Raw genomic sequence first — 72089 nt, 5'->3', positions numbered from 1 at the left:
ACGACCAGCAAGATCCAGTTGATCATGTGCTGATAAGGCAACTCCGGCCACCTTCCGGCGGTGGTGGCCAGCTGTCCGTATTTGAGGGTGGGTTAGGGGTGTTTTTGTTAACTTTTAATGTTTTATTATAGGGGTGTTTTGTAAAAAAAAAATCATAGGGAGTATTTTATTAATTTGTAAATCCTACATCGTAATACCTGCCCAATTCAACTTTTTTTAACTTTTTTCAAAAAAAATTTCTCAAAAACACAAAATTATGAACCAAACGGAGCCAAGGACTTTTTTGTTTTTTTTTTTAAGTTGAGTGGGTTCAATTGAACCCACACCTTTGTATGTGGGTACGTGCCTAATCTTAACTACATAGGGACGAAGTCATGATTTTTAATGAATAGGTTCAAAACATTTAAGTTGATGAATTTACACTAAACACTAAAATTTTGTGGGGGTGAAAATTATAAATATTATAAAATATAAAACCTTCTTTTAATTTTTTTTCAAAGTTTGAGTAGGTTCAAATTCAATATGAATTTAAGTGAGGTCAGAATTATAAATACTATAAAATATAAAGCTTTTCTTTTTATTTTATTTTTTAAATTTGAATGGGTTCAATTGAACTCATATATTATAGTATGGTTACATATCCCTACAAGCACGTAAAATTACAACTCTGATCACTTCGGCTATTTGTAAAGGCATATTTGGTGCTGTTAATTCCTTTCTCACAGCTACAATAACTTCACCAATATGAGCATGTTGGCGGTTACTAGCTCTTAGGATTCGAGTACCCATTAATTCTTAGGCCTCGATGTTGCTTGCTACATTTAAATGGGTTTGAGGTTGAATAATATCATTTTTTTTTTAAATCTTTTTTTCTAATGTAAAATAAAGCAAAGGACAAATTAAAAATTAAAAACCTGCCATTTTTTTTTTATATACTAAGACTTCTTTCATGCTGTTCTCGTAAAATCCCATAAAATCTGATAAGATGGAGTATTTAAATATATGTAGTAACAAAAATCTAAAAGGGGAAATTAAAAATATGAATTAAACAACAGCATCAGGGAGTCGAGGAAGGCCCAAACTCTTAATGGGCCTGAGTAAACAAAAACTCAGAATCCGGGCCAGCGAACCCATCTATTCTCAAGTCTTGCTCAAATTCGTGAGCTATAAATAGTACGTTATGAAATTAATTAAGAATTATTTTAAGATTTTAAAATTATGAGTAGGGGCAATTATGAATAATGATAAAAAAATATTTTTATTGATTTTAACATTTAAATTAACATGTTTAATGCATTTTCTATTTTAATAGTATTGTTTTATAATTTCTTCAAAACTTGATATCAATATTATTAATACTTATAAAAAAACTACTTTTTTAATAATTAATAATTCTTTAAAAAATTTATATTCTTTGTTATTATATTTAGTAACAAATAGGATTTAAAATATTGTTGTTATAACTTATTAATAAATGTATTATTAAGTCTTAAATTCCTTAACTTCTATTAACTGACATTTACTAATAATTTGATTTAACGTAAATAATTTGTAAGGATGAATAAATTATTGATTCCGCGATACCGAGATCCAAAGGGGATGACAGAGATTCAAGTTCATTTCAAGCATGAAAACACAGCTCATCCATGCAATATATTTGTCGAATTAGAGTTTGGGACCATAGAATATGCAAGAAGAAGCAAAAATTGATCCCGTGAGCACTTGAAAACAATAGTGGAACAAGAATAGAACTCTCGTGTGTGTTTCCCTTACCAAACATTTAAATAAATTAATACGACAATAACTTATATTTTGTCCCATTGGCCATTTCCATCTCTCTGCAAGTCAATTCCTTTCACGGGCAGATTATGTCTCATAAATAACTCCAAATTTTGGCTACAAATCAAGACAATTTACCTCTCTATTATGTGCTACCATCGCTTTCATTTTCTCTGGTTCAAATTGAATCATGGCTGCTAACTCTATGCTATCAATTCTTGTTCATCAAATGATTCAAATGCATGCTTTGTTTCGCTAAGCCTAATTTCTTGGGACTAAAATGACTAATTAATGACATTTAACAAGAGCGATTAAATCGATACTTTGTAGATAATTTGAGATTAATGAACAGTAAATTTAGATATCACGTATTTAATAGGTATAATACGACATATTCATGGTTGTTCATATTTTAAATTATCATAATATAATGTTGATGAGATAGGGTTTCCATGTTATATACATGAAAAAACAGATTTAAAAATAGAAAGAAAAAAAAACACTTAATCATTTTATTTCATGTAATATCATACTATAAATTTTTATTCAAATATATTAGTCATAGACTCTTGAAATTATAAAATTATTAGGGACTCGTTGATATTGATGTATTAGGCATGTTTTTTCCAGCGAAATTATGAATGAATTCAATTATTAGCCCATAAAATAATCTCATTTGGTAGACTTAATTTGAATCATAATCTAATTTTTTACGTAAATTAAGAGTGAATTATTTGTTTCTTCTCTTGTTGAGAAGAGGCTATCACCTATGACTTGTATGTGGTTTTGTTTGATTAAATTAACTATAAATAGTTAATTTTAATTAAAATGTTAGTTACGTATCAAAATTAATATACATAAAACCCTAACCCAAATCACGTGCCAAAATATCAATTTTATAATTCTTTGTTTTTATATACATCTTGGGAATAATACAAAACATATTCCTTAGTTTTAATTAATTAATTAGAAGAGGGTAACTCCTCCATTGTTAATTAAGCATTATTAAACCAAGAACCAAACAACATATAAGCATCATATGCAAATTTAATAATTATTATTCGCCGACCAAAATAAAAGGGTTGCTATTTGCAACGTGACAATTCATGAAATGAAAACAAATAATAATAAATATTATATCATATTAATTCAGACAAATATTATATTATAAAAATATTTTTTTCACACTGGACCTAATTCTAAACATATAAAATCTCAATTAATTTAGACAAATTTTACTTTAAAAGCATAAAATCCAAATGTGGAAGGATAATTAATAATGTAGCAGAGTCAAAGGTAATTAATTGACCGAATATTAACGAGAGTCATCAACGTGACATATTGCTTTATAATTAAGCTTAATTAATCAAAGATTAGCAACAAAAGCATGTTTAAAGTAAGCAAGCCAGCCTCATTCACATAACCTTTATACCTTTAATTCATTTTTCCCATTTACTAATTTTTCACGAGTTCTTACAGGTCAGAGCGATCACCGGGAAATCAAACAAAATCCTGGCGGTTCGATCGATCAAACAACCAACCACCAAATCCTATCGTGGTCGGTAAAGATTGGTGTGGGCCCTGGAGGTCAAGGGTCACGTTAAGAGCATCATTAATCGACATGATAAATAATGGTGTTCAGAACAATCAGTTTTAATGTGAAAAATGATTCCTTTGGCAGTTGGCTCAAAACAAAAATTGACGCCCTGTTAACATGAATTAAATTAAATGTTAATTAAAAGAAAATTCTTGCATTAAGTTTGAATTAAAGGTTATGAATTCACTTCAAATTTAAGGTTTTCTTCATTTACAAACGCATTTCCTGTTTGATATATGTTCGAAACAAACTCTTTGAGACAAACAAAATACATGGTAATGTAAAGACGTTTTATTGATTGTGTTGGTGATTCTTTAACGTTTTTATTTTTTAATAATTTTCAATATTTTTAAAATATAAAAAATGAATTCGCAAAATTCATATTCGTGGAGAGTAGATGGTTAATTGTTATACAACTCAGCTAAACCTACTTCATTGACTTGAAATAATGGTAGTTTATCAGTTAAATTATGGTTAATTTGCGAGATTTAACATTTGTAAACTAAAACATGGTCAAAAAGTAGAGGAAAAAGAAAGCTGATAAAAAGGAGAGACACTAACAGATAAACCAAAGACAGGTCAGTTAACTCGGAGTTCAACTCACTAAACTCGGTTCCAACTTCCAACCAAAAACAAAAGCCAGTCTCAACTTAAAACATTTACAACCACATAACAAACTAACTCAGTCAATTCCGCTCAACTCAACAATTAACATCCAATTTTCTTCCTAATACATACATACATAAATGCATACATAAAAATTATAAATATTAATCATAATTAAAAATATAAATATATATAGAGAGTATTATATATAATTTGACCTTAACATTCATACACTAATTCTATCTAACTCACCAACATCCAATGGCCCTAAACCACCTAACATTTCACCAACATCATCATCATCATCTTCTACATCAACTCATTTCTTTCTCAGCATAACTGTTAACCAAAGCAAGGGCATTGCTGGTCAGCTTCTTCACATACGCCGCCCTATCAACAACATCCGCCTTCACTGGCCCGTCCGCCACGTCATCGAAACCGTCCGTACACGTCTCCTGGTCCGTCAACGCCGCGCTCATCCACGTCTGCACATTACTCATCAGAAACCGGAGGGTCTCCTTCGAGCTCCCCGCCGCGCCGAGGTGTCGCATCTGTTTCAGCGACCCCTGGATCTCCTCCACTGCGTCGCCGAAGTTCGAATGGCAATCATGGAGCGCCGAACACACCCGGGGGTCGGAGCTGTAGTCGGCCTCGCGGCTGACGTTGGCCACGTAGGACGCCATGGCTTTGGCCTTCTTCAAGCTGACGCCGATGGCGACACGAGCCAGCTGCGCCGGGTCCTCTCGGACGGAGCTGGAGTAGCCTTCCAACGACGCGTAGCAGAGGTCCGGGTAGAGAGTTGAGTTGCAGCTGGAGCGGATGAAATCTGAGTCGTTGGTTAGGGGTTGGGAGCCAGGGCTGGGGATGAAATCGAAGGATGGCATTGGATTGAGATTAAGGGCTGAGATTAAACTGAGGGAAAACAAGAATAAGAGAAACGGGAGAAGGAAGAGAGGACGTGAAGTGTTTTTGTTCATGGCTTTGTGTTTTGTTTGGTGGAGTGTGAGTGTGAAACAGAGAGTGGTGGGTTTCTGCTGAAGCATTCACGTTTTAAGTAGTGTCAAGTGTAGAAGTGGAATGACGAATTTAGCCTTTAGTACTCCAGTATAATGACGGTATTGCCATCGTCGTTTTGAAAACTACTCATTAGTCATTAGTTTGGATAGACGATGCACATATATAAACATATAAAAGATATGAAAAGATTTTAATGGATAAAAAAATATAAAAGGGGCGGAATCTTACACAAGTAAGCAATTAGAAAAATAAAATTTATTTTTATTTAATTTTCATAGGTAGGAGTTTATATATATATAATATTTAATATTTTCATAGTTGTTTTGATGTAAACTTGTGTGATAATGCTCAAAGGATAATTTATAAAATCAAAATTACAAAAAATAAATTGTGGTGCAAAGAGTGGTTATTTTGGTGAATAAAATAAAATATTTGTATAAAATATCAGCAATTATAAACTTTTGTGATATATAAAAAGACATATTTGTCATTTAGAGCAAAAGAAATTATGGATGTTTCATTAGAAATAGAAATAAATGGGTATATGTATATTTTATTCCTCTATTTGTATAAATTTCTACGAGTGATAAATCTATTTTTGACTTTTTATCTCTATTAATCTTGTCAAAATACTATTAATATACATAAAAAATTTAGATTTAAAGCATCAAATATATTGGATGTAAAATATTTCTAAAATTTTACAAAATACTACGATTTATATCAGTCATTTTTAGTCAAAACGCCTTGATATAAATTTTATTAAAACCATGCTCATACATTATTAGATTTATTTCATTAACTAAAATGATATCTTATAATTCATGATATTAATGAAAAAGTGCAAAACCAAATTTATTTTATCCCACACGGAGCATTATCAGAAAGTGTAAAAACAAATAGAATATTTTGCTTTCAATTTTACTAATACACACACAGTTGAACTATTTATAATGGGTATATAAATCAGCAAACGACATTTCTCCACCCAAGGTTTGCCTCAATGACACTTTTCCACCCAAAAAGTTTTAAAATACCATTTTCTCACCCAAAGTTTATATTCCAACCAATCACTGGCCGATTCCGACATCTTTGTGACCTCACATCACCACCATTCTCTTTCCCAATTATTATTTACCAATACCCCTAAAACCTTACTCTTGTCGACCTTGCCAATCGTTGGCAATAAAGCGATTTGTAAAACGTGTAACTACCCTCTCCAAGTCAGATTTCGAGCAATCTCGACCACCAAAATCCAACATGCCATCACTAAAAGACTCACCGATATTCCCTTTTCAAAAGCCCCAATAGTCTTGAACCGAATTTGCTCATCATTGGTCGTCAAATCAGAAGGTGTATTCATGGTAGTAAACATAATATAAACTTTGGGTGGGAAAATAATATTTTGAAACTTTTTGGGTGGGAAATTATTAAGGCAAACCTTGGGTGGAAAAAAGTAGTTTACTCTATATAAATATATAAAAGATGGAAGATTGTGTTTGCAGTGAGAAAACAAAGTCACGACCTCCGCAGCCTTTTCGTATTGCGGCTGCTGAAGCTGATGCATTGCTCACTCCCTCGGCAATTGGCCTTTGGACTTAATTAACACCTATAATTATCATCAAGTTGTGATAATAAATGGTGGTAAGTTTATTTACGGGTTAACACAATCTTTTTGATTTCAAAAGTTTTTGTATTGTTTTCTTATAACTTTAGGAATAATTAAATAAACTATTTTATAGTACAAAATTATAGAGTACTTAATTATATTATTATAACCTTAAAAGGTGAATGAATGATAATTTATATGAATATTAAAACTATAGTGCATGATACAATATGGGTCCACTACAAATGGAAACCTTATTGAATGTTTGGTAAGTGTGGGAAACATAGTGATAATGGAGCACTAGGTAGCCCATTTTATTTCTTTCGTTGGGCGGTTCTGGGTGATTATGCTTCTGTGGGGAGTTGAGACCTTTGTTTACTTGCCCATTTGCGATGACCATTTTCATTTTTGAAGCGTGCTCTGTGCTTAGTGATGCCGTAAGCTTTAGAAATTCATAAGGGTCCCATTCACATTCATCGTTTTCACTTCTATTTGAGTTGGGTAAAATTGCATAATTCCAAAAGAGAAATTAAACAATTGCATGTGAATTCCCACTTTCATTGTTTCTGGAAAAGTGAGAATTCAATTTGGGAATTTTCTAGAAATGTGGCATTCTCTTTTTCCTAACTCCCCCTCCTATTATTCGTTTGTGTGTATTTACACACAAATTACAGGAATAATCGTTGGCTTGACTAGGGTGTATATATTTTCACATATAAATTGATAGAATAATTGTAGAACAATTATATCTGCATTTATATTTGTCGAATACAGGTCATATTTTGTAGAAATCAAATTGAGATATATATTAGGAATTAACATATAAGAAGGATGTCACCATGAAAATTTGTCATGAAAAAATCTTTAGAGTAGAAATACGTGGAGTGTGAATAATGACATAGCTACACTATAACATATGAATTCAATTGAACATACTCAAACTTTAAAAAAAAAAAAAAAATTTATAGTTTATAGTATTTACAATTTTGACCCCGCTTAAATTCATATTGAATCTACTCAAACTTAAAAAAAAAAAACCAAAAAAAAAAGAGACTTTATATTTTACAATATGTATTTAGAATTTTGACTCAACAAAATTTTATTGTAAATTTATTAACTTAAATGTTTTGAATCACTCATAAAGCATTATTACTGTTAAAATTATAAAAAACATGATAATGTTTCACATATTTCTAATCTTTTTTTCCCTTTCATCCTTTTCTTTCTTTCCTTAATGTTTTCTTTCTCAGATCCAACCTGAAGCCATAGTAGTTCCTGTTGTTATCGACTGCCAAAATCGCTCCTGTCACCACCCACAGACTCATCAGCCCTTCCCCTACAAAACCCCCATCACTCTGGAGATTGATTGCTCGCCGAATGTCGGTTGTCAAGTTCACGCTAGAAGAAAGAGTTGGATTAATTCGAGGAAATCCACAGCCTCCAATACTCATTGATTGCAACTGTTTTGATACCTTTCTTATTAACATGAAAGACTTAAATACAACTAGAAATAACAATTGACCGGACTTCAAGGACTCAACCAGTAAAAATAGCATAAATATGACACTGATATTCAGCTAACAACCCAACCTGTAGACCTATTCTTAAGCCAAAATATTTGCCATGAATCAACGGATTAAGAACACGTCTTAACTTGATGCCCATGTACAATTATTTGGACCCACATAATCAGACTAACTCAACTAGACTTTGGACTCTACTAGATTAATTAATAAGCAACCAACAACTGGGCCCATGTGCACATGACATCGGTCACAACTTCGTCGCCTGTAGCATGTGTTGTTTTGTTTTGTCCGTTGATTGGGTTCAAATTGAATGGGAAATTGATTGTTGTTGGTTGTATAATGGATTGATGTTTGTTTTGGGTTGTAAACTGAGAAGAAATTTTTTTAAAATAAAAATAAAAATGAGAAGAACTAATGTAAGAAAAAGAGAAGAAAATTTAATGAAAGGGAGAAGAACTAAGAAAGAGGAGAAGAGATGGAAGAAGACGAAGAAGAAAAAAGGGAAAGGAAAATAAAAGCAAAAACAATCAGGGTTTTTTTTCATATTTTATATTAACAGTATTTTTAATAAAAAAAATGGAAGGACAAATTGGTAAGTTAAATATCAGTAATTTTATATTTAAATAGTGGGTATATTAGTAATTGACTCTGTTGATATGAAAAAAAAAAATAAAAAAATTAAGTCAAATAGTAAGGGTATTTTCATCTTCATAATGATATAACTGTATTTAACAAAATTATTAACGAAACATAACATTTAGGTAATAGTTGTATTTTGAAACTTTTTGATGTAGGAATGTCATTAGGCCACCCTTGGGTGGGAAAAAGTCATTTACTCTAAAAATATTTATAATTCATGTCATAATATAATAAGATTATGGTCTATGTAATTTACTTATATCCACTATGAGTGAGAAATCCACTTGTATCGGGGTTGATTTATATATATATATATATATATATAAATTATATATATATAATATATAATATATATATAGAATATATATCTATAAATATATTTACACTCATAAATCATTTTCATTAACTTTTCCTTACAAACGCGACGTGTCAGCTCGTAATTAATTAGTTTGCAAAAGGTCTCGCCTGACCAAATGCAAATTGACCAATTGTGAGCTGTCACGTCAGCGTTTGTGAGAGACAGTTGTAAGAAGTGTTGGTCAACCTATCTTTATATTATGTATATATAAGACTATAAATTCCAACAGACGTATGTTATAGACAAATCCCCTGAAATTTTAAAATTCAATTTTGTCTTTAACTTCATTATAATTGTACCCCTCTTTAAAAGCCTAATTTCCCTAAGGGCGTGTTTAGTTGGAGGTAATCCCCAATTACTGTGGTAATGTCATATTTTATTACTTGATTACCACGTTTGGTTGTCAAGTAATATGAGATTCTGGTAATCTTCCAAAACCAATAGTAGTTACTGTTGGTAATATAAGAGGTATATATGATGATTATCTTCATTTTTTTAGGTATTTTAAGATTACTTGGTAATTTTTTTTGTTACAATTTTACCTATTTTATTAATAAAAATTTTAGACAATAATGCCCTTATTTTGAAATTAATTTACATTAATCTGGCATTATAATTTTACCCCTATTCAATTAAGTTTTTGGACAATAATGACCTTATATTTAAAACAAATTACAGGCCACCTAGACCACCACCGCCGGCAACTAGCCAACTGCTGCCGAAAGTCACCAAAAATGGCCACTGTGAGTTGATATGGCAATTTCAGACCATATTGATGGCCGGAAACGGCCAGATAGTCGTAGAGCTAGCTGAAAATGGCTAGATCTATTATGACCGTTTCTAGCCAAATCTACGACTTTCTAGTCGTTAATGACGGTCAGATCTTTGGACTTCGTTAACGACCAAACGGCCAGATCCATGGTGGGTCGAGCCAGAAATGGTCATATCGATGCACGACCGGTCGCTTGGGGTGGGTGGGGGTGTTTTTGTTAAGTATTAAACTTTTTTGATTGCTGTGCTGTTTTAGCAATATCTCAAACGTAGGGGGTTAAAAGAAATTATTCAAAAAATAATATTATATTAATATTTTAAAAGGAGGGCAGTTTAATAAATTATATAACAAACCCACCAATTTATATCTCCCAACCAAACATATTAACATAACATACCCCACCAATTTATTTCAACCAACCAAACACATTTTCCTAAACATTCTCAATAATCTTCAAGGTAATTCTTTCCATTAATATAACATTCCCTGAACCAAACACACCCTAAGTATTAACTTTCCTAAGTTTTGCTCTTATAAGTATTAATTATTTCAAATCTTTGATAATATTTATATGTGTTTTTTATATTATATGAGTTTATCATTATTTTATTTGATTATTTGGATATGATTTCTTCTACGGCTTAATTTTTCTAAAAGTTTTTGGAAGAGCTTAGGGCATAGTGAAGATTATATTCCAATTTTTAAAATAATTTATAACTATCAAAACATAGGCAATTTTTCCCATGATTTTCTAAACAAAATCAAATTGATTAAAATCCCAAAATAACCCGAAATTTCTACTATTTTATTGCTTTATTTTTTATTTACGTCCACTATCTTATACTTTTTTTTTATCCCAGAATAGTTTCGCACGTAAGTCTATATAGACCCACTTAATTATAAGAAAACTGAAAAATTATTTTGAACGTGCAATTTTCAACCGTAAAAGGATATTTTTTTTATCGACGGCTGTAGAATCATCCAGAACCAGAAAATAGAAAGACATTTATAGTAACTATTAAAGGTCGCCACATCTTTTGAGTGATTCCAAATGTTTTAGAATAGAAACATGTTTAGCTCATTTTAGATTAAGTTCGTACTATGTTTTGAGTTCTCATCTCTTAAATGTTTTATTCGATGCCTTAATCATTAAGATCATTTCTTCTTTAATTAAATTTGCACGAGTTTAAAGAATTAATACAATTGCAAGTTGCTTGCTTATGCTTAAGTCTTGAGTATAGCTCTATTATTAATGAATATAAAACCTGCTCCTTGCTGTTCATCTTGATGTTTAAATCGAGTTTTCTGCTATTTTATTTGGTAAAAACTCATCTCTGATCGGGTTCTTCCATTTTGTTTTTTTATAATTTAGATTTTTTCTGAACTTGTTTTTTTTAATCCAAGTTCAAAATTGGAGTCTTCACCAACCCTACAATCTTTACGACCTATATTATTCTAGTGTTCGATAAAACATGTCGAATATTTACGACCTAATTAAATGGAGTAATTGACTCCATTGCTGCTTTTGTTTTTAGTTTTCGTATTATACTTTCCAATAATTTAACTACTAAACCCCAGGTTGTATATGTAAATATTAGACAAAAACCTGCCAACCATTTACGGGCTAAATGGCGTAATTAACTCAATTCAAAGACAAACCCTAAAAAGCTTTCCACAGACAGGATAAAGAAATATGAGACGACCATATTTCATTCTTCTTTAAAAAGTTTATCATCGTAATAAGTCTGAATAAAGAGAGAATCAACCTCGGGGGGCCATATTTTCTTTTCCACTGGCTGAGCTTTAAATTTAGTCGCCAAAAGGGGAAACAGTTTTATCTTCAAACATCTTAAAGCTTGTAGTTATCAAAATAAAATAAAAAATAAAAAAAATATTTTGATGAATGAAGATCATGTTAGGGCTAGAAAAAAAAAGCTGACCCTTTGGCCCTCTTATAAGCATGATTATTGTCGCAGTCCCACCACATTTTTATACATCAAAGCAAAAGATTCTGGCGAATTGGACTCCGTGAATGAGGGAAAAAGTTTCTACTTGAATTTAGTTACTTTAGTAAGTTTGATTTTCCTGTAGGTCTATTTGACTTTTGTTCACTCCTCCAAATGTACATAAAATTGCGGGGGTTCATATTTATTGATTTTCTTTTGTGTTATTGTTAGTAGGTTTTATGAGATGGGGTTAGGTTTGAATTTTGTTCAATTTCGGATTGACTTATGATTGATCTCATTTGAAGCCAAGGCATCCAATGCATTTGAATGAATTCCTTATAACTATAAAGAAATGTCAACGATAGGCATAAATACGATTGTCAGTAGCTTTTTTAATAACATACGTCCATTTTGAATAAAATAAAATATATATTATATTTATTTTCAACACATGTTGCGAGTAGATTGACGACTATTGTTATTATTCGCTAAACACTCCTTTTATTTTTATAAAATAGGTTTTAATTTGTTTTTGTATGAGTTTTAGACAAATTTTTAAAGTCCGTTTAGTTTATTATTCTGATACTTTTTAGAATAATATTTTGAAAAAAGATAAATTGGATGGGTATTACGATATAGGATTTGGAAATTTTTAACATTTAAATTAACGTTATACATGTAAAGTTAGACATCAATTGATTTGACAAATCATGTTACTTACCTTTCGGCTTTGTATTCCAACCAATTTGATAGATACTCTTGCCAATTACACTACTAGACTATAATTGAGATATTTTTTATAAAAAGATACACCAGTTAGAATCCTAACTTTATGAACATCATATTACTAAAACATTTATCATCTTTAAAGTCCAAAAACACATCTCAAATAATCGCATATGGATATTTCTTGGAGTTCGAAAACATTTGTTATCCAAACCATATCAAATATGGGGTTTGGCCCATTATGGAGACATATTTCTAGTTTTCTAGCCCATGATAGGATTAGAGTCAGGTGTGTTTGTTAAAAGGCCCATAAGGATGTAAGAGTGAAGAGTCCAAAATTGAAAGCAATGTGGTGTTGAAGCCCATCAAATTATGAGGTACAAATTTGCCTCATATTTGGTTTTAAAACCCGGTTCGGCCTGGCCGATTGAATCGGTTTGACCTGGAACCAATGGCTACATTGTATCAGTTCATGTTAAAAACTAAAAATTGACCTGCTTCTACCCGTGGTTGAACCGGTTTTTTCCAAAGAATCACCGGTCCAACTGATATAACCCAGGTTTGTTATAGTAAAATAATTAAAAATTAAAAATAGTAAAATTAAAAGTAACCCTTTTCAGCTTTTCTCTTCTCCCTTTTCCATTTGTATTCGACAAAACCAACACTAGAAAAATAAAAAAAACCCATTAAAATTTAAAATTTGCCTTTTTTTTTTTAATTTTTTGTTTTTTTTTTATGTCAACGTGAGACATCACGGTCCAACCCACCGGTCGGACCTTTCGACCCGTAAAACCCCTGACCCGATGGCTTGGCCGGGTTACCCCTCGGGTCAGGTTTTAAAACCTTGAGTCATAATAGAAGATAAATTATTGATTCGATTATATTATATTTGGTAAATTAAAGAAATTCTGATGCTCAAAAACAATAATAAAGTAGCAAAAACATTTAAAATATTATCCATTTATGGGTTAAACATAATAATCTCGTAGATTATGCATGCCATGATTATATTATGTCGATAATGTGTTTCCATGTTGAGTAACATATATCACATGCATAAGTAATCTAATACACATATTTAATGCAATATAATTGAATAACATGAGATAATTATATATAGGTTTTGCTAATTCTATATAATATATTTAAGTAGTATATATGTGTGTTTATGAATAAACCCATGTTGTTCATGTAGTAATTAAGGACTTATAATTAAACTTATGGTTGCATGTTTGGAAGGTGATTTTGATACACATTCATTAATTTGATCATCTTGGACTCACATGCATCATCGGTCAACTTCAGATACAACACAAATGCTTTTTAATTTATTCCTTTATTTATTAATTCTTTCACATGCATTAACCTCAATCATTCAATATTACCATTAATTTTAATCAAGCAAAATTTCGATTGATATTTTTGTAAGTCTTTTTTTCCCCCTTATAATCAAGAAAATTTTGGATCTCAATTTGCGAAATGAAGTTCAAAATTATAGTCCTTGTCAAACTCTTGAGAAGCAAAAACTAATAGCTTTTAACTATCTATGAGTGGGCCGAGTGGTTTAATATGAACTTTTTGATATATTACTCAAGAGGTCATGAGTTTGAATCCCTCTTTATGTGCTAATATAGAATTAACATATAAAGGATGTCACCATGAAAATTTGTCATGAAAAATCTTTAGAGTAGAAATACGTGGAGTGTGAATAATGACATAGCTACACTATAACATATGAATTCAATTGAACATACTCAAACTTTAAAAAAAAAAAAAAAAATTTATTTTTATAGTATTTACAATTTTGACCCCGCTTAAATTCATATTGAATCTACTCAAACTTAAAAAAAAAAACCAAAAAAAAAGAGACTTTATATTTTACAATATGTATTTAGAATTTTGACTCAACAAATTTATTGTAAATTTATTAACTTAATATGTTTTGAATCACTCATAAAGCATTATTACTGTTAAAATTATAAAAACATGATAATGTTTCACATATTTCTAATCTTTTTTTTCCCTTTCATCCTTTTCTTTCTTTCCTTAATGTTTCTTTCTCAGATCCAACCTGAAGCCATAGTATTCCTGTTGTTATCGACTGCCAAAATCGCTCCTGTCACCACCCACAGACTCATCAGCCCTTCCCCTACAAACCCCCATCACTCTGGAGATTGATTGCTCGCCGAATGTCGGTTGTCAATTCACGCTAGAAAAAGAGTTGGATTAATTCGAGGAAATCCACAGCCTCCAATACTCATTGATTGCAACTGTTTTGATACCTTTCTTATTACACTGAAGACTTAATACACACTAGAAATAACAATTGACCGGACTTCAAGGACTCAACCAGTAAAAATAGCATATATGACACTGATATTCAGCTAACAACCCAACCTGTACCTATTCTTAAGCCAAAATATTTGCCATGAATCAACGGATTAAGAACACGTCTTAACTTGATGCCCATTGTACAATTTATTTGGACCCACATAATCAGACTAACTCAACTAGACTTTGGACTCTACTAGATTAATTAATAAGCAACCAACAACTGGGCCCATGTGCACATGACATCGGTCACAACTTCGTCGCCTGTAGCAGTGTTGTTTTGTTTTGTCCGTTGATTGGGTTCAAATTGAATGGGAAATTGATTGTTGTTGGTTGTATAATGGATTGATGTTTGTTTTGGGTTGTAAACTGAGAAGAAATTTTTTAAAATAAAAATAAAAATGAGAAGAACTAATGTAAGAAAAGAGAAGAAAATTTAATGAAAGGGAGAAGAACTAAGAAAGAGGAGAAGAGATGGAAGAAGACGAAGAAAAAAGGGAAAGGAAATAAAGCAAAACAGTGGTTTTTTTTTCATATTTTATATTACAGTATTTTTAATAAAAAAATGGAAGGACAAATTGGTAAGTTAAATATCAGTAATTTTATATTTAAATAGTGGGTATATTAGTAATTGACTCTGTTGATATGAAAAAAAAAAATAAAAAAATTAAGTCAAATAGTAAGGGTATTTTCATCTTCATAATGATATAACTGTATTTAACAAAATTATTAACGAAACATAACATTTAGGTAATAAGTTGTATTTTGAAACTTTTTGAGTAGGAATGTGTCATTAGGCCAAACCTTGGTGGGAAAAAGTCATTTACTCTAAAAATATTTATAATTCATGTCATAATATAATAGAATTATGGTCTATGTAATTTACTTATATCCACTATGAGTGAGAAATCCACTTGTAGCGGGGTTGATTTATATATATATATATATATTATATATATATATATATATATATATATAATATATATTATAATATATATTTCACTCATAAATCATTTTCATTAACTTTTCCTTACAAACGCGACGTGTCAGCTCGTATTAATTAGTTTGCAAAAGGTCTCGCCTGACCAAATGCAAATTGACCAATTGTGAGCTGTCACTGTCAGCGTTTGTGAGAGACGTTGTGTAAGAAGTGTTGGTCAACCTATCTTTATATTATGTATATTAAGACTATAAATTCCAACAGACGTTGTTATAGACAAATCCCCTGAAATTTTAAAATTCAATTTTGTCTTTAACTTCATTATAATTGTACCCCTCTTTAAAAGCCTAATTTCCCTAAGGGCGTGTTTAGTTGGAGGTAATCCCCAATTACTGTGTAATGTCATATTTTATTACTTGATTACCACGTTTGGTTGTCAAGTAATATGAGATTCTGGTAACTTCCAAATCCAATAGTAGTTACTGTTGGTAATATAAGAGGTATATATGATGATTATCTTTTTTTAGGTATTAAGATTATTTGGTATTTTTTTTTGTTACAATTTTACCTATTTTATTAATAAAAATTTTAGACATAATCCCTTATTTTGAAATTAATTTACATTAATCTGGCATTATATTTTACCCCTATTCAATTAAGTTTTTGGACAATAATGACCTTATTTTAAAACAATTACAGGCCACCTAGACCACCCACCGCCGGCAACTAGCCAACTGCTGCCGAAAGTCACCAAAAATGGCCACTGTGATTGATATGCAATTTCGACCATATGATGTGGCCGGAAACGGCAGATAGTCTAGAGTAGCTGAAAATGGCTAGATCTATTATGACGTTTCTAGCCAAATCTACGACTTTCTAGTCGTTAATGACGGTCAGATCTTTGACTTCGTTAACGACCAAACGGCCGATCCTGGTGGGTCAGCCAGAAATGGTCATATCGAGCACGACCGCCGCTTGGGGTGGTGGGGGTGTTTTTGTTAAGTATTAACTTTTTTGTTGCTGTGCTTTTTAGCAATATCTCAAACTAGGGGTTTAAAAAATTATTCAAAAAATAAATTTATAATATTTTAAAAGAGGGCATTTAATAAATTATATAAACAACCCACCATTTATATCTCCCAACCAAACATATTAACATAACATACCCCACAATTTATTTCAATCCAACCAAACACATTTTCCTAAACATTCTCAGTAATCTTCAAGGTAATTCTTTCCATAATATAACATTCCCTGAACCAAACACACCCTAAGTATTAACTTTCCTAAGTTTTGCTCTTATAAGTATTAATTATTTCAAATCTTTGATAATATTTATATGTGTTTTTATATTATATGAGTTTATCATTATTTTATTTGATTATTTGGATAGGATTTCTTCTCGGCTAATTTTTCTAAAAGTTTTTGGAAGAGCTTAGGTGCACGTATAGTGAAGATTCTATTCCAATTTTTAAAATATTATAACTATCAAAACATAGGCAATTTTTCCCATGATTTTCTAAACAAAATCAATTGATTAAAATCCCAAAATAACCCGAAATTTCTACTATTTATTGCTTTATTTTTTTATTTACGTCCACTATCTTATACTTTTTTTTTTTATCCCAGAATAGTTTCGCACGTAAGTCTATATAGACCCCTTAATTATAAGAAAATGAAATTATTTTGAACGTGCAATTTTCAACCGTAAAAGGATATTTTTTTTATCGACGGCTGTAGAATCATCCGACCAGAAAATAGAAGACATTTATAACTATTAAGTCCCATCTTTTGAGTGATTCCAAATGTTTTAGAATAGAAACATGTTTAGCTCATTTTAGATTAAGTTCGTACTATGTTTGAGTTCTCATCTCTTAAATGTTTTATTCGATGCCTTAATCATTAAGATCATTTCTTCTTTAATTAAATTTGCACGAGTTTAAAGAATTAATACAATTGCAAGTGTCTTGCTTATCTTAAGCCTTGAGTATACTCTATTATTAATGAATATAACCTGCTCCTTGCTGTTCATCTTGATGTTTAAATCGAGTTTTCTGCTATTTTATTTGGTAAAAACTCATCTCTGATCGGGTTCTTCCATTTGTTTTTTTTTATAATTTAGATTTTTTCTGAACTGTTTTTTTTAATCCAAGTTCAAAATTGAGTCTTCACCAACCCTACAATCTTTACGACCTATATTATTCTAGTGTTCGATAAAACATGTCGAATATTTACGACCTAATTAATGGAGTAATTGACTCCATTGCTGCTTTTGTTTTTTAGTTTTCGTATTATACTTTCCAATAATTTAACTACTAAACCCCAGGTTGTATAGTAAATATTAGACAAAAACCTGCCAACCATTTACGGGCTAAATGGCGTAATTAACTCAATTCAAAGACAAACCCTAAAAAGCTTTCCACAACAGGATAAGAAATATGAGACGACCATTTCATTCTTCTTTAAAAGTTTATCATCGTAATAAGTCTGAATAAAGAGAGAATCAACCTCGGGGGGCCATATTTTCTTTTCCACTGGCTGAGCTTTAAATTTGTCGCCGATTTATATAAGAGTCATTTTTAATCAAAATGCCTTGATATAAATTTTATTAAGACCATGCTCATACATTATTAGATTTATTTAATTAACTAAAATGATATCTTATAATTCATGATATTACTGAAAAAGTGCAAAACCAAAGTTATTTTATCCCACACGGAGCATTATCAGAAAGTGTAAAAACAAATAGAATATTTTGCTTTCAATTTACTAATATACACAGAGTTGAACTATTTATAATGGGTATATAAATAAGCAAACAACATCTCTCCACCCAAGGTTTGCCTCAATGACACTTTTCCACCCAAAAAGTTTCAAAATACCATTTTTTCACCCAAAGTTTATATTCCAACCAATTGCAAATTCTGACATCTTTATGACCCTACACCACCATCATTTTCTTCCTCAATTATTATTCACCAAAACCTTTAAAACTTTACTCTCGTTGACCCCACCAATCATTGGTAATAAAACGATTTGTGAAACATGCAAATGCCCTCCCCAAGTCAGATTTCGAGCAATCCCAACCACCAAAATCTAACCTGTCACCACTAAAAGATTTACCGACATTCCTTCCTCAAAAGCCCTAATATTCTTAGACCGAGTTTACTCTTTATTGGTCATCAAATCGGAAAGTGTATTCATGGTAGTAAACATAATATAAACTTTTGATGGAAAAATAGTATTTTAAAACTTTTTTTTGGGAAATTCATTAAGGCAAACCTTGGGTGGAAAAAAGTCGCTTACTCTATATAAATATATAAAAGATGGAAGATTGTGTGGGCAGTGAGAAAACAAAGTCACGGGCGCGGCCTCCGCAGCCTTTCGTATCGCAATTGCGGCTGCTGAAGCTGATGCATTGCACACTCCCTCGGCAATTGGCCTTTGGACATAATTAACACCTATAATTATCATCAAGTTTTAATTTCAAAAGTTTTTGTATTGTTTTCTTATAACTTTAGGAATAATTAAATAAACTATTTTACAGTACAAAATTATAGAGTACTTATTTATATTATTATAACCTTAAAAGGTGAATGAATGATAATATATATGAATATTAAAACTATAGTGCATGAAACATTATGGGTCCACTACAAATGGAAACCTTATTGAATGTTTGGTAAGTGTGGGAAACATAGTGATAATGGAGCACTAGGTAGCCCATTTTATTTCTTTCGTAGGGCGGTTCTGGGTGGTTATGCTTATGTGGGGAGTTGAGACCTCTGTTTACTTGCCCATTTGCGAAGACCATTTTCATTTTTGAAGCGTGCTCTGTGCTAAGTGATGCCGTAAGCTTTAGAAATTCATAAGGGTCCCATTCACATTCATCATTTTCACTTCTGTTTGAGTTGGGTAAAATTGCATAATTCCGAAAGAGAAATTAAACAATTGCATGTGAATTCCCACTTTCATTGTTTCTGGAAAAGTGAGAACTCAATTTGGGAATTTTCTAGAAATGTGGCATTCTCTTTTTCCTAACTCCCCCTCCTATTATTCGTTTGTGTGTATTTACACACAAATTACTGGAATAATCGTTGCCTTGACTAGGGTGTATATATTTTCACATATAAATTGATAGAATAATTGTAGAACAATATATCTGCATTTATATTTGTCGAATACAGGTCATATTTTGTAGAAATAAAATTGAGAGGATATATATATATCCTAAAAGTAGAATGATAATGGTGCTGATGTGGTTTGAATTGTTCATTCTGGTATCCGCACAAATGTCGTACATTGTCCTCATCTTGTTCAAAAAACACTACACCCCAATGAGTGTCACTAGCATCCGTCTGAAGAATACGTTTTCCCGAAGAAGGAATCTTCCACGGCTGTGTATGGAAGGATGCGCGCTTGAGACTCTTGACTACATTTGTCTGCTTTTCAGACCATTCTGGATGATTCTTCTTAAGCATCTGGGAAAATAGAGCAGTGAAACGAGAAATGTTGGGAATGAAACCATGCATGTAATTGACAATTCCCAAGAATTGTTAGATTTCTTTCTTGGTTGTGAGAACATTTGGGAATTTTTGCAATTAATTAGCAATATGAGGCTGAAGATCATAATTGTCATCAGCAATCACCATACCAAGAAAATCAATCTTTGTTTGTCCTAACTGCATTTTCTTCTCAGAGGGCATATATATATATATAACCTCTCTATAGTGATGCTCTATATAGAAATAAACTCTATATAGTCATAAAAAACTCTAGTCCCAATTTGGGATAGTTATAAATAAGAATAAACTTCCACATTGTAATAAGTTATAATTTTTCTAATTCCCGTCTTAAGAAAAGTTGCCTCCACACAGTAATAATTATCTGTATATTACCAAAAAAATATATGTTATGTTACATTATAGGTTTAAGATGAAATAAAATATTTATCTAAAGTTGTTTGGGACAATGATTTATATTTTTAGAGTTGTTACCACATCTTTTACTTTGCTAGTATGTAATAACTTGCTAGCATGAACACCTTCTTGTTGAAGCCAAAATATTTTTAGCTTCTCAAGCATGTTTAGAGCTTCATAACATGAAACTTTTTGTATTTTCGTACTATCATCCTTAGAATTATTTCTTTTATCTCCTTGTCTAATTGTAGCAATGATTTCTTCTTTGGTTAAAGCATACACGATTTGTTGCTCATTTAGATGATCAAGGAAGACATTAATATCCATTCGATTAATGTGGTGAAATTGTCGAATCTGAGTACTCAATTTTGTAATGACTCTTTTATTTTTTTCGTCCACTTCATTTATAACTTGCAATTCATCAAAATCGAGGGTCCTAATTTTGCAATGCTTAAAACCATTGGCAATTGTTTGTGGCTTCACATCAATTGACCATGCATGCATTTATAGTTTCACCAATGATACTTATCTTTTGGTTCCAAGACACAGTCCAATTTCAAAAGTAGGCAATTGAAGCGTTGCATTGAAATCCTAATACTACTAAAATATGAATTGAAATCCTAATACTGTACTACTAAAACATGAATTAAAAAATAAGAAATCAAAACTATAATTTTTGTAATTATACCTCCATTAAGTTATAACCTCCTTATAGTAATAAAATTAGTTAGTAATATATATATATTAGGAATTAACATATAAGAAGGATGTCACCATAAAAATTTGTCATGAAAAAATCTTTAGAGTAGAAATACGTGGAGTGTGAATAAGGACGTAGCTACACTATAACATATGAATTCAATTGAACCTACTCAAACTTAAAAAAAAAAAAAAAAAAAAAAAAGTTTTATATTTTATAGTATTTACAATTTTGACTCCACTTAAAGTCATATCGAACCTACTCAAACTTAAAAAAAAAAAAAAAAAAAAAAAAAGTATTTGTTTGGTTTGCTTTTGGGAATACTATTATTAGTATTCTCAAAAAAGTTAAACAGTAAAATGTCATTATTCTCAAAATATTATTTTATATTTTTCAATTTCTTTTAAACCTCTTAAATTTGTTATTTTAACTAAACACCCCCAAATTTTTTTTTTAGAAATTGCAAAAACACTCCGGCCACCCTTCGGCAGTGGTGGCCGGCTGTCCATATTTAATGGGTGGATTGGGAGTATTTTTGTTAACTTTTAATATTTTATTATAGGGGTGTTTAGTAAATAAACAAACATAAGGGATATTTTGTTAATTTCCAAATTCTACATCGTAATACCCACCCAATTTAACTTTTTTAAAAATATTATTCTAAAAACTATCAGAATAATGAACCAAACAGACCCTTTATATTTTATAATATTTACAATTTTGACTCGACAAAATTTTATTATAAATTTATTAACTAAAATGTTTTGAACCCACTCACTAAAAATCATGGTTACTGTTAAAATTATAAAAAATATGATAATGTTTCCGGAGATTGATTGCTCGCCGAATGTTGGTCACGACTTCGCCACTTGTAGCATGTGTTGTTTTGTTTTGTCCATTGATTAGGTTTAAATTGAACGGGAATTTGATTGTTGTTGGTAGTCAGGGCCGACCTAAGCGATAGGCAGGTGAGGTACCTACCTAAGGCCCCAAAAAAAAAAGCCTCAAAAAGGGGCTCAAAATTATTTTAAGATTTTTTTAAATAGATTTACAAAAATGCCATTAGACCTAAAAAAATTTATAATTTTTTATCCAAACAGGTCCAAAGGGCCCCACAAAAGCCAAAAAGGCCCAAATTCATTATAATTTTTTCACATAAATTTACAAAAAAACCATGTTTCATATTTTCCATTCACACCCTTAAACTAACTAAACTAGTATTTAAATGTCTAAAATTTCAAAACACCCATTCAATCCCTAAAATGATGAAAACATTGCATCTCCACCTTTCTACACCGCCATAGTGTTGCTGTCAGCGTTAAAGTGATGATTCTGATCAATTTTCTCACTAAAATCGACCGGATTCATCACTTAATCATTTCCAAACGTTTTCCCAGCCTTGACAACCCCCAATTTGGCCGATTTTTACTGATTTTCGCAACCCATTTTCATTCTTCACCGCGTGCGACAGCCATTTTCAGCACGTATCCGCTGTCGTTGACCTTCCCCGACACCACCATCTTTGTCCCCTCAGCCCCCTTCCCAAAACCCCTCACTTACTTGACCTTAGTAGCCTGTCGTCCCCCTCTCGCCCTGACAAGAAAGATTAGGTAATTTAGTTATATTATCAATTGAAAAATATTTGGTTTTTAAACTTGAATACAAAAAAATAATTAGTGATTTTGCATCTCAAGAGGCAAGAAAAATATATTTGAAATAATTTTTTAATATATGTTATATTATTAAAAGAGCCCAAAAGTAACTATTGTCTAGGGTCACAAATATTCTTGAGATGGTCCTGTTGGTTGTATAATGGATTGATGTTTGTTTTGGGTTGTAAATTGAGAAGAAAATTTTGTAAAATAAAAATAAAAATGAGAAGAACTAATGTAAGAAAAAGAGAAGAAAATTTAATGAAAGGGAGAAGAACTAAGAAAGAGGAGAAGAGATGGAAGAAGACGAAGAAGAAAAAAAGGAAAGGAAAATAAAAGCAAAAACAATCAGGGTTTTTTTTCATATTTTATATTAACATTAATTTTAATAAAAAAATGGAAGGACAAATTGGTAAGTTAAATATCAATAATTTTATATTTAAAGAGTGGGTATATTAGTAATTGACTCTGTTGATATGAAAAAAAATAATAAAAAAATTAAGTCCAATAGTAAAGGGTATTTTCGTCTTCATAATGTATATAACTGTATTTAACAAAAATTATTAACGAAACATAACGTTTAGGTAATAAAGTTGTATTTTGAAACTTTTTGAGTAAGAATGTGTCATTAGGCCAAACCTTGGGTGCGATAGGTCATGCCTGACCAATTGTGAGCTGTCATGTCAGTATTTGTGAGAGACAGTTGTGAAAAGTGTTGGTCAACCTATCTTTATATTATATATATATAGGACTATAAAGTCCGATAGACGTACGTTATAGACAAATGGGGTATGTGCCCCCTGAAATTTTAAAATTCAATTTTGTCTCCGATATTTTAACTTCATTATAATTGTACCCCTCTTTAAAAGCCTAATTTCCCTAAGGGCGTGTTTGGTTGGAGGTAATCCCCAATTACTATAGTAATGTCATCTTTTATTACTTGATTGCCACGTTTGGTTGTCAAGTAATATGAGATTCTGGTAATCTTTTAAAATCAATAGTAGTTACTGTTGGTAATATAAGAGGTATATATAATGATTACCTTTATTTTTTTAGGTATTTTAAGATTATTTGGTAATTTTTTTGTTACAATTTTACCCATTTTATTAATAAAATTTTTAGACAATAATACCCTTATTTTGAAATTAATTTACATTAATCTGGCATTATAATTTTACCCCTATTCAATTAAGTTTTTGGACAATAATGACCTTATATTTAAAACAAGTTACAGGTCACCTAGACCACCAACACTGGCAACTAGCCAACTACCGCCGAAAGTCGCTAAAAATGGCCACTGTGAATTGATATGGCAATTTCCGACCATATTGATGGCCGGAAACAGCCAAATAGCTATAGAGTTAGCTGAAAATGGCTAGATCTATTCTGAACGTTTCCTGTCAAATCTAAGGCTTTCTAGTCGTTAATGACGGTCAGATCTTTGAACTTCGTTAACGACCAAATGGCCAGATCCATGATGGGTCTAGCCAGAAATGGTCATATCGACGCACGACCGGCCGCTTGGGGTGGATGGGGGTATTTTTGTTCAGTATTAAACTTTTTTGGTTGCTGTGCTATTTTAGCAATATCTCAAACATAAGGGGTTAAAAAAAATTATTCAAAAAATAATAATATATTAATATTTTAAAAGGAGGGCATTAGTAAATTATATAACAAACCACCAATTTATATCTCCCAACCAAACATATTAATATAACATACTCCACCAATTTATTTCAATCAAGCAAACACATTTCCCTAAATATTTTCAGTAATCTTCAAGGTAATTATTTCCATTAATATAATATTCCTAGTAATACAACATTTCATGAACCAAACACACCCTAAGTATTAACTTTCCTAAGTTTTGCTCTTATAAGTATTAATTATTTCAAATCTTTGATAATATTTATATGTGTTTTTCATATTATATGAGTTTATCATTATTTTATTTGATTATTTGGATATGATTTCTTCTACAGCTTAATTTTTCTAAACGTTTTTGGAAGAGCTTAGGGCAACATAACAGTGCAGTGCAGTGCATAGTGAAGATCATATTCCAATTTTTAAAATAATTTATAACTATCAAAACATAGGCAATTTTTCCCATGATTTTCTAAACAAAATCAAATTGATTAAAATCCCAAAATAACCCGAAATTTCTACTATTTGATTGCTTTATTTTTTTATTTACGTCCATTATCTTATACTTTTTTTTTTTTTATCCCAAAATAGTTTCGCACGTAAGTCTATATAGACACACTTAATTATAAGAAAATTGAAAAATTATTTTGAACGTGCAATTTTCAACCGTAAAAGGATATTTTTTTTATCGACGGCTGTAGAATCATCCAGAACCAGAAATTAGAAAGACATTTATAGTAACTATTAAAGGTCGCCACATCTTTTGAGTGATTCCAAATGTGTTAGAATAGAAACATGTTTAGCTCATTTTAGATTAAGTTCGTACTATGTTTTGAGTTCTCATCTCTTAAATGTTTTATTCGATGCCTTAATCATTAAGATCATTTCTTCTTTAATTAAATTTGCACGAGTTTAAAGAATTAATACAATTGCAAGTTGCTTGCTTATGCTTAAGTCTTGAGTATAGCTCTATTATTAATGAATATAAAACCTGCTCCTTGCTGTTCATCTTGATGTTTAAATCGAGTTTTCTGCTATTTTATTTGGTAAAAAATCATCTCTGATCGGGTTCTTCCATTTTGTTTTTTTATAATTTAGATTTTTTCTGAACTTGTTTTTTTGAATCCAAGTTCAAAATTGGAGTCTTCACCAACCCTACAATCTTTACGACCTATATTATTCTAGTGTTCGATAAAACATGTCGAATATTTACGACCTAATTAAATGGAGTAATTGACTCCATTGCTGCTTTTGTTTTTAGTTTTCGTATTGTACTTTCAACAGATTGAATGATTATGATAAAGAGTAGCGTTATTCCAATAATTTAACTACTAAACCCTAGGTTGTATACGTAAATATTAGACAAAAACCTGCCAACCATTTACGGGCTAAATGGCGTAATTAACTCAATTCAAAGACAAACCCTAAAAAGCTTTCCACAGACAGGATAAGGAAACATGAGACGACCATATTTCATTCTTCTTTAAAAAGCTTATCATCGTAATAAGTCTGAATAAAGAGAGAATCAACCTCAGGGGCCATATTTTCTTTTCCATTGGCTGAGCTTTAAATTTAGTCGCCAAAAGGGGAAACAGTTTTATCTTCAAACACCTTAAAGCTTGTAGTTATCAAAATAAAATAAAAAATAAATAAAATATTTTGATGAATGAAGATCATGTTAGGGCTAGAAAAAAAAAAAGCTGATCCTTTGGCCCTCTTATAAGCATGATTATTGTCGCAGTCCCACCACATTTTTATACATCAAAGCAAAAGATTCTGGCGAATTCGACTCCGTGAATGAGGGAAAAAGTTTCTACTTGAATTTAGTTACTTTAGTAAGTTTGATTTTCCTGTAGGTCTATTAGACTTTTGTTCACTCCTCTAAACGTACATAAAATTGCGGGGGTTCGTATTTATTGATTTTCTTTTGTGTTATTGTTAGTAGGTTTTGTGAGATGGGGTTAGGTTTGAATTTTGTTCAATTTCGGATTGACTTATGATTGATCTCATTTGAAGCCAAGGCATCCAATGCATTTGAATGAATTCCTTAAAACTATAAAGAAATGTCAACGATAGGCATAAATACGATTGTCAGTAGCTTTTTTTACAATATACGTCCATTTTGAATAAAATAAAATATACATTGTATTTATTTTCAACACATGTTGCGAGCAGATTGACGACTATTGTTATTATTCGCTAAACACTCTTTTTGTTTTTATAAGAGTTTGAGACAAATTTTTAACATTTAAAATAACGTTATACATGTAAAGTTAGACATCAATTGATTTGACAAATTATGTTACTTACCTTTCGGCTTTGTATTCCAACCAGTTTGATAGATACTCTTGCAAATTATACTACTGGACTATAATTGAGATATTTTTTATAAAAAGATACACCATTTAGAATCCTAACTTTATGAACATAATATTACTAAGACATTTATCATCTTTAAAGTCCGAAAACACATCTCAAATAATCGCATATGGATATTTCTTGGAGTTCGAAAACATTTGGTATCCAAACCATGTCAAATATGGGGTTTGGCCCATTATGGGAGACAAATTTCTAGTTTTCCAGCCCATGATAGGATTTGGGTCAGGTGTGGTTGTTAAAAGGCCCGTAAAGATGCTAAGAGCGAAGAGTCCAAAATTGAAAGAAATGTGGTGTTGAAGCCCATCAAATTTGCCTCATAATAGAAGATAAACTATTGATTCGATTATATTATATTTGGTAAATTAAAGAAATTCTGACGCTCAAAAACAATAATAAAGTAGCAAAAACATTTAAAATATTATCCATTTATGGGTTAAACATAGTAATCTCGTAGATTATGCATGCCATGATTATATTATGTCGATAATGTGTTTCCATGTTGAGTAACATATATCACATGCATAAGTAATCTAATACAATATAATTGAATAACATGAGATAATTATATATAGGTTTTGCTAATTCTATATAATATATTTAAGTAGTATATATGTGTGTTTATGAATAAACCCATGTTGTTCATGTAGTAATTAAGGACTTATAATTAAACTTATGGTTGCATGTTTGGAAGATGATTTTCATACACATTCATTAATTTGATCATCTTGGACTCACATGCATCATCGGTCAACTTCAGATACAACACAAATGCTTTTTTATTTATTAATTCTTTCACATGCGTTAACCTCAATCATTCAATATTACCATTAATTTTAATCAAGCAAAATTTCGTATGATATTTTTGTAAGTCTTTTTTTTCCCCTTATAATCAAGAAAATTTTGGATCTCAATTTGCGAAATGAAGTTCAAAATTATAGTCCTTGTCAAACTCTTGAGAAGCGAAAAACAATAGCTTTTAACTATCTATGAGTGGGCCAAGTGGTTTAATACGAACTTTTGGATGTATTACTCAAGAGATCATGAGTTCGAATCTCTTTTTATGTGCTAATAGGGATAACCATTGAAACTCTTATCTAACCGATAGTTTTAAGGTTTCGAGAGATTAATTGAGGTACACGTAAGTTGGTTCGGACACCCCTATCATTTAAAAAAAAAAAAACTATGGTTTTAGATGTGTATATAACCAACATTTAGAATTAACTCTAAACAAATTTTTCTAGTCTACGCAAGATTCGTAACTACTACTCTTATAATAATTATTATCAGACACTTATTTAGTGAAAATTTAGATTAAGCTTTACTCCAACCTTTTCTTGTTCGTCTTGACAATTCATACCTTTTTTTTTTGGTAATATAAAAAAGCCTCAACTTCATTTTTGTGAAATTAAGCTGGAAACTAAAACCTATTCGAACCTTACAATCTCTTGGAATAAAAAAACAATAGGTTTTACCTATGTAAGTATCTATTGAGGGATTCAAATAATAAGATAATATTATTATACATACTTTGAGGAACATTACGTCATTACATGTACAATATACGGATTTTAGTGTACTATCTACGTATATACTCAACGTTTAAATTGGGTTGCAAGTCAAGTAATAAAAAAAAATCAAAGTACAAACTAATATTCATTTCTGCTTATTTGGCTCCGTTGCCCAAGGAGAAAATCACGATTAAATTCAAGAACTGAAAGCCACCCTTCCTTCACTCAAGCAAGCTTAAAGCGAAAGCCGAGCGTTTCATGTACGCCAAGTTGAAGATTATGAATAAGCCAACTGCGGCACGTTTGGGCACCCGCACCATTGTTTTTGTGATGGTAAGCTTGAGAAACTCGTGAAGTAGCCGAAATCACAGAAAGTTATTCTTATTATGTTCAGTCTGTGATTCCAGTGGGCCATTTTTAACTCACGGGCTATTTTTTTTTTCCAAAATTATTTTTACATTATGTGAAATTAGCTATGTAGATGTGGACGTTTTGAAGTTGTTAGCGCATGGATATTAAATTGGGCATCGTATTGTATATCGAAAATCTAATTTTTTGAATTATGTATCGTATATCGTAGGATATATCTTTTTCAAAAAAATTAATAAAATGATAATTTTTTTTCTTTCTAAAAATTAATACCATTCCAAGGATTAATTAAAGAATTTTGTGGTATTATTAGCTTTAAATTATAGTATTACATAATCAAAATTAATCAAAAAATTAAAAATTTATATTATTTCATCTCAACTATTTATATATTTTTCAAGATCAAGGTTAATATCTATATCTCCGCTTGTATTATTATTATTATGTAAAATGGGCAACACATATTCTTCTTCACTTTCTCCATACAAAATGGGTAAATTTAGACAGGTTTTAGTAAATCGAGTTGGGTGACTTGAATTTGACTTGAAATATTTTTGGACATTTGACCCAAATTAATAAACTCGTATCGATATTTTTAAGGATATGAATGGATACGTATCGTATCGTAGAATACATATCAACGTATCGAAAGGATTATGATACACTCTTTGATACGTATCGTTGACGACTCATCTCGAATCGTATTGTAGGATACGTATAGCATATCGTAGGGTACTAATAACTATATTTTAGCGTACAAACTAAATGTGAATGACTAATATGTGACTTCCGCAAAATGCAAATATATATATATATCAAGGATGAAGTATCCAACGAATTTGATAGGTAGGGACAATGTACATAATGTAGGCATAAGCTACACATAACCTATCTAAATTCCCCTGTCATATATAATGTTATGGAAGAATGTGCTTTAAAATTTCAAAAACACTTTAATCTCTATCTAATTATATTTGATTGAAATAAATTAACTTGTTTTCTTAAATAAGAATCAAATTATATTTTCCAAACAACACTTAAAATATTTTTTACCTTAGAAAACGTTTTTTTATTAATTTTTACTTAACACTACAAATTAAATCTAAATAAATTTTTAACCATTTAAAACACTCACAAAATTCCCCCCCAAAAAATAATAATAATAAAAAATTCCATTTCCTAATTTAATTCCTCTACACCTTCCATCACATGCAGGAAGAATCTAACACAAATTTAGTCAGACAATCTGACGCTTCATAATCATTTATCATTACAGATCATCATTTATTCTATCCATCCAGATCAGCTAATTACGGGCCCCACTCACTTTACTCTCCACGTGTCCGTCACCGATGGGTCGGTGTAGCACACATGCTCTTAATTATTTTCCCTCTCTGTACGGCCATTCCCCATACGGACATCATTAAAACAAACCGGGTTTAACGGGCCCGACCCAGCAACTGGTCAATACCCGATGAACCCGGTCAAGTGTTTTCCCGCATTGGAATCCAAACCTACTCCAGTCGTGTCCCTCCACGTGGATGAACTCTATTGGATGAATCTCTGGAATCCAATGAGACTTTTTCGTTATAAAAACGAACAACGTTAGTTTTGCTTTCTTCATCTCTCGCCTCGCTCAGCTCAACTCCCCAGCAACTAAAATGGCGCGAAACATACATTCTTTACCGGGAAATGTTCCGGCACTTCGCGTCGTTTTTGTTGCATTCATATTCCTCCCTCTCCGTTTAGTCACCGCCGGCGGCCAACAACAACAACACAACTACTTCGCCGCCCTCCACAACAGCATTCTCTTCTTCGAGGGCCAACGTTCCGGCCGCCTCCCTCCCGATCAACGAGTCCAATGGCGCCGTGACTCCGGACTGCACGACGGAGCCACCGCAGGCGTACGCACAAGCTCATTTTAAACTCAAACTTCCCTTTTTTTTTTTTTTTTTTTATAATGTCGTATTTGAATTTGTTCTCTCGTCGTTTTAGGTGGATTTAACCGGCGGTTACTACGACGCTGGGGACAACGTGAAGTTTGGTTTCCCAATGGCGTTCACGACAACGATGTTATCATGGAGCATTATCGATTTCGGGAGGAACATGGGGCCGGAGTTGAAGAACGCCGTTAAAGCCGTTAAATGGGCGACTGATTATTTACTGAAAGCGACGGCGGTTCCTGGCGTCGTTTATGTTCAGGTAGGCGATCCGTACAGTGATCATAACTGTTGGGAGAGGCCAGAGGACATGGATACTCTGCGTACGGCGTACAAGATCGACGCGCACCATCCAGGCTCTGACGTGGCAGGCGAAACGGCCGCGGCATTGGCCGCTGCGTCCATTGTGTTCAGATCACGTGACCCGCAGTACTCAAGGCTGCTGCTCAATCGCGCAGTTAAGGTGCGTCGCTATTGTAACACCACTGTAACGGTTCCGTAGGTGAAGAAAAGAAAAACAGAAAACTTAAAAAAAGTGAAAAAAATATCGAGAGAAAATGACCGTTGTTAGTGAAACGGTGTCGGTTTGTTGTAGGTGTTCGAGTTCGCTGACAAGTACCGGGGAGCTTACAGCAACAGTCTGTACCATGCAGTGTGCCCTTTTTACTGCGACGTGAACGGTTACCAGGTGAGTGAGAGAACGCAACTGAATTTTGACCGTTGGATTGTGTTAAAAACTTTGACTTTTTTTTTATAATCACGGGGATTGTTATTAATTTGTAACAAAATTTCAGGACGAGTTGCTTTGGGGAGCAGCTTGGCTGCACAAGGCCTCACGAAGGCGCGAATACAGAGAGTATATATTCAAAAACGAAGTCGTTTTACGTGCTGGAGATACCATCAACGAGTTTGGTTGGGATAACAAGCATGCTGGGATTAACGTCCTCATTTCCAAGGTAATTAATTTTAATTAAAGCCCAAATCATGATTTTGTTAATATGAAAATTGTATGTGATTAATAATAATAATAATCAATCATATGATATGTGATTTATAAATTATAAAACGTTTGTCTTTCTCTAGCGGTTTTATTCTTCTTGTCTTCGTGTTTTTTGTGGTATGTGGGGACTGTTTTTAGCAAATAATGGTCACTTAAACAAATTTAATAAATACATTTTCTAATATGGGAGGTGTCTGTAGATCACGTGCAGAGGAATAACTCAGAATTGATCTCATAGTTTTAGTGGGCTCCCACCTTTAGCCGGACCCACCCATCTTCCCTTTTAGAATTTAGAGATCAACCGTAACAGTTCCCTCACATTTTACAAAAAATGTTTTATCGGAAAATTCGGAGTAATTAGGTGTAATTGAAGATGGAAATACAGGCAGGACCCTTATAGATCTTGAGAATAAAGATATTGATACGTAATAAGTGTAAGTTAAACAGGAAAAAGCAGGGGTTATTAACCCAATGATTGCACATGATTTTGAGCATAAAATTTGGCTTTATTGTTGGCACCAATTTTCTAAATTTCTACAAGTCAAAAAGGTTATTACTTGAGAGAAATATTAGGGTTTCTTTACCCCAAAAAAAAAAAAAAGCAAATAAAAGATAAAAAGTAAATTGTATTGTCTTGTCTCTTCGATCAAAAAACCAAAAGGAAATGAACTTGATCTTGATCATTCTATTTTAGATCTGGGTCATGTGGGGTCCTGATCCAATTCTGCATGCATGTGCTTAAAGGCTGCAGCAAACAACTACGGTTCTTCCCATACTCACTACCCATTATTTTCCTCACAATAATAATGGCTTTTCTCAAAAGTGATTATGACATTCTTGTTAAGTGCTTTTCACTATCTCATTTATAGATTCAGATGATGATATCATTTATCCCAACCCCAACAAAACATTATCTCTGTGCTGTGTATGAATGAATGAATGAATTTAATTCTCACAATCTACGAATATACATTGTAGCTTATACGTAAGACAAATTAATTGTACTGACTGTTAATTATTAAATAATTTCTTATAATTAATGACAGGAAGTGCTTATGGGAAAAGCTGACTATTTTGAGTCTTTCAAGCAAAATGCTGATGGGTTTATCTGTTCTGTATTGCCTGGAGTTTCTCACCCACAAGTCCAATACTCTCCCGGTATATTATTATTTTCTTTTTCTTGGTTTTGTTGATCGAGTTTTTTCATAAATGTGTTTTTTTTTTCTCATTACTATTAAATTTCAGACCTAATATGAGCTGTTATATTTCACGTAATAAAATATTATGCTTTTTGAAAAAAACCCATTTGGGAGAACATTTAAAACAAGAAATCTGCTTGAAGAATAAGTTGTCTTTTGTAACGAAGGTTTTTTTGGGTACGGTTGTAACAGACTGTACTTACCCTGTACCATGAATAATGTGAATTAATTTTAGTGCTTTTGCGGCTACTAGATTATCTTAATCCAGCTTCATTTAATTTAATTTATTATATTATTTCCAATAATTAATTTCTTTTTCAATATATGTATATATTTCATCTTGATATAAAAAGGTGGCTTGATCTTCAAGGCTGGAGGAAGTAACATGCAACATGTAACGTCACTGTCTTTCCTACTTTTGGTTTATTCTAATTATCTTAGTCACGCCAACAAGATCGTGCCATGTGGCGAGACATCTGCCTCCCCTGCTCTCCTCAAACACTTGGCGAAACATCAGGTAAACTAAATCCTTTCTTCTTCTTCTTTTATTATTATTAAATTAGTTAAAATAATTGAAGTGGTCCCAATTCCCAAATCCACATGCCCATTCAATCATGGGGACCACCTCTAATCAGACAAATTAACGGCTAGATCTTTGTACAATCTATCAAGTGGTCCTCGTGTTAACGGCATGATCATCAAGGCACCAATCCATTCATCTATCTCATCACGTGATTGATCAAAATAAAATTTACCAATAATTGTATTTTCTCTTGGCCCTACCAGGTGGACTACATACTTGGAGACAATCCTTTGAGAATGTCGTACATGGTTGGTTATGGTGCACGTTACCCACAGCGGATCCACCACCGGGGCAGCTCGTTACCGTCAGTTCAGACCCATCCGGCCCACATAGGTTGCAAGGCGGGGTCGCGCTATTTCCTAAGCCCGAATCCAAACCCTAATCTGTTGGTGGGGGCTGTCGTTGGTGGGCCAAATGTGACCGATGCTTTTCCAGATTCCAGGCCCTATTTTCAAGAGTCAGAGCCCACGACTTACATCAATGCACCACTCGTGGGCCTACTCGCATTCTTTTCGGCCCATCCTTGATGTAAAAAGGAGATGAATGTGTTGAATGTTAGTGGTGCGCAAAGTGGTCACCCTGCCTACTTATTATTGTGAAAGATTCTAATTGTTCCCAATGAAAGAAGAAAAGTATGCTTTTTGTATACATTATTGTTAGCCTTTTACTTTATTATTTTTTAAGTTTTTGGAGTTTCCAGTTTCATCCACGAGGAGAATTGGCTTATAATTGAAACCTTTCAAAATGCCAAAGCTAATATCATTCTTGGATAATGATTTGTGCAATATCAATGAAAGTAGATCTTGCCTTGAAAAATATGGAAGATATATACTTCTCAACAGATAATAAACCTAATTCCTGAACATTTCTGGCTTTACCAAGAATAAGTTTGTTTTTGAAACTAGGCTAAGTTTTCTATCATATTGAATGAAATTAAACTGATAATTAGGAAATAAATGAGACAGCCACTGTCTCATCTTTGACTTTAAAATCTCCATTGTTTTCACTTTTCCCCCCTACCATAGATTGCAGTAAAAATTAAAAAGACATATTTTCAATTGTATGACAATATTTCATAATCTAATTTTTTTTTAATTTTAAATATTATTTAAAAATTTAGTAATAAAAATACCAAAATGAAGTTTGTTAATTTTATTTTTAAATTCATTTATTAAAACAAAATACTAAACATCATCTTAACATATTATTTTCGATACCCATGTGAAGGTAATCAATGAAAGGTGTGAATTTATTATGAACAATTATTTTATGGGTATACAGATAATTTTATTAATTTCTTTTTGCATACCCACGTACAAAAAAGAAAAGTAATCATGCTAGATCCGACATCTAATAATAGGGCAAGCTTATTAATTTTTTAATTTTTTTCGTGCAATTGTTAAATTAGAAAGAGATAAAGTCTCTAGTTTCAAATATATATCGGAATATTTAATGTTGTGTTTGTTATATTATTTTGAGTATTATTTTAAAAAAAGTCGACTTAGGTTGTTATTATAAGATAAGATTTAAAAATTAATAAAAACATCTCATAAGTTTGTTAGTTTAGTTAAACACTCTTTACAATAAAACATTAAAATTAACAAAAACACCTCCACTCACCCATTAGATGCCGGCCACCACCGTCAAAGGGTGATCGGAAGTTATCGTAATGACATACGATCGACTGGAAAAAGTTATATCAATGCATGACTGGTCAGATCTAACTCGTCGTGCGTCATTATGGTAACTTCCGACCACCTTTCGACGGTGATGGCTCGGTGCCAACATTTAATGGGTGGGTGGGAGAGTTTTTGTCAATTTATAAACTTTTACTATTAGGGTGTTTAGTTAAATTAATAAATGGAGGGGGGTTAAAAAATTTAAATATTTTGAGTTGAATATAATAAAATTGGATTTTAGATAGGATAGGAATAGGATGGAAAAAAATTGCATTATTTTCCTTTAACTATTCATAAATTGCATTATTTTCTTTAGTGCTTTGAGTGACAGAATGGATTGATGTATACATTTATTAAATTATTAAAAGTTGGACCTGTGAAGGTCAACCCTGGCCTTAATTATGAGAGATCCACTCAGGTCTGTTTTCATCTTTTGTTTTTTTCTTCTTTTCTTTTCTAATTATTTTATTTTAATAATTAATTTTAAAATTAGAACATATATTAATATATGAATAGGTTATAGATAGAATATAGAATTAATTACAATAAAATCCCTTTTATAGTTATAACGATCAAATTAAGCTAATTTTGTTACTATAATAAGATTATAACTTAATGAAACAATTTTCTAATAGAATTTACAGATAGGCAGATAAGTTTTCAAATATATATTTGAATATTTAAATGTTTTCATCCAACTTTTCCTAAATTGCATTATTTTCTTAAGTGTTTTGCGGGATAGAATGGATTGATATATACATTTATTAAATCATTACAAGGTGGAGCTTTGTCAGGTCAGCCCTTAATTATGAGAGATCCACTAGGGTCTGTTTTCATCTTCTCTTTTCTAATTATTTTATTTTAATAATTAATTTTAATTTTACATCAGATATTAAATATGAATAGGTTTATAGATAGAATACAGAATTAATTATGTTTCAACTAAAATTAAAGGATCATAAAGTAAATTTCATCTGCTTCATCGACTATTATAACTCAAATTTAAGCACATCTTATTTCAGATTTTCCCATAGTAATTTTAAAATTCCCATATACTTCCCCATACAATTAGAATCATTAATGAGTCATTTGCAAACACTATATGAATATTGGACTTTTAAATCCATATGAAGAAAAAAATTATTTCATTCTCGTTAAAAACAAAACATCTTGTATCACAAATTTTCATTGAGAAAATTTGCGAGTCCTCAAAACTTTAACAACCAATTAATCAGTTTTTATTTTATTTTATTTACTTTTATAACAGGAGTATCTAGACTAGTTTGAGCGTACTTCCACTTTAAAAAAAAAAAAAAAATTAACCAAACCAAAAACCATCACATTTTGTAAAATGGATAATGAGGTGGATTTGAGTATTTATAAAGAGTGGATCTTTTGGCACTCCCTTATATTAAATTATATAAAATTAACTTTAATTTCCCACTCTACACAAGTACTTTTGACACCCATTATTATTTCATAAAACCTAATTAGAATTAATAATAAAGATAGGATTCAACTATGAGATTTTTATTTTTTTTTTTTCAAGGTATTGATAGTTATTTTAATCTATATATTTTTTGTGTTGTTTAACTTTGTTATGTTTTTGGAATTGTTTGTAAGGATTTTTTTTAGCTTTAATTTTTTTTTTTTCTGAATTTTCAATTTGATTATCTAAAATTTTGTTTTAGGAATAACAATGGTGAGAGGTATATAATATAAGTGAAGTGGATATAATGTTTAACTCTTTTAAAATGAAATAAATGGAATGAAAGGGCATTGATGGTGTGCCATAAGAAAAAAATTTAACTGTAAAACTTTGAAATGGAGAATCTGAACAAATAATGTTTCTTTAGTGCATTAGTGGGGTGTTAATAGCTTCATTCATTTGAGCATGGACGTGGGAATTCTAGTCCAACCCAACCATATTTAGTAACTATATTGTATATAAATATAGGAATTTGCTATTAAAGCCGGAAAGTGAAAGGTGAAAGGTGATATATCCTTCCATTATATATATATTGTCAGCAACTATACTGTATATAAACATAGGAATTTGCTAGTAGTATAGCTGGATTTCACGACTATATATCATGCAAACAAATAAACATCAAGGACGATCGGCCAAATATTTCGCTAAAATCTAAGTTGTTCCTACCAGATATCACATGCATTTATGGGACCATATAGACAATAATTCTAATATTACATCATCAACCATAATTAGGCCAAGCATTTCATTTCGTGCGCTCTGAGTCGGATATTAGTAAACATGCATTCTTCATCTTGATCACGTGAAGAGATGGAGTTGCCGCTCTACTTAATTAAGATAAGAAAAATAAAGTCACCTCCACAACTTCTCTTCAACCCGATTGAAAAGTTCCCATCAAATGAGTGTAAATTTAGAATTAATTTTTTTTTTATACAATTTCATCCATACAAATTAACGTATTTTAATTTCATTAGATGATTTTGAATTAGAGATAAATTAAACAAAATAGATAGAGATGAGCCTTTTCCTCGCTGCACCAGGGACTTACCCGAACGGTATGAGGACTAAAAAATTCCGAATCCCAGGGACGGGGCGGGGACAGGGATAAAGGTCTCCCTACCCTGCCTGCTAATTAGCCTCCTTTTATGCTTTTCTTCTCTCTTTTCTCCACCTTTCTCCTCCTCTTTCCTTCTCTTTCTCTTTCTTTCCTCCTCCCTGTTCAATCCCTCCAGGTGCTAGCATTTGGCGCTCCAGTCTAGCCAAGCGATGGCTAGATTGTGGCTGCTCAATATATCTGGCTACAGAAACAGATAGGGCGGCCACGATTTGGCCACCACTTGGTCAGATTCTTGCGAAATATCAACAAAATAACCATTTTTTTTAAGTTTTGAATTCAATAAAATTTGATTTTTTTTATAAGTTCAGGTTTATGAATAAAAATTGATTTGTTATGAGTTCGGGTCTATGAGTTTTAAAAAGATTGGGTCTGGTGGGGATGGCTTTGATGGAGTTAGATTTACAGTTTCTGAAAGTTTCTCCCGACAAGAGTGGCGATGGGGACGGAGACGACTCTAAAATTAGAGTAGATGATATATTAAAGATGTAGGGTTACTACATCAATTTGTATAAAATAGTTTGCATAACTAGTTTGTACATATAATATTCCTTATAAAAAAAATTAGGATTTACGATGAAATCAATATTTTTCGGTTGGATTAATAATATATTCAACATATAATTTTTTTTTTTTTTTTTACAAAAATTAAATAAATGATGAAAAAATATTTCATCAAAGAAGTCTAGGGATGGGCGTGGGGCGGGGTGGACCCCATTCCCCGTCCCACACCTTATGCGGGGATTTTGAGGGGAAAATTCGCTGCTCACTCCCCGTATGATTTTGCACTTTATTATGTTAATATTTTAAATATTTTTTTTTTGAAAAATGGTTACAAAACTTTAGTACGTTAATTACTATCTATCAAAATTAAAAATATGCGCAAGATTAATAACACTCTTTTGTCATAATCAAAGATGGTAAGCATAAATAAATTATTTTATTTAATTACTTGTTAATTTGAAGGTTTAAATAATAAGAAATTATTAATATAATTAGAGATACATCATACATCAAGCATTTGTAATTTTGTAAACCATTGAATAAAAAATAAAATATTAATATTTTAATTAAATATTATAGAGAATTTAGAAAAAAACATTTGATATTTTCATAAAATTAATTAAACTATATTCAATCTTAACATATGATGAGTTAATTAATTGATTCATAAATCACTATCACTGCCACAACTAATAAAATTAGTCCGTTTGTGAAAGGGACAAATCCCATTACCCTAACATTAATTAAGTTTAATATCATAATTAATTAATTAAAAAGATAACTAAATTTGTGTAATTTGTAATTAAGTTGTGACACAATTGTGTGTATATTCTTGTATTGGTTTTGTAATAATTTAATCAAATTTATTTTTGGGGGCTACTTGAATAATAAGTTGGGACATCAATTTATTAGAGAATTTTGTGAAATCAACAATATAATAATTGATCGATCTTATTATTTAACTCTCTCCTTCAATTATTTTTTCTATAAATTTAATAAAATACTGGTAAGGGGGTCTATAATACTTTCTAAAAATATTAGAAAGTATTATAAAAATAAATATCTATTTTCTATAAAATTTATAAAATTAAACAATCTTTAAGTGTCCATGTCCAATTATCCATGACTCCATGTCACCATGTGGCAGACAAGGTATTTAGAATATTTTAGTACAAATTAAATTAAATATTTGAATTTATTAAAAAAAATTTAGTGATTAATCTCATGTAATATTGTCAAAGAAAAACATGCATGCAAGAATTAATTGTCACTATAATAAAAGATAAAAGATTTTACATTTTTTTATACAAAGAAATTATTTATTATTATTATTATTTTTTTATGTTTCTTGGCCGTGATAAACCATTACTGGTACTATATATCTATTGAAGTCTGCATTTTAATTAAAAGCAACAAAAGAAGAATTTTCATTGTGTCCATGAAGGGATACGCTCAAAGTTCCAAAGAGGTCTATATGCTTCTCTAGATATGTTCTGTTTAAAGTTCAATTAAATACTAGTAAGTTGTCTGGGACATCTTTTAATGAAGAATAAAATTGGTGAGCATAATTAATTATACGTATTATTAGGCTTTGCCCAGAAGAGATCAATTAATTTCCTAATGAATCCATCACAACGACTTTGATGATAACAGCTAGATTTGGATTGACAAACCTCTTTTCTGAGGAAATTTTTTTATAAAATTTATCCAAACTCAGAAAGATTTACAATAAATTTCATAAACGGGTTTAAGAAAAGTACAAATCCAATGAATTTGTGGTCTTTTGACGATATCACACTCAATATTAATTGAAGGTAGACTCTTATACAATATTGCTTCAAACAAACAATAAAACAATCCCATATGTTCACACGATCCACTATAAGCATTTAATTGATTTCTCATCATTTAAATGCGGCTTTAAATCAAGATATTTATACATTATATTTCTCTCTGTGTCCCACAGCGCACAACAAGAAGCCAGTATTTGCTTTTCAATGCATCATTCTATAAATGTCACAATGGTCCCAAAATATGCATCTGGAATCATAAACGTACACTGTATAATTTCAATTTTCATCATTGCATATATAAAAATTTTAGCTCTACCATTTGCAAATTTTAGCTAGGGTTTTGGTCTCTTTTTCTTGTTATGAAACACGTAGTAGAGGAATCTAACTATTGCTAGCAAACATTTATTTAGATATGCCACAAATAACTATGGTCATTATTATGCATGCCCGATATTAACTAACCCCTTCTTTCAGTTAACATTTCAAATGCCCCATAGAGAAAACCACTTTAATTTCTTTCTCACAACTATTACCATTTTTTGCCAATGAATATTTCTTCTTCTCGCAATACAAACTCAAGCACACCAAACCCTTTTCTCTTTTAATTCTATCTCCTTTCACAAAGGTAAGCACAATACACATGGAGCACACACTCAACAGAGGACTCTCTCTCCAATAGCTAGATACTCGGCTTGACTCGATTATACCCCTATTCACAACCTAAATCAATTGTAATTTTTGTATTTTGATGAAAATTTAAACTAGCATGTAAAAGACAAGTGTATGACAATTGAAGTGGTAACTGAAATATTTTTTTTTTTGTTAAGTAATAACTGAAATATCAACACCATATAAGATGATACATTACTTTAGATGATAAATTTGAGATTTCATTTGAGAAGTGTAATACTATATATTTTTTTTTTTTTCGGATTTTCCAGCACATCAACTATTTGCAATGAAAGTTCTTTATGTTTTGCATTGAAGGACATTATGAAAATCTAAAGCATTTTTTTTTTTTTTTTTAAATATTTGTTGTGTATATGAACAATAAGTCATGTTGAAATTTCTTCAATCCTGAGTACTCAAATTATTATTCTAAGACCTTATTCCAAAAATTTTCATTTCAAGTGATATGTCAAGTACTATGACATTAACATGATAATGTATACATCTATTGCTTAATAGCAACATTTTGAATGAACTCTTGGGGAGAGAGTTGGAGATTTAACTCACTTTTAAGTGTGGTTATCCATTTTAAGTGCAGCGGAATAATTACTAAGAAGATTAAAACATTTCCAATTTGAACACATCAAACACAAGTGCGGAAAATAAAGAACACAGCCATATATATGGTTCGGCTAAATCCACTTTTAGCCTACATTCATGGGACCTTGTCCAGATCGAAGCAATCTACTAAGTTAAAAACACATTACAAAATATAGTTCAAAGTTGATTTAAGATACAGTAAAAAGAACTCCCTGTTCAACTACACTCAGCACCACACTCTGAATCCTTAATGTGTAGCAACTCCTTGAATCTTCTTCACGCAGGGAACATACCCGTGAGCAGCTTGTGAACCACCAAGCTTCAAGCACCGACGCCACACACTAACGTTAGCAAAGGAACCATGTTCCAAGAGCCATCAAGACTATGTTTGATATGGTGAGGTTTAGGCACAAAAATGGAAATGAACCTTGAACTTTAAGAGAAGAAATACTCTAAGAAATTTCAGAGTACAATGAAACAAAATATCAAAAGGTTAGATTCATACACGCAAGAAAGTGTGTTATATAATGTAGAGTTTCTTGCTCAACACTATAGTGCCATGTTAGCCAACAAAGGGCTGACGCATGTTTGTCCAAATAAGAAAAGTATTCATTCTTTTGGTTTGGACTACAAAACAAATCAGGAAACGAAACTTTATTCCCTAGGATCACTTGAGGATATTATGACACATGTAAAAATGTCCTGAAAAGTGAGAGACAAAGATAAACAATATCTTTTTCACTTTATCAGACATGCAACTCGTGCTGGGTTACAAATATCTGAAGCGAGAGTGTAAGTACAGACTGTTGTGCATACATAGTCTAAACGAAACAAGTCAAAACACAAGTCTAGCAACTAGTGTGTATGCAAAACTTATGTGCACACACATATAACAAAGGAAACAAGCCAAATCATTTGATTGGTAACAAGTGTGCACACATAATGTTGTGCACACACACAACTCATAACTTTGACAAATATGAGTTTTCTACATGAACTTATACATTGATGAGTGATATTTTCAAATGAACGCATCATAAATATTTAACCATGATGTTGTAATCTCGCCCCACTAGATTCAATTTTCCCTTGCTATGTCATCGATTATGGTTCAAACATGACATAAACATAATTTGACCAAGTTTCGACATTGCTTTTCATGTTTCAATAAAATTACAAAAGAAAGAACTTAAGTGATGTTTGTTGCAACACTGTTAAACAAGTATAGGAATCTCTTAGAAGGTGTTTGGTTGTGATTGGGAAATATCTTTATGGTCCACAGCGAAGGAGATTATTGATAGAGTTTGAGGTGGCTTGACTTCTCACCCATGGGAGGTTTTGAGTAAAAACAGAGCAAAATTAGAGAGAAATCAGAGAAAGAAGTCAAAGAAGATTCTGGAAAATGCTAGTATTTAATTAAGATAAACAGGTGTACAATGATGAACTCTTTATATAGAGTTCTAAGAAACATTATTGTAATAGAATTGATAACTAACTGTTTAAGACTAACGGTGAGTATAACAGCAGCGAAAACGGCCATAACAACTTCCTAACTAACTTCCATTCTTAAGCTAAGCTTAGAACAATTTAAGTTTTCTAACTTTACTAACAACCCAATAAAACCTTTTTGAATGAGAGAATTACCTTCTCTTATAAACTAGTAGAGTTGAGTGTGTCTAGTCGATGTGAGACTAAACAATTATGAAACAATGTTTATATAAATTGATGACTAGTTAATCTAAAGCAGTCTATATATATTTATTGTGATACAAAAGATCTTGGCAAATAATTTTCTAGATAAAAGTTCTGGTCATGAGAGATTCTGATCTCAATTTGCTAGCACGAAGATTACACAATTATGTGGTTCATGTTGTTAGTAAACATGTTAGACTTTAATACTTACTGTCAGTTGACTAAAGTTAACTGTTACCCTCTATTATGTCACTGTTAGCTACTGTTCATGTTCTCTAAAACTGAACACGTGTAATCGCGCTAAAGCTAATAAGACATTTACCCAAGATTTACAAATTTCTCTCTAGCTTATCTCTAATCCTCTTCTATTCAATACCAAGGGAGGATTGGAGATAAGCTAGAGAGAAAGAACAAAAAAGAGAAATCTGGAAATCTTGGGTAAATGTCTTGTCAGCTTTGTCCGCAATCCGTCCAAAAGCAACGCACGGACACCATGTAGTCAAAAAACCTGTTAAGGATTGATCAATTGATAAGAGATTATTAATGAATAATGTAGGAAAATGCTGCAACATTTTAAATTTAAACGTACTCCAATGCTTTTATATTTCGCTTATATTGTAATTAGATGTTAACTTACAGCTTGAAATATCAGAGAAGTAGTCGAAGCAGCCAGTGGACTAAGCACATTGACTTTCAGTCATCCTTCTTTATGGGCTAGACTCTGGTAAAAATCGTGTGGTAGCCAAGCTGAACAATTCTAGTGATTTTCAGGTTATTTGAGAGACTGTAGAATATATTTTTTTAACTTTAATTATAAACTCTTACAACGGGATGCACAAAGAGCAGGTTAACCACAATACTTGGAGAGATAAATACCTAAAATTAATCATATTGCTAACTCAACAAGGATTTTACACGTATAGGTAACTACTAATTACAAAATACATTGCAAACAAAGTAGACAATTCCAATTACACATGAAAAATAGAAGGAAAAATCACTGAATTATCTGTAGGATCGAATTAATCAATAAAAGGGTAGTGTTATAACAAAGCCAAAAGGGTTTCAATTATTAATGTTATAGAGATACTATTACATATATAACAACAACGAAATTAAATGTGAAAAACATAGTGATGTAATTAAATTATATGGATGAAATCAGGTAGAGTGTCTTGTGTGTGAGCGGTGTATGTCTTGTATTCAATACCAAAACCCTAGCCGAAATCTGTTAGAATCAGCACTTTCTCTTTTTCAATTAATGGTTGGGTTGAATATTTCGTCAATATTTGATGGAATATGGAGGTTAGCTTTTAAAATTTTCAATAATTCGATAATTAGAATAAGCGCTTTCTCCTTTTCAATTATCTGTAATTTGAACCCCATCGACAAATGGAATGTTTCAGCAAGTAAACATGCAATTCTTATAGTGCCTTTGTGGTCCAAACAGAGATGTTTCTGAAGTGGATTTCAAACACCCTTTCCACGATTAAGAGCATGAATAAAACTGGGTTAAGACTTAACTTCATAGAACTATTTTATAGAAAAAGAGTTAATAATAATAATTGCCATGATGTTTAATTAAATAACAAAAATATTCATGAGTTTCAATATTTTCTTACAAATGACTACAATATAATATAATTTATCTTAGAAGTTGGAGCTAAAAACAAGCAGAAAATACAGCTGAGACATGTACATTTTCCACTCAGAATGTGAACTATGGAGGGCCCTTCACTTTAATTAATTTTAGTGCTACTGAGTATTGCGGCATTGCCACCTGGAGGAACCTGTTTGTTTTTTGGCTGAACGACATGCACTATCTATAGTTTGCTGTAAAGATAATTTGGTACCTGAAAAGTTTGAAAATGACAAACATCCATTTTTCGTCAAATTCTGTTAAAGATTTCCGTTTGCTAAAGGATAATAATGTGGAAAAGACTGAAATACCCTTAAATTTTTTTATCTTCACTTCGTTGTCTCTTTTTGGTCTCTGTTTTCTTCCATCTCTTTATTTTCCTCTCTCTTTTTCTCTCTTGGATTTTGCCAGAATTCAAATGGTAAAGGGATAAATTTTATTGATTATATTTACTTTAATTAAAATTAAATTTCCTAAAACCTCTTTCACAAGATCTCTTTCTGGTAAAATCATTTGCACAACCATTTCACAGTCCAGTCCAATCTCCCACATCCTCCGCCGTTGCAAACTTTTCAAAACCACCAAAAACACATCTTCATAACCTTGAAGAATTTCTTTGGAAGTGAATATCACCATAGAGGAAGATAAAGAGATGAAAACAGAGAGAGATGAATATAAAAAGGAATATCAAACTTTAAAGGGCATTTCAGTCTTTTAAATCACTGTTATCTTTAACAAACGGAAATCCTTAACAGAATCTAACGGAAAATAGTTATTTGTTATTTTCAAATTTTTTGGGTATCAAATTGTCTTTAAGGCAAACTATAGGTAGGTGCATGTCATTTGCCCTTTGTTTTTTAACATACACACAATTATTGCTATTGTCGTCTATAAATAGTTCTCTCCCCTTGTAATATAAGCTCACAAAGGTGAACAAATCAACCATATAAGGCTAGCCCGCTTCACTTATCTCCATTCACACGAAGGTAAGCATTTCACTTTCCACCTAAACACCGCTCACACACAGGACAATCTCTAACTGATTCATCCATATAATTTAATTACATCACTATGTTTTTCACATTTAATTTCGTTGTTGTTAGATATGTAATAGTATCTCTATAACATTCATAATTGAAACTCTTTTGGTTTCGTTATAACACTACCCTTTTATTGATTAATTCGATCCTACAGATAACTCAGTGATTTTTTCTTCTATTTTTCATGTGTAATTGGAATTGTCTAGTTTGTTTGTAATGTATTTTGTAATTAGTAGTTACCTATACGTGTAAAATCCTTGTTGAGTTAGCAATATGATTAATTTTAGGTATTTATCTCTCTAAGTATTGTGGTTAACCTGCTCTTTGTGCATCCCGTTGTAAGAGTTTATAATTAAAGTTAAAAAAAATATTCTACAGTTTCTCTCAAATAACCTGAAAATCACTAGAATTTTTCAGCTTTTCTACCACACAATTTTTACCAGAGTCTCGCCCACAAAGAAGGATGACTGAAAGTCAAGGTGCTTGGTCCACTGGCTGCCACGAGTGCTTCTCTGATATTTCAAGCTGTAAGTTAACATCTAATTACAATATAAGCGAAATATAAAAGCATTAGAGTACGTTTAAATTTAAAATGTTGCAGCATTTTCCTTCATTATTCACTAATAATCTCTATCAATTGATCAATCCTTAACAGGTTGTTTGACTACATGGTGTCCATGCGTTGCTTTTGGACGGATTGCGGAGATAGTAGATAAAGGATCATCCTGTAAGTAGAACAAAAGAGTGCTTTAATGAGGGAACCAGAAATTTATGTTTTGGGTCAAAATGTAATGTTTAATGAAGAGGTCAACTATATATATACTATTTTCTTATCGAAAGCTTTTAAATTGGATTTATACATGTTTATATATTAATAGTTATCATAGCCTTATATATATATGTATAATATATCTATATCTATAGATATATATATATATACTTTAAAAGAGATAAAATGTAAAGTTCATGAAATATAAAAGGACCAAAGTAAAAGAATAACTTTTAGATGATAAAATTGCTATTTTCTTATCGAAAGCTTTTAAATTGGATTTATATATGTTATATATGAAGAGGTATAGATCTTAAATATCTATCGATGTAAAGTCTTGACCGAAAATTTTAAATTTTTCGAGTAAAATGGTTAATTATTTAGAATAATTTATGTCCATATAAATGTTGACGTAAATGTACACCTAAGCATTGTAAAATAGATGCTGATGTGTGATATTTGGCATTTTCAGCTTGTTTTGCCATTGGGGCACTCTATCTCCTCCTCCATTGTACTAGATGTGGATGGATCTTCAATTTCTTTTATCGTCATAAAATGAGGGAGCAATATAACTTGGAGGGAAGCAATTGTGGGGATTTTTGCATGAGCTGCTTCTGTGAATATTGCGCCATATGTCAAGAATACCGTGAGCTTAAGAATCGTGGATTTGACATGTCCATCGGTATCAAAAACTCCAAAATTTTATCATTTAATGTTCATTATTGGCATACATAAGTCTGCGTTTTTCCTAAGAATTCTTGTTAACATATGTTTATGAATTTTGTTCCTTATATATTTAGGATGGGATGAGAATGTCAGTAGACGGACCCCTGGTGTGGCGATGGCTCCTAAAGTGGAGGAAGGCATGAAGCGTTAACTGCTGAAAATTTCCTTCGTGTTGTGCTCATATTTTTAGTTTGAATTGCCACTGTCGCATATACCGTGGATATTTTAAACAGTTTGTCTTAAAATAAATTCTCTTGTGTAATTAAAGTGATCGATTATAATAAATTAAGTGTAAAAGCCAACTCCATGGAGCGATCTCTTTGAAAATTAAAATTTTATTTGATGCTAAGTGTAAAAGCCAACTTTATGATAATTTGTATTAATTATATATTACTTCTATAGCTATAGAGATTATTGATTTAATTATGTATTGGTAGACTATATTCTTTTCACTCAAGAATTGGAGTCGCAGTACTCTTAAATCTCAGTCAACTAAATCTATTAGTATAGTACTGTAAGATTAAATGAATATTATATATCATATACACTTCCATTTATTAGCCAAATGCATCATTTTTTTTTTAAATTTTATATAATTATTGATCTAATATCATTAATTATATAACATAGTATTGTGATGTTAATAATTAAAATGGTGGAAACGTATTTATATGCGAGGAGGATCCAATCAACGTACGATGAAATTGAGAGCCCTCGGTCCTCAGGGCTTTTTGACTGCTTCTCCGACTGTTCAACCTATAAGTTTCTCTCCATATCTTGTTAATTACGTGTGAAATAGTTTATTAACTCTTTTAAGCACAGTGGTTATGGATGGGTGTTAAACCGGTTTGCTTGATGATCACAAAACAACAATAAAATCAATCAATTATGAACATAAGAGTAAAGCACACAAAGAGATACATGGTTCGGGCAAAATCACTTTTAGCCTACATCCATGAGACTTGGTCCAGATTGAAATTAATCTACTATAACACAAACCATTACAAGACAATCTAGAGTTGAATTTAGATACAACAAAGAAAAATTCTTTGTTCTACGATACACTAAACTTTACCCTTTGATTTCTTCAATGTTTTGTTACGATCAACTTTACTCCAAGAATCCTCTTGGACATCTCGAGCTCCACTCAAGCTTCAATGGTTGAAGCTTCCCTTCAACTCCATGGCTTAAACTCCCTTTAAGCTCTTCAATCAAGGAACCAAGTTCCTACTCACAAAAACAAAGAACGTTATTGATAAAATAAATCACAATAAAGAGAACCTGAAACGAAATGAACACTGAAAATTTCAGAGCATCAATGGAATTTCAAAATATCAGGTCCAAGAAAAAAAATGCAAGAAAGAAGATGAACTTTATATATCCTTGCAAGAACCAATCTCCACCGTATATGTGTCCAACACTTTTACACAAACTTTCTTGGACCACTCTTGGAGACAGTGACACCTGTAAAGTAACATAACAATGCAAATATCATTCATAAAAATAAAACATGATAAGCAAGAGAAAGAAAAAATGTGTCAACATATTTTGCTTAACACAAACAAAGTGAACAAAACAAAGTGTGCAAATTAATAGGATATTACGACATATGTAAACCAATAAATGAATTCACAATTGTGCTAACATCAAACAAATACGTAAACAAAGTTCATAAGTTGACAATAAGACTTTACAACGTGCTTTGATGAAGAGAAGCTAGAGTTTTATAAGTGTTAATTGTTCATTAATTGTTGGACTTGTTTGTTTATTAACAGGTTGTTGTACATTTTGGTGTCCATGTGTGAAAAAAAACTTTACACAGTAGAGAGAGAAAGAAAAAAGACGATTGAGAAAATAAACTGTGAGAAGAAAAACAGTGCACTAGATTATTTTCATATTTCTTAATACATCTTCTACTTTTTCTTACGTGAACAGTAGCTACTACAATATTTATACATGCAAACTTTCTTCTCCACCGTTTGATCATTAACAACTAACTAAATGCCATGCGTTTGATCTGCAACTTGCATCTCCACTTGCAGGCCAACTTGTACTCTGTTTTGCTACTTGCATTCCCACTTGCATGCTGTTAGTTAGTGATAGGCCGGCTTATATTCTGTTGTTGCAACTTGTATTCCCACTTGCATGCTGTTAGTTAAGGATAAGGCCAGCTTGTACTTTGTTTTGCAACTTGTAGTGCAACTTGTATTTCCCACTTGCATGCCGTTGGTAGATGATAAGAAGTGTGAACTACTTTTTCTAAGTTTGAAACTTTTGCTTAAGTGAAGATTGATATTTTGTTTAACATCGTCCCTCAAGCTGAACTTAAGAAAAAAAAATTGAGGGAGAAACCAATCAGAAGAGAAAGAAACCAATCTGGAAAAACTGAACTGAACTGGACTGATTTTTCTTTCTCAGGATTTATTTATTTCAACTGCTGAATCTTCAGAATTTGAGGCTTGACAAGTGAAGGATCGTCCCTCAAGCTCAAATGGGAAGGAAGCAGCACCAAGGTGCAAACCATCACGAAGAGTTTTAAACCGAGGACCTGACAATGGCTTGGTCAAGATGTCAGCAACCTGAAACTGAGAAGCAACATATTGAACCATCAACCGTTTAGACTGAACCATTTCACGGACAAAGTGAACGTCGATTTCAATGTGTTTGGTGCGCGCGTGGAACACGGGATTTGCGGCAAGAGCACCTGCACTGGTGTTATCACACCAGAGAACAGGAACACCGGGAATGGTAATATGAAGCTCACGAAAAAGGTTTTGAAGCCAGGCTACTTCAGTTGAGGCTTGAGCCAAAGCACGGTACTCAGCTTCAGTGGAAGAAAGAGCTACTACCTGTTGTTTTTTGGAACTCCATTGGATTAAATTGGACCCAAGAAAGAGACAATAGCCGCTGGTAGATTTCCGATCAGACAAATTACTTGCCCAGTCGGCATCCGTATAGCCCTCAAGATGCGGGGTAGAACTTTTTTGAAATGTCAGACCATGACTCAGAGTGCCCTGAATATAGCGAAGAACATGCTTACAGGCTTGCCAATAAGTAGTTGTTGGAGCTTTAAGGAATTGGCTCAGCTTATTAACAGCGAAAGATATGTCCGGTCTAGTCATTGTAAGGTATTGGAGAGCACCAATAAGGCTGCGATATAAGGAGGGTTGATCGAAAAGAGGTCCATCATCAAACTGCAATTTTGAACCAAGCACCATGGGAGTAGAACACGGGTTGCAATGTTGCATACCAAAACGTTGGAGAACTTTTTCAGCATACTTTTGCTGATTTAGTTGAAGACCACAAGGGGAGTGAACTACAGAAATGCCAAGAAAGTAGTGAACACGACCAAGGATTTTAAGACCAAAAGTTTCATCCAAAGAGCTGACAACTTGTTGAATAAAAGAGGCATTACTACCAGTTAACAGGATGTCATCTACATAAACAAGTATGTAGATTACTGTAGTATCTTGATGATAATAAAATAAGCTGGAGTCAGATGTAGAATTGGTGAAACCGTGACTAACCAAGGCTGACTTAAGCTTGTCAAACCACGCCCGGGGTGCTTGCTTTAGCCCATACAATGCTTTGTGAAGTTTGCAGACATAGGATGGTTGGGAAGAATCAACAAAACCTTTCGGTTGAGACATATACACAAACTCAGTGAGGTCGCCATTGAGGAAGGCGTTATTAACGTCAACTTGTTGCACTTCCCATCCATGATAAACTGCAAGGGAGAGTATAACTCGAATAGTGGAAGCTTTAACAATGGGAGAAAACGTCTCAAAGTAATCAACTCCAGGAACCTGATGAAAGCCTTTTGTGACAAGCCACGCTTTATACCGTTGAAGACTTCCATCAGCATTTAACTTGACTTTAAAAACCCATTTATTCCCAACTAAGGTCATCTCATCTGTATATGGGACTAAGGTCCACGTATGATTGGCTTGGAGTGCATCAAACTCGGTTTTCATGGCTTGGAGCCAAAGAGGGTGCTGAAGGGCTGTTGCAACAGAGGAAGGTTCTGTATGATTTTCTGGGAGGATGGAACTAAGGAGGGCTTTTGCTTTATGTCTGGTTATCATGGGATGGACATTTTGAGTGGGCTGATGAGATGAAGGAAAAGAAGGTGATAGCGTTGTAGTTTGATAACGCCAAAGGTCATCCTCTAGTTGAAGAGGGGGAGGATGTGGGGAGGTGTGAATGACAGGTGCTATGGAGGTAACAGAATTTGGGTCAGTAGATGTAGTGGAGGATGGTGACAAATGAGAGGAATCTGGTACATGTTGTTGCCGAGAAGAAAAAACAACTGGTAGTCTCCAAGGCTGCGGACAGGTTGTGGTTGTAGTGGGAGCAGGTTTAAGGGTAAAATTGTGGGCAAAAGGGAAAACTTCCTCATTAAAGAGTATTAAGACACAAATATCCCTTATGATGTGAGCTATACCCCAGGAGAACACATTGCTCAGAATGGAAAGAGAACTTATGTTTTTGGTAGGGTCTGATGAAGGGAAAACATTGGCACCCAAAGATCCGAATAGCTTGGTAATCCGGGGACTTGTGGAGAAGTTTTTGAAAAGGAGTTTGATTATGTAGAACCACCGTAGGTAACCTGTTAATTAGGTACACATCCGTGTGGAATGCAAACCACCAATATTCAAGTGGCATGGAGGCTTGGGCCAATAATGTTAATCCTGTCTCTGTCACATGCCGATGTTTACATTCTATTTTTCCATTTTGTTGATGTTTGTGGGGGCATGGATGCCTAAAATGAATTCCTTGTTGTGCAAAGTATACAGCTAAAGGGCGAAACTCTCCACCCCAATCCGACTGAAAGGTCTTTATTTTCTTGTCAAACTGCTGAGTAACCAGTTGTACAAACTGTTTTATTATATTGGTAACTTCAGATTTGAGTTGCATTGGATAAATCCAAGAGTACCGTGTGTAGTCATCAACCAAGAGTAAATAGTATTTATAACCAGTAGCTGAGGTAACAGGGGCAAGTCCCCAAACATCTGCAAAAACAAGCTCAAAAGGCATATATGTTTGTGAATCAGAAGAAGGAAAATGATTTTGATGAAGTTTCCCATACTGACATGCTTCACAAAAACTAATTCTGCTATGATCTTTTATTTTTAAATTTGTAACAAGAGTGTTAAGTACAGAGGGATGAGGATGGCCAAGTCTTTTGTGCCATAACGTCCCCACTTTATCAACAGTTGAAAGTAAAGATTCATTATTTGCTGTAGTAATATCTGGACATGAAGAACCAGGGCTAGATGAGTTACTCAAATTTGTAGTGACAGATGCAGCAAGCTTTGAACTGATGGAGGAATTTATGGAGGAGTCTGCCGTATTAAGAAATACTTGAGGAATCTGGAGTTGAGAAGATGTTCCTGTAGAGGACTCAGCCTGTTGCTTGTGAACGCCAGTTGGAATGTCAAGCTGATAGAGTCCATTATGTACATGGCCTTTAAGTAGAATCACCTGTGATGTCTTGTCCTTAACAACACATTCATCCGCAGAAAATTCAACAACCACATTGTTGTCATGTGTAATCTTTGAAATACTTAGAAGATTTTTTGTTACTTGAGGCACACAGAAGGCATATTTTTAGTTGTAAGGACTTATTCATGCAAGAAGGAATAAAAAAACTGTGTGAGAAATACAAGACATTGGCCATTGCCTACTTGAAGAGACTCTGAGCCGTTGTATTGGTTTTTGAAAGAGAGATTCTGTAAGTTTGGAGTGATATGGTGCGTCGCTCCTGAATCAATATACCAAGTTGGATCTGCTACGGTGAGTGGAGTAGCGTTTGAAGATGTTGATTTTCCAATTGAGTGGTTTTTCATCTGCGTTTCTCCTGGAAATTCATAAGGTGACTGTGTTTGATATGTATGAAGAGTTGATAGGTGTACTGAGAGTGATTTGCTTGGTGCTGAATTTTGAGGCTGAACTGGATTGTGACGTATAGGTGGAGAGATAGAAGGAAATTGATTTGGGCCATAGCTGAAGTTTGGCTGCTGTGTGCTTACAAAATAGGCTTGAGCAGGAGGTGTCATTGTGCAGATTGTTGATTATAGTCAGGTGAGATTTATGATTGGTTCCCTTGAAAATTGGTGTCAAACGATGTAACATTGAAGAGCCATGTGACCACATTTCCACACAAACTGACAAAATAATTGGCTTATAGAAGTTCCTGCTCTGCCCTCTACCTCTGCCGAAACTTGGATTATAAGGCTGAAAATTTGACCAATTTGATACGATTTCTATGTTCATTTTGGTTTGGGGTAGAGATGAGTGAGATGTTGTGTTGGTTGTTCTGAACTATTTTGCAGTGGCATGCTTGAGCTGAAGATAAGGACTGTTTAGTTGCCAGAAAAGCAACAGTTTCATGAAAACCTATATAGGCTGTATGTTGTTTTTCCAATCTCATCTCGGTTTGTGCAGCTGAAATTGTGCTTCCTGTAGAGACACTTCACTACTTCTTGACATTAAGGTTGCTAATGGCATCATATTCAGGGCCAAGGCCACAAGGATGTATAATAACAATTTTCATCATTTATGGTTACTCCACTAGCAGTAAGAAACCAAAAAAACTCTCCTTCATCTTCAGTACATATTCGTTTATGCTAGAGTTTCTTTCTTAGTGGTTTGCAATGGTTTCTTAAGTGCAACACTCTAGCTTTAGAATCAGTTAAGAAATGCATCTCTAAGGTGTGCCATATATCATATGCTGTCTCACAATTTGCACATGCCTAAACTAGTTTCGGATATGGATGAGTTTCAGCTCTAATGAAATTGATCTATTTTCTCCAATGATATGATCGAATATGACTTTCTGATTCATCGGTTGAGGACTGAATAAAAGTAGAGGGACACGGTTTCTCACCTGTGACAAAGCTTTCCAATCATAAGCTTTCAATACTGGGAAGACTTGGGACTTCCAATATGCGTAGTCTCTCTCCTAGCTTTACGGTGATAGTGGGCAAAGTGTTGTTCAGAGTTGTGGATGAGAAGGAGTTTGTCATCTTTTCATTGAAGCAACACCGGAGGATGGAGGAGTACTTGGATTGCCATTGACGTGTGTCAGGTGCGCTCTGTACCATGTGAAAAAAAACTTTACACAGTGAGAGAGAAAGAAAAAGACGACTGGAAAATAAACTGTGAGAAGAAAAAAGTGCACTAGATTATTTTCATATTTCTTAACATCTTCCACTTTTCTTATGTGAACAGTAGCTACTAATATTTATACATGCAAACTTTCTTCTCCACCGTTTGATCATTAACAACCAACTAAATGCATGCGTTGAGCTGCATACTTGCATCTCCACTTGCAGGCCAACTTGTACTCTGTTTTGCTACTTGCATTCTCACTTGCATGCTGTTAGTTAGTGATAGGCCGGCTTATATTCTGTTGTTGCAACTTGTATTCCCACTTGCATGCTATTAGTTAAGGATAAGGCCAGCTTGTACTTTGTTTTGCAACTTGTAGTGCAACTTGTATTTCCCACTTGCATGCCGTTGGTAGATGATAAGAAGTGTGAACTACTTTTTCTAAGTTTGAAACTTTTGCTTAAGTGAAGATTGATATTTTGGTTAACACCATGTATCACCTTTGGACAAATTGCCGACATTGTAGACAAAGGAAATCGTTGTAAGCGAAGTTCTCTTTAATTAATTAAATTATTGGTTTTGATCTTGGCCTCCTAACTTTAATCAAATAACTAAATTCTTCATACTTAAGAAAATCTTTCAAGTAATAAGCTGTATGTTTATAATATGATGGGACCGTTTGGATTATATAATGTTTTATTATAGGGGTATATTATATTAATAGAAAGAAAGCTCACCTTGAAGATTACTGAGAATGTTTAGAAAACGTGTTTGGTTGGTTCGAATAAATTAGTGAATAATATGTTTGGTTGAGAGGATAAATGGGTGGGTATGTTATGTAGATTATTAAATTACCCTCATTTTTAAATATAAATATAATAATATTTTTTATTATTATTTTTTGAATCATTTTTTAACCCTGTACATTTGAACTTTTGCTAAAACACTTCAGCTATATAAAACTTTAATTTATAGTAAAATCATTCCCACCCACCCCAAGCCACTGCCAACCACTACCATCGGCTGCCACCTAAAGCACTTTGAGAAGAATCAATAGAACAATGTAGAAGAAAACGAAAGAAAGAGAGAATGTAACGAAAAGTTGATCTGGAAAAATTTTCTCATTAACAGAAAGTAGTTAGAAGCAGTTAGGTGATGCTTTTTATTTTTAAAGCATTGCCAAAACACTGCGTTTTACAGATCTTGTATAACCCAAACATGAGCTGAGCTTTACAAAAATACCTCGGACTAACTTCTATGAATTTACTATGAAGGCCTTCGTAGTTATAATGCTAATATTCTCCCTTAAGCTAGACTTACTTCATTGTCTTCGAGTATACCTTCATATTCTAATATTCCCCCTTAAACAAAACTTTCTTTGTTGTTCAGATTCAACATTACTCCTTTTTATATTAACACCCTTTCAGCTTCACGTGTACTATAACAACAACATGTTAGAAGTAGTTACTTCACAGAATAAAGCAGCAGCATGTCAGGATCAGTTGCTTCATAGAACAATACTGCAGCAAGTAGTTACTTCACATAATAAAACAGCAGCATGTCAGGATCAGTTGCTTCATAGAACAATACTGTAGCATATTTCAGAATAGTGCAGTATTGTAAAACAGAGTATTGCTTCATAGAATAAGGCAGCAACATGTTAGGATCAATTGCTTCATAGAACAATACTGTAGCATATTTTAGAATAGTACAGTATTGTAAAACATGGTATTACTTCATAGAACAATACTGCAGCATATTTCAGAATAGTGTAGTATTGTAAAACAGAGTATCGATAAAAAAACAGGAAGACCATCAATAGTTTGCAGTATGCATCCAGTACACTTAACTTCAGTAGTATGTAGTCTCACTATCGTTTCCCAGTATGTATTTAGAACCTTTTTACTCTGGTAAGGCAGAGATCACATTCAGTTTTTCCCTAAGCAGGCTAAATCTGTTCCCTAATAAGGCTTTTGTTAGGATGTCGGCTTTTTGAAATTATGAGGAAACATATTGCACAATCAATTGTTTCATTACAACCAACTCCCTTACATAGTGTACATCAATCTCGATATGTTTGGTTCGGGCATGAAATACGGGGTTATAAGATAAAGCCCCTGCACTCATGTTGTCACACCAAACAACAGGGATATGTCTAATTGCAATGCCTAACTCTTTAAAAAGATGTTGGATCCATACTACCTCAGTAGCAGCCTGATTTAGGGAATGGTATTCAGCTTTGGTGGAAGAGAGAGAGACAACCTTCTGCTTCTTAGAGCTCCATTGAACCAAATTTTCTCCAAGGAACACAGCATACCCGCTAGTAGACTTTTGATCATTAACATCACTTGCCCAATCGGCATCCGCATATGCTTCTAAATTGAAATGTTTTTGTTGTTTAAACAAAAGACCATACTGAATAGTACCCTTGATATACCTGAGAACTCGTTTACAGGCTGTCCAATGTGAAGTCTTAGGGTGCTGAAGGAATTGACTAAGTTTGTTCACGGTAAAGGCTATATCAAGTCTAGAGAGAGTCAAGTATTGAAGCCCTCCAATGATGCTACGATACAAGGTAGGCTGATCAAAACATTCACCATCATCAGTCATGAGCTTTGTGCCTATTGCCATTGGAGTATTATTACACGGATTGCAATCTTTCATGTTTGCCTTGGCTAGTAACTCCTGCGCATATTTGGACTGAGTGAGCAACAAACCATTCCTGTTTTGACAAACTTCAAAGCCTAGAAAATAACTCACTTCACCGAGAACCTTCAAAGCAAACTGACTATTAAGATCCTGAATCACTTGATCAATGAGTTGAGAGTTAGTTCCTGTTACTAAGATATCATCAACATAAACAAGTAAATATATTACATCAGACCCCTTGTGATAATGAAAGAGACTAATATCAAAGGTAGAATTAAGGAAACCCCAAGCTAAAAGAGCACTTTGAAGCTTATCGAACCATGCACGTGGAGCCTGCTTAAGGCCATATAATGCCTTTTTAATCTACAGACCTGCTGAGTACTAGAAGCATGTTCAAATCCCTCAGGTGACAACATATATACTGTCTCTGTGAGTTCACCATTTAAGAAGGCGTTATTCACATCAAGTTGCTGAACTTGCCAACCATTGTACACAGCCAAAGAGAGAATGATCCTGATGGTTGCTGCTTTAACAACCGGAGAAAAAGTGTCAAAATAGTCCAGGCCAGGGGTTTGTTGAAACCCCTTGGCAACAAGCCTGACTTTGTACTTTTGTAAGGTCCCATCTGAATTGAGTTTAGTTTTGAATACCCATTTGTTGCCGACTATATGCATGCCTGACTCATACGGTATCAAGTCCCAAGTCTGATTGTTTAACAAAGCCTGATATTCTGCCTCCATAGCAGATTTCCATTTAGGGATATTTAAGGCTTCCTTAACTATTTGAGGTTCCTTAAGAATAACTTGTGTAGATAGTAGAGCTTGAATTGGTACCTGATCAGAGGAAGTAGGGTGTGAATAACAAGCTTTGGACTGTGTTACCATGTGATGAGTATTAAGACATTTAGAGGAGACTAGTTTTGTTGGTAGGGTGGGGGTTGCTATGGGTAAGACAACTTCAAGTTGAATACCAGTGGCGGTGGTTTTAGCAGACTTAGGGGACTGAACATGTAAAGGAGCTTGAGCTGGAGATTGATGAGGTTGTAATTGTGTTGGTGTTGCTAACGGTAGGACAACTTCTACTTGAACATTAGAGGTATGAGGCTGGGTTAAAGAGTTTGTAGCTTCAAAACCTGACTGAAGAGGTTGATCGTGATTTGTATGGTGAGAGGAAGTAATGTTTATGCTAGAGGAGGAATGACTAGAACTTGAAGCTAACTGATCTTGCTGTGAACTGGACAAAAAATGAGAGGTGGACTTAGAGTATTCTGGCATAAAGGAGTGATCCTTCTCAAGAACAACAGAATGTTGGGGTACTAGCCATGGAGAAGACCCTTGAGAATCAGATGAACTATAGGAACTATAACCAGTTGCATCACTATTACAGGACTGCTGCACAAAACCTGTTTTAAAGGGAAATTCAGTTTCACAAAACTTGACTTGTTTAACTGTATAAATTCTTCCAGTAGAGGACATACACTTGTATCCTTTATGAGCTAGGCTATAACCAAGAAAAACACATTTCTCAGTGTGAAATGAGAGCTTCTGTTTTTGGTAAGGTCTTAAATAAGGGAAGCAACTGCATCCAAACACCTTAAGCTCATTATACTGGGGTTCTTTCTTGAATAATTCCTGGAAGGGTGAACTATAATCAAGCACAGCAGATGGTAAACGATTCAGTAAGTAAGTTCCTATTTGAAAGGCTTCCCACCAGAATTTTAAGGGCATTGAAGCATGAGCTAGAAGGGATAAACCAAATTTAGTGATGGATCTATGTTTCCTTTCAACCCTACCATTTTGTTGGTGTAAATATGGACAAGGGTGCCTAAACATGATCCCATGTTGTGATAGATATTTAGAGAATGCTCTAAATTCTCCCCCCCCCCCCCCGACATCAGTTTGTAGGCACTTGATTCGGGTACCCAGCTGATTTTCTATAAACAGATGGAACTGTACAAAAACACCATAAGCCTCAGACTTGAGTTTTAGAGGGTAAATCTAGGTATACCGGCTGAAGTCATCTACAAAGATGATGTAATATCTGTACCCTTCATTAGAAAGAACAGGGGCTGGTCCCCAAAGATTTGAATGTATTAATTCTAGAGCTGCCTTTGCTTTTGTGTTGGAAGAAGGAAAGGTACATTGAGATAATTTTCCATAAGCACAAGCTTCACAAACAGAGTTCTTATTGCCATCCATAGAAAAATTTACATTTAATTTTTGCAGTACACAATGAAGAGACTTAGGACTAGGATGTCCTAGCCTAGCATGCCAAAGTAAGGGTAAATTCTGAGGAGCAGATTGCATCTAACAGGTGGATGCTTTATTGCTATTATTAGGAGCCAAAGCAGGAAAACAGGAACTCTGAAATGCTTCCATGGACGAGCTGGAAGAAGAAACTTGCTGAGGAGCAGATTGCATCTGAGAGGTGGATGCTTTATTGCTATTATTAGGAGCCAAAGCAGGAAAACAGGAACTCTGAAATGCTTCCATGGACGAGCTGGAAGAAGAAACTTGCTGAGGAGCAGATTGCATCTGAGAGGTGGATGCTTTATTACTATTATTAGGAGCCAAAGCAGGAAAACAGGAACTCTGAAATGCTTTTATGGATGAGTTGGAAGTAGAAACTTGCTGAGGAGAAAAAGAATTTGAACACTCTGAAGTAGCAGTAGCAGAAACAACACCAGTGGGAAGAGCCAATTGATACAAGCCATCCTTGACTTTCCTTTGCAGCAAAATGGCCTTGCTGCTTCTATCCTTTACCAAACAATGATCAGCATAAAATTCAACTGAAACATTATTGTCTTTGGTAATTTGGGAAATACTTAGCAAATTTTTTGCAATTTTTGGTACACACAATATATTCTTGAGATGTATTAACCTATGAGCATCACAAGATGGTAACATTAACATACCTGTATGAGTAATTGTTAAGGCCTCTCCACTACAAACTTGGACTTTAGAGTTGCCTGGATATCCTGATTTTATTGCCATATTATTTGCATCAGAAATCATGTGATTGGAGGTGCCTGAATCCATATACCAAGCCTGGTCTTTGACAATCTGAGGAGTAGCTAACATGTGACTAGATGGACATGCTGATGTACGAATATCAGTATGAGGAGGAGCAGTGGAAGAGTTCTGCTGATACTGGACAGGTCCTTGATTGTCTGAAGAGGAGCCAGAGGGATACCGATTAGGTAACTGATGCATTGGTGGTGTTCCATAGGCCAAGTAATCATGAAGGTTCCCAATGTGATCATGAGAGTACTGAGTTGATGCATTCATTCCAGCGACCAAAGCTTGAGGAAACTCATTCACAGGATCTGCATTAGTATGAGGTGTCGCTGAATATGCATTCTGCATTGATTTAGATGTATTATACGGTGGAGGCTGTCCAGAAATATTGAAGTTTACTAAAGGTTGTCCAGGAACATTATAATTTGTTGCTGTAAATCCTTGATAGTCATAGTCGATCCTATGATAACAGTGAAGGGCTGAATGTCCTATTTTTCCACAAACTTGACACATTAGTCTTGGCTTTGGATAGCCTCGACCTCTTCCTCTTCCTTTATTAAAAGGTACAAAATTACCAACATAAGGTTGTGAGTATTCAGTATAAGGAGGACGATTAAGATCAGTCCTTAAAGCTCTTGGTTGTCCCATATACATAGGTCCTCCTCCATAATGAGGAGTTCCTGAAGCTCCAAATAGCACATTCTAAGTCTGTTGAGTTGGATGAGTTACACCACCAGGATTTTGATAACTGGACTTCAGTGGATTCACTACATTAGTGGATTGTTGTACTGGCATTCCAGACACATTCTGAGTAGTAACTATCTCTACATTATTGCTTTTGGCAGCCATTAACGCAGAAGACATGGATTCATGAAAGTTCATCAAGGCGTTGTTCTGTTTTTCCACCCTCATTTCGTGTTTATGTAGCAAAAACTGACTTCTTGGAATGAGGTTCGACTAATATTCGATGTAAGATTAGCTACCACCGCATCATAGTCAGCTCCCAAGCCATCCAAAATATATATCAATAGTTCCTCGTCAGCAATATGTACACCACTAGCATTAAGTTCATCACCTAATTCTGTCATTCTTAGGATATACTCATTGATACTTTGAGACTCTTTCCTAGTTGTATTTAACATATTCCTAAGATGCAAGATTCTTGCCTTCGAAAAAGACTTAAAATGAAGCTCTAGTGTATTCCATATTTCATATGCATTAGTGCATTTAGAGACATGCCTAAACATCGATTTTGAAATTGATGAAAGTAACCAGCTCACAAGAAATTGATATGTTTTCTTCCATGTAAAATACTTAGGATTTGGTTTTTTCATCAGCTTCTCATCATCGTCTAAACTTTCCAATAGAAACATAGGAGGACAAGGATTAGTACCTGTGATAAATCCATCTAGATCATGAGCTGTTAGTGCCGGTAGAATTTGAGATTTCCATAAATTGTAGTTTCTCTCAAGTAGCTTTACACTGATTGTTGGTAGAGCTGGCTGAACTATCAGACTTTGTGCATTACCAGTAGTGACTTGTTCAGACTCCATTTTCACGCTGTAACAGATTCAAGAGTTATCCTTAGGATCAGCTTTTTGATGTGTGTCTAAAGCTCTGATACCATGAAGAACTTTGAGAAGAATCAATAGAACAATGTAGAAGAAGATGAAAGAAAGAGAGAATGTAGCGAAAAGTTGATCTGGAAAAATTTTCTCATTAATAGAAAGTAGTTAGAAGCAGTTAGGTGATGCTTTTTATTTTTAGAGCATTACCAAAACACTGCGTTTTACAGATCTTGTATAACCCAAACATGAGCTAAGCTTTTACAAAAATACCCCAGACTAACTTATATGAATTTACTATGAAGTCCTACGTAGTTATAATGCTAATATTCTCCCTTACGCTAGACTTACTTCATTGTCTTCGAGTATACCTTCATATTCTAATATTCCCCCTTAAACAAAACTTAGACAGTCGACGAAATGGTGCATGATTAGCCGTATATGGCTGACCGTGTACCGACAAAGCCGAAAATGGCCATGGATCACAAATCCATGGCCGGAAAACGTCTAGATCTATGGCCATTTCACAGCCAAAGATGTGGCCATTTTATAGCCACAGATCTGACTATGAAAAGGTTAGATCTTTGGTTGTGCCATTTCACGGCCACATCTTTGGCCGTGAAATGGCCATAGAAACACCAAATTTGGTTGTTTCCGGAAAAGGCCTTATTAGCACACGACCGACCAGATCCCACCGGTCGTGCACCATTATGGCGACTGACGCTGATGGTCGGCGGTGGTGAGTCACGGTTGGCGGTGGTCTTGGGTTACTGGGGGTATTTTGTTAACTTTTAAACTTTTTCATGGTTGGGGTGTTTTAGCTAATTTCTTAAATGTAGGGGGATTGGGTAATTGTTAGTTGGTAGACATTTGAGGGCAATTGTGTCCAAAATAGTTTTTAATTAAGGGCAAAATAGGTAGAAAAATCATATTACTCCAGTAATGTTTTAATAACACCCCATAGTAAGGTAATAAGATTACCCCCCACATTACCAACAGTAATCACTATTTGCAATAAAAGATTCTTGTAATATTTTATTACTTGCAAACCAAACACATGAATCTTGCAAAATAAACGAAGATTACCTCTGTTATCTTATTTACCTCCTATCCAAACGGCCCTGATGAGTTAATAAATATTTATTTATTGCGCTGTTTATTGTATATTTTAACTCCAAATTTTTAATGTTAGAATGATTTTTTGTTCTTACTATAACCAGGTTGATTTTTATTTTTTAATTATACTTAAAAGAGGATTATTTTTAATAACCCATTAATTTAACAGAGGTTTTATGAACTTTGTTTATTAATGATTAGTAAATATTAAACGTGACCAATTAAATTGTTTTGCAGCTTGTTGCGTAAGTGGAGCACTTTACTGTGTAGTTTTTACATTGACTGGCTGTGCTTGTTGCTACTCTTGCTGCTACCGCACCAAAATGAGGCAGCAATTCATGTTGAAGAAAAGCCCTTGTGATGAATGTTTGGTTCATTTCTTCTGTGGGCCGTGCGCCTTATGTCAAGAACGTCGCGAGATCAAAAGCCATGGATTTGACATGTCTTTGGTGGCAAATTATTTCTCTCAAATTCTATCTCTCACATGGATTTATGGAAGATTATGTTGATCTGATTTGTATTGCTTTTGTTTTAATTTTTTTTTTCTTTTGGGTTGATGTTCTTTAAAATTGTTGAGTGTGGCAAGAAAATGTGGAGAAGCAAAATCTTGGTGTGTCAATGGCTTCAAAGGCCCCAGTGGTGGACGGTGGCATGAAAAAATAGAGTGGATCCATATTCATTTGAGCTTTGAATCTCCATTCACAGAAATCTAAGTAATATATAATAACGTTTATGAAGCATGTGTGAAATGGGATATAACGATCATCAAATAATTCTAATGATAATTCTCCATTTGATCATTACAATGATTCAACTCGATAATCTTGTAATTAAGTTATTATATTCTTACAATAGTAAATGATGAACTATGTTGTGTTGTTTTATTATGATAATGATAAAGTTATTATAATAAACTTGTTTCTTGTACTGTTATTATTATTATTATTTTTTTATGTAATTTTCCTTTTTTTCCTCGGAGAAGGAAGTTTAAGTTTGTAAATTATTTTTGTTAGAATAGGTGCGCAAGAGGCAATCACATTTTGTATATTGAATCTATGGATCATATTATTTCATTAATAAAATGCATTATTATATAATGTAAATCGTATCTCATATATGGTATAATATATGTCCTTAGAATGATAGAATCGTGATGAGAGAATCAAGCGGTTATATGTCTTGATTATGAGATCTCCATGAGCACATATGGTGGCCATTTTAGAAACGTCTATAGTCCTAGTATTATTCTGACCTAGCTAGGGTACAGATAATATTGTAAGACTATTATAGCGTTGAACGACCCTATTGAAATGTAGTGATAGATCTCGAATGTCAAAGTTGTTTGGTGACAACTTAGTGCGACGCATGTGTGCTTGTTATTCACGAGTTCACTAGACTGACCCATATAGAGGATTCCATATAGATGGTAACCCCAGTTTTTATGGGAATACATCCTCTAATGGATGGTGATGTATGTGATCTTTAGACTTGAGATCATTAGAGTGTCGTATATAAGTATTGGTGTAGTTTGACATTAGCCTAACGTAATCTTATTTAAGGTTATCAATATGGTAGTGATTGACTACATGGCTATGGTGGGTCGACAAATGATTCATCACTCTTAGATACAAGAGAAATTATCTCGGTGAGATATTCGAGAAAAGGCAACGACCTTAAATCTGTGGTCTTAGTGGAATTGAGTTGTTGCTCGAATCCAATTTCGTTTAGTCATTGGTCTGACAATCGAATACGAATATGTTAAGGTAATTCATACTTGAAGTTGACACTATTTTTGTGGTTCAAACCTTGATGAGATAATAGATGATGTAATGATTTAATTGCACGGTAACCATACCGTTGATAGGTAGTTATTTCGCTGAATTCGAATCTATTAGGTGGTCATGATGCCTTACTAGAGGTCAATCTTAGTTTGAGTATAATGAGACGATTAATAGGGTGTTAATCATGATATTACCCACTTCTAATATGATGGGGAGCATATATATCACACACTTAAGAAGACAATTTAAGAAAGATTAAATAAAAGGGCGGTTTTGTCATTTTATGACGAAAGGGTATTTTGGTAATCTTACAGTGAAACTAAATTTGCTGCGACGTTGTTCCCTTACCTATATCCAATTTTATATTGGAATTAACATTATATATATATATATATATATATTCATGATTAATAAATAATAATAAAATTAAATACCATTCTATTCCCTTTGGTTATGGGATATAACCGTTCAAGTTGGGAGTAGGGTTTATGGAATATTCTATAAAAGAGGCAATTATAATAAACAAACAAATACTCATATATTTTTACTTGCCTCCCAAGTTGTTGAGAGAAGGAATAGAGAGAGTTTTCCATAGAAAAATTCCACCCCCTTTTTGATTCTTGAAGCTTCGATTTAGTCTAGCAAATTAAATTGTTAGTGGGTAATCCTTGTTTTCTTGGATCTCCATTCGTGCACTCATTTTTTTTTGGAGTGAAAGCGAAATCATTTGTTTGAATCTAAAGAAGTGGAACCTTCAACGTTGGTAAAGTTCTTGGATCCTTGAATGAGTTTCATTTATAACATGCAAACAATATAACCTGGACCTTGGTCTTCGGAATTAGGAATTAAATAAATTTTTGTTGTTATTTCAGCTGCGTTTTCACAGTTAATTCCTAACATTTTTTTCTATAATTTTTTATTTTAACATTATGTTGGGAAAATAAATATTCGCTCGGATGGGCTTGGCTTTATAAGTATAAAATACTATGGCTGAATTTAAGAAAATGTAATAACATACACAATAATATTATACTCACAAACCATTCTCACTAATTTTCTTTCATAAACGCAACGTGTCAGTTTGTAATTGATCAGCTTGCAATGAGTCTCGTCTGACCAAATACGAATTAACCAATTGTGAGCTATCACATTAGCGTTTGTGAGAGAAAGTTGTGAGAAGTGTTTGTCAACATATTTTTATTCTAACATTAATTTAACAATGATACATATTATAAATTTATCAATTGTGTGTTTTTATTTTAATTATTTAAATCTATACACTAGCTTTTTCCACAACATTATTTCCATGTCATGTTAAGTGATTGGGCCAAATAAAATAAAATAGGCTTAGCCTAGTCATAAATATATTTTCATAGGATCGTTGTTATTTAAGTCTCACCGAGACTCTTTGCAAACTTTATTTTAAATAAGATTTGTCATAAATATTAGCTTATAAATTTATCTTTTTTTATTCCAAAATAGTCCTCATAAACATTCAAATTTCTTAATAATAAAAATATCAAAATTAAATTTCTTAATTTTATTTTTAAATTCATTTTTTAAAACCAAATGACCAAATAAAATACTAAACATAACCTTAAAATATTATTTTCGATACCCATGTGATGGTAATCCATGAAAGGTGTAAATTTATTACAAACAAGTATTTTATGGGAATACATATAATTTTATTTATTTATTTATTTTTCCATATCCACGTTAAAAAAAAAAAAAAATTAATTAATCATGCTAGATCCCACAACTAATAATTTCTTGTGATAACATTGTAGTAATGCTCTGAAACTCGACCCAGGGTGTCACCCGGCCAAGGGGCTAGATCCCGGGTTGACTAGTTAAACTAGTTAAATCGATAGTCTGTTGTGATCCAGCAAGTTTAAAATCTAGCAAACACACCCCTGATAAATACTATCTATCATTGTAGGTTTGAAATCTAGAAAACACACCCTTGTGATAGTTAGGTTTTCACTTTTCCTAGCCAACTTCCAACTGATTTCGGCGACCAAAATTCAATCAACACCACCAGTTGAACTGACGACCTCTACTCTACAAAACCCCTCTAACCCTAAACTGACACTTGGTAGCCCCTCGTTCGTCGGCCATGACTCGCATATACCTTGATTTTTCGGGCCAAAATTCAAATGATTTTGATGGCCAAAATTCAATCCAACACCACCAACTGAACTAGCAACCTTCACTCTATAAAACCTCTCTAACCTTAGCACTTGGTAGCCCCTTATTTTCCAGCCGTGACTTGTGTATACCTTGATTTTTTCAGCCAAAGTTCAGTTGATTCTGGCGTCTAAAATTCAATCCAACACTGCCCTTTGAACCACTGACCCCCACTCTACAAAATCCCTCTAACCCCGACACTTGATAGCCCCTCATTCACTGGCAATCAGGTTAGGGATTTTAGGAACAGTTGAAAGTTGTAACCCGACTTTGAGAAGGCCCTGGGTCCCAGTTAAACTGGTTGGGTTGGCTGGGTCTCATAACAGAACATTGTAGGGCAAACGTTTTAATTTTTTCTTGCAATTACAAAATTTAGTACATATACTAAATATGAATATATTTATACATAGAATACAAAATTAATTATGTTTCAACTAAAATTAAAGGATTATAAAGTAAATTTCATCGACCTCTTCGACTATTATAACTAAAATTTAAGCACATCTTATTTAAGAATTTCCCATTGAGGAAATTTGTGAGACCTCAAAACTCTAACAATCAAGTAATCATTTCTAAATCTCATCATGACAAATGAAAATTGTGGTTTCATTCCTATTAAAACAAAACACCTAAATCACAAATTCTTGTTAAAGAAATTTGTTTGATTGACTTTGTTTCGTGCTTTATTATTATTTTTATTGATTTGACTTTACTTTTAATTTTGATAGCTGTAAAAATAAAACTTTGAAGTAAAAGTATGAAAGAAGAGGAATAATTTTTTTATTACAATTGTATACCTATTTAAACTTGAAGATGGGGCTAAAGAGTAGGGGCCAAAAATCACTTTTCAAACTCTATTGTACAGCATTATCCATTATATTCTTCATATGTTATAAATATTGTTTCATATATATATATATATATTATAGGGTCAAATGCGATAATAAAAAAATTAGCCAAACGCAAAACCATGAAATTTTGTAAAATAGATAATGAGATGGATTTGAGTATTTATAAAGAGTCCATTAATGAAATAAAGAAGCCCAACGTTTTATTAAATTTTATAACGAAAAAATTATCCTTATATTAAATTATATTAAATTAACTTTAATTTCACACTCTATACAAGTACTTTTGACACCTATTATTATTTCGTAAACCCTAATTAGAATTAATAATAAAAATAGGATTTGAACTATGAGATTGTTTGTAGTCACATAAATTTGTTTATTTATTTTTTTTTAAGGTATTGATAGTTATTTTAATCTATATATTTTTTGTGTTGTTTAACTTTGTTATGTTTTTGGGATTGTTTGTAAGTTTTTTTAGCTCTAATTTTTTTCTGAATTTTCAATTTGCTTATCTAAAATTTTGTTTTAGGAATAACAATGGTGAGAGGTATACAATATAAGTGTAGTGGATATAATGTTAACTCTTTTAAAATGAAATAAATGGAATGAGATGATATTTATGAAATTTATGGGGTGCCATAAGAAAAAAAATTTAACTTTAAAACTTTGAAATGGAGTATCTTAATAAATATTGTTTCTTTAGAGCATTAGCGGGGTGTTAATAGCTTCAATCACTTATAAAAGAATTGAGCATGGACGTGGGAATTCTAGTCCAACCCAACCTATCCCATTGACATTAGGGGTGAGCACAGGTAGTGAGTAGAATCGGAATCGGAATCGAAACCAGAACAGACACCTTGCGGATAGGTTTCGGTTCCATTTTATTGGAATTGACACTGTACGGTTTCGCTTCCTACAGGTTTCAGAACCGAAACTTGGGAAAAGAACCTGAAGCGAGTACTCGACTTGAAACCTGCTTGGAACTTGTTTGTGTTTTGGTTTTGATTGAGAAATTTTATGTGATTTGTGATGAATTGATTGAATTTAAGTGTTACCTAGAGATTAGAGGATTTATGAGTCACATTGGACATAAATGAATGAGTAATCAAAAGTTGAAAACTACTAAATGTAGGTTTTCTTAATTTGTTAGGGGTGTATTTGTAAACTTTTAAGGTATTTTTGTCATTTTTAAACTAATAAGGGGTAATTGATATTGACAAGGTACCTAGGTAAGGAATCGGAACCTGCATTTCAGGTTCTGGTTACCTGAATTTAGAACCGAAACCGACACGGTTTAGGTTCCTTCTTTTGGGAACTTGTACTGTGTAGTTCCAATTCTGGTTCCTTAAAAAAATGTAGGGTACTCGAAACTACTCACCCCTAATTAACATCCCTATTTAAGCCGAGAAGTGAAAGGTGAATATATCCTTCCAATATACATATATCGTCAGTGACTATATTGTGTATGAACATAGGAATTTGCTAATAGTATAGCTGGATTTCACAACTATTTATGTAATGGTTCATGTCATGCAAACAAATAAATATCAAGGATGATCGGCTAAATATTTTGCTAAAATCTAGGTTGTTCCTACCAGATATCACATGCATTTATGGGACCATACCATGTACACAATAATTATAATATTACATCATCAGCCATGTGTAGTAGGCCTAGGCCAAGCACTTCATTTCGTGTGCTCTGAGTCGGATATTTTTTTCCAGTAAGAGGTAATTTTATAAAGAATAATGAATTACACGAAAGAGGGGGGATACCCCAAAACTTCAACCTTTGCGATTAGCAAGAGGCCAAGAAGCTAAAAAAAGAAAAAAAATAAAAAAAAAAAAAGAAAAAAAAGAAAAAATAGCACACCAAGATAGGACGTACAATGCTAAAATCAACATCCTGAATCCAAAGAAAAATCAGGAGACAAGAAAGGCCTATACAAAATAGTCCATAAAGAGGCCCTCAAAACCATAAAGACAATCAACAATGCCCAGAAAAACAACTAGGAAGCTTAATGGGGCACCAACAGTTGGTGAAGGAGATCAGCAACTTCACAAACAAACAAGACAACACCCTAAATGCCCAGGACAAAAAAGTAGCACCTAGAAAAACAAGACAACAACAACAACACAACAACACAAGGAGCATATTGACCAGAAGCCCAAAGAGAGAACCAAATATTAGTAAACATCTTTCCTTCCCTTCTTCTCTTTCTCTCTTCCTTTCTTTTCTTTCTTACTCCCTACTCACTCCCTCCAGGTGCTGTCATTTGGTGCTCCGATCTAGCCAAGCAGTGGCCCGATCATAGCTGTCCGATCTGGCTAGCTACAGAGCCAAATAGGGCGGCCATGATTTGGCCACCACTTGGCTGGATTCCGACGAAATATCAACAAAACAACCATTTTTTTTTTTTTTTTTTTAAGTTTTGAATTCAATAAAATTTGATTTGTTATAAGTTTGGTTTTATGAATAAAATTTGATTTGTTATGAGTTTGGCTTTATGAGTTTGAAAAAGATTGGGTGCGGCGTAGGGGTGAAAACCGAGTCGAGCCGCTCATGAGCGACTCGAGATCAGCTCAGTTTTGGCTCTAGCTCGGCTAAAAAATAGTCAAGTTGAGCTTGAGTTCGAGCTACTCGAATACTTATTCTAGTTGAGTTTGATTAGGGTACAACTCGACTCGAAAAGCTCGTGAGTTTTTCCAAGCTCAAGGGTTAATTTGATAGTTTTTAAAGTTATAAGAGTCATATAAAATTTATAAGTTTTAAAATTTGCAAATTTACCCTTATTCAAATAATGTAAAACATGATTTGGGAATAAGAAATTAGAATCCCTAAATCAGAAATATCCCTTTTCTCTCCTTTGTCGTTTCACTTTGAAAACCGAAATTGCAACTTCATTTCACCGTCTTTCCCATTGCCTTTTTTTTCCTCTCCTTCACCCATCGCCATCTTGCTCATCTCCTCTCAGCCTCTCAAACTCTCAAGTATTATGAAAGAGAGATTAATAACTTATTCTATAATGCAAATAATGAATATTGTTATGTTTTTTGAGGTTACTCTTGGAATAGGAAGTTAAAAAGGAAATAAAGTTATTTTGTAAATTTTGTTTCCCCTTCCTTGGAACTTTGAAGTAAGCATGAGGTGCATAAAAGCCACTTGGTTTGAACTTTGAAGTAAGCAGGAGGTGTATGTTTGGTGTATTTTGATACTTTGATTCAGTTGAGTGTTATTCAAATATGTGTTGAAGAGAAAATCAACAGTCTTCTTTTCTAGAGGATAAAAGAGAGCAAACCAACCCCTCTTTATTTTAGCTTTTTAATGAAGGAAATCTATCATCATGTAATTTTTTTTTCTTTTTTTTCCCAGGAGCTCGAATAATCGAGTAGATTAAAGCTTGATTTCGGCTCAATTAAAACTCGATTAATCAAGCTTGAATTCGACTTTAGGAATAGAGTTCAAGTTCGAACTCAATACCTTAGGCTCAACCAGGCTTGAACTTGAACTCGTTACTATAACAACCGAGTTGAGTTCGAGTACCCAGATGCTTAACTCGACTAGACTCGATTTCACCCCTAGACTGTGGTGGTGAAGAGTGGATGCAGTGGTGAAATGAAATTGGGTGTGGTGGTGAAGAGTGGGTGTGGTGGGGATGGCTTTGATGGAGTTAGATTTATGGTTTTTGAAACTTTCTCCCGTTAGCGCAGGGAAAAATCCCCGCAAGGACTTTTCCTCCTTGTTTGAGGCGGGAATGGGGATTCCCCGTCATCCCCATAGTGAGGATGGGAAATGGGACCCTTGGCCCCGCCCTGCGCCCATCTCTAAAATTAGAGTAGATGATACATTAAACATACAGGGTTAATACATCAATTGGTATGAAATAATTTGCATAATTAATTTGTGCATGTAACATTACTCGTAAAAAAAATTAGGGTTTGGTTGGATTAATAATATATTCAACATATAAAGTTTTTTGGTTTTACAAAAATTAAATAAATGATGACAAAATATTTCATCAAAGGGCTAGGAATGGGCACAGAGTCGGGGACCCCTTTCCTCGAACCCTTAGGGGATTCCCCATCCCCGCCTGCCTTGCCCCGTATGCTGGGATTTTCCCTACTCATTCCCTGTATAATTTTGCACTTTGTTATGTTAATATTAATTTTTAAATTTTTTTTTTCAGAAATGGTTACAAAACTTTATTACGTTAATTACTATCTATCAGAATTAAAAATACATGCAAGATTGATAACACTCTTTTGTCATAATCAAAGATGGTAAGCATAAATCAATTATATTATTTAATTACTTGAGAATTTGAAGGTTTAAATAATAAGAAATTATTAA

At 33.0% G+C, this 72089-nt stretch overlaps 3 protein-coding genes across 3 annotated transcripts; 2 read left to right on the top strand and 1 right to left on the bottom strand.

Annotated features, from left to right (window-relative positions):
- Window positions 1-4076: 4076 nt before the first annotated feature.
- Window positions 4077-5016, bottom strand: LOC116130092 (pectinesterase inhibitor 7-like). Its single transcript, XM_031415842.1, has one exon. The coding sequence runs from the start codon at window positions 4957-4959 to the stop codon at window positions 4297-4299; it is 663 nt and encodes a 220-aa protein (XP_031271702.1). The 5' UTR covers window positions 4960-5016; the 3' UTR covers window positions 4077-4296.
- A 25640-nt stretch (window positions 5017-30656) lies between these two features.
- LOC116130105 (endoglucanase 8-like) lies at window positions 30657-34275 on the top strand. The gene is made up of 7 exons (XM_031415858.1): window positions 30657-30921; window positions 31013-31420; window positions 31553-31645; window positions 31752-31913; window positions 33004-33115; window positions 33510-33673; window positions 33943-34275. Exons 1-7 carry the CDS (start codon window positions 30679-30681, stop codon window positions 34264-34266), a joined length of 1506 nt encoding a protein of 501 aa, XP_031271718.1. The 5' UTR covers window positions 30657-30678; the 3' UTR covers window positions 34267-34275.
- An 11889-nt stretch (window positions 34276-46164) lies between these two features.
- LOC116130129 (protein PLANT CADMIUM RESISTANCE 2-like) lies at window positions 46165-47813 on the top strand. The gene is made up of 4 exons (XM_031415891.1): window positions 46165-46488; window positions 46617-46688; window positions 47203-47412; window positions 47531-47813. Exons 1-4 carry the CDS (start codon window positions 46425-46427, stop codon window positions 47605-47607), a joined length of 423 nt encoding a protein of 140 aa, XP_031271751.1. The 5' UTR covers window positions 46165-46424; the 3' UTR covers window positions 47608-47813.
- Window positions 47814-72089: the final 24276 nt, after the last annotated feature.

Source organism: Pistacia vera, unplaced genomic scaffold, assembly GCF_008641045.1.
Source record: "Pistacia vera cultivar Batoury unplaced genomic scaffold, PisVer_v2 Contig217, whole genome shotgun sequence".
Lineage (NCBI taxonomy): Eukaryota > Viridiplantae > Streptophyta > Magnoliopsida > Sapindales > Anacardiaceae > Pistacia > Pistacia vera.
This window is presented reverse-complemented; position numbering and strand designations above follow the sequence as displayed.

What these genes read in the sequence shown, in the direction of transcription:
- LOC116130092 (XM_031415842.1), bottom strand. Translation starts at nt 4,959, where the DNA reads ATGAACAAAAACACTTCACGTCCTCTCTTCCTTCTCCCGTTTCTCTTA.
- LOC116130129 (XM_031415891.1), top strand. Translation starts at nt 46,425, where the DNA reads ATGACTGAAAGTCAAGGTGCTTGGTCCACTGGCTGCCACGAGTGCTTC. An exon ending in CTTCTCTGATATTTCAAGCT is followed by an intron (nt 46,489 to 46,616) that starts GTAAGTTAACAT and finishes AATCCTTAACAG; the next exon opens with GTTGTTTGACTACATGGTGT. An exon ending in TGGATTTGACATGTCCATCG is followed by an intron (nt 47,413 to 47,530) that starts GTATCAAAAACT and finishes TTATATATTTAG; the next exon opens with GATGGGATGAGAATGTCAGT.
- LOC116130105 (XM_031415858.1), top strand. Translation starts at nt 30,679, where the DNA reads ATGGCGCGAAACATACATTCTTTACCGGGAAATGTTCCGGCACTTCGC. An exon ending in ACGACGGAGCCACCGCAGGC is followed by an intron (nt 30,922 to 31,012) that starts GTACGCACAAGC and finishes TCGTCGTTTTAG; the next exon opens with GTGGATTTAACCGGCGGTTA. An exon ending in TTAACGTCCTCATTTCCAAG is followed by an intron (nt 31,914 to 33,003) that starts GTAATTAATTTT and finishes AATTAATGACAG; the next exon opens with GAAGTGCTTATGGGAAAAGC.